At 46.3% G+C, this 72,089-nt stretch overlaps 1 long non-coding RNA gene across 2 annotated transcripts; it reads right to left on the bottom strand.

The window, feature by feature from the left end:
• Positions 1 to 38,998: 38,998 nt before the first annotated feature.
• Positions 38,999 to 41,958, bottom strand: LOC127314115 (uncharacterized). Of its 2 annotated transcripts, XR_007859398.2 has the most exons (4): positions 41,397 to 41,958; positions 41,005 to 41,322; positions 40,520 to 40,593; positions 38,999 to 39,210 (listed from the first exon to the last, which is right to left on the bottom strand). It is a non-coding gene; the product is annotated as an uncharacterized lncRNA (long non-coding RNA). The 2 variants fall into 2 exon arrangements; XR_011748968.1 differs by having other exon boundaries at positions 41,005 to 41,958.
• Between the last annotated feature and the right edge of the window lie 30,131 nt (positions 41,959 to 72,089).

Genomic DNA, 72,089 nt, shown 5'->3' with positions numbered 1-72,089 from the left:
CGCGCGCTGCTGGCGGAGAGTCCTGCGGTCCTTGGCGAGCATCTTGATGCAGTCGCCTTGCTCGATGATGCGGGCGTGAGTCTGGTTGGCGTACTCACGGGAGTGGTCGAGATCCTGCTGTGTGTGGTACAACATGAAGTCGAGATGCTCCACGTGGTGCTTCAGCTGCGGGTGCGATGACATGTCCATGGGTTCTCCAGCAGAGTTACGCCTCGCGAGGTGGGAAAAGCGAGGGTGCTGGAGTGCCTCCCCGCTCATCCCGCACAAGCGTGCGAGTCCCTCCTGAAGGCCGCGGGCCAGTCCGTCCAGCCAGTTGCTCTCTATGAAGGAGAAAAGGATCCTCTCAGAAGTGGGAGGCTCCATCTTGCCCCTCAAGTCAGCGGTGATGATCCACTGCAGCTCGCCTCCTGGCTGGTTCGCGATCTGCGAACCGTGGAACTCGGGGTGCGGGCGACCAAGGTGGTCGGACAGGGCGTTGAGGTCGTGCTCGAAGATCAAGCTTCCCCCATTCCCAAGCTGGTAAAACTTCGTGTTCACGGGCTCCATCTGAAAGTGAAGTAAAGGATTAAGTTAGAGAAGTGAACAAGTGTGGCAAAATTTTAGTTATCTTTCTAAGGAAGAGCATGAATTTTTTTTTGTTTTTCCAAGGAGCTCAAGGAGAAGACAAAGACTTACATTTTTCAGAAATACTTCATTCCTTTTTGAAACTTAATTTTTCAGAACGTCCATTTCTAACTAGGGTCTCCTAAGGTCAAACAATGGCTCTGATACCAACTTGTCAACACCCGGATTTTTGAAGTCCGGATGCCTATTATGTCATACATCGCAATCCCAGGAAATTGTTGTTGCGAGGCATAATAGTTAAGTATCACAGTCATCATTCATTACAACCCATAATGTCTTACAACTTGGAATCACATGACCCATATTACACAAATAGTTGATCTACTGATCAACGAACAAACACAAGTTCATAGCGGAAGCGTAAGATACAAGGACTCTCTAGTCCACAGGCCAACGCTTGACGTTAGAAGCTCCTAGTTGTGGTAGACGTCCTGCTGATCGTCATCCTCGTACTGCTGCTCGGCTTCATAGTCTGGCCATTTGAATAGCCAGGGACAAAGCCGTGAGTACTTTATGTACTCGCAATCTAATACTAATGTAAGTACTAACATTACTATTGAGGGTGTTCTAAGCTCTAAGTTTATTTGCACAAAGCCAATTTTATTTCATAAACACTTTTGTAAACAACTCCCCGAATGCTAACTAACTCAAGTGGGAACATTAGTGTCATTCCCACAACTCAGTTGTGATTCAAATCCAAAGTCACCATTCAAGTTCAAAAAGATATAAATTCTGATGACGAAAACAGAATGGCCTTTCCAATTGTCCATATCCGCGGACGCGGCTATTCGAATAGTTCTACACTCTGCAGAGATCGCACACTTGTGCCACAACATTTGATTTCATCCGTCAGGGATAAAACCCTGAATAATCGTAACTCAGTACGCGGATCATCAACCGTTAACCTTTCACTTACACACCCTAGTATAGGCACCTCTCCCCATGAGCTTGGCCTCCCGGTGAAAACCAACTGTTAACCCGGGAACTGCACAGGGCTTGGCCGTACAATTCACCTTCAATTCACATCATTTCTCAACAACGGAGGCAGCCTCAAGCATAACCCCTATGACGTGTGTTCAGAGGGAACCCATACTAAGACACATAAATTTCCAGCTAAGCCCTACCCATAATCAGGTATTGTGGGGGTACTCAAAAATTGGAAAGGTATCGCATCCACTCAATCATCAGTTTTTAGCCAAAATCACCAAGTCAACTTCAGTGTCATATTCACCTTCAAAAAAATCTTTCAATGGAAATGACTAGTCATTCCAGGGTTTTCACCATCAGCATCTCATCAACACATGTTCCCATCTAGAGTAGTCATTTTAAAATTTGCACTAGCCACTATGTGTGAGGGGTGCTAGGTATTTGCTTCTAGGCTAAGTTTGATACTCTTGTAATAACTCCATACTAATCTAGTAAATCATAAATCAAAAAGTACTTTGATAAAACAAAAGTAAGTAAAGCTTGTAAAGTAAAAACTGGGAAATAGGTTCATAAACATAAAGTAAAGGGGGTAATGCCTTGCTCATGGTGAGCTTTGCACTTTGCAAGAGTATTATCTTGCCTTGGTTGGGAAACTGGTCAAAGTGGTCTTCTTCTTCCTGGAAGTAGACCTCCTCCTCCTCCTGATACTCCTCGGTACTAGCGTCTAAAATACGAATACGGAGTACACAATCATCACACCAAACTAATCTACTAAGCTATGCACAATCATGGTTCACACACTTAAACTAGCATCACATATTACTATTAAATTGGTGGATGGTTTCTTCTTATCAATTAAGAAAAATAATTTCCTCTCATTATCTTATTAAGATTTAATTTCTCTTATGCATAATATGTGACCTAGGTTGACCCAAGTCAACCTCTTCACACTTATCATTTGGAGAAAAGATTTAAATGAGGTGAGCACCTCATACCATTTAATTCTAGCATAACAAGGATTTAATATCACCAACAATTCCTATGGGACCTAAATAACCAGAGTCTCCACTTCACTTGGAATTGGTGGTGACAAGATTTAAATGAGGGAAACTCCCACATAAGATTTATTAATAGTTTTGGACAATATCTTTGACTAGAAAATAGCCATAAGGGCATTTAAATCAACTCAACCCTGATCATTCAAAGTAAGCATGGCATATTTTTGTAGAAACAATTAGTATAAGTGAAAAGTGAATTATTGGAGGTGGAATTAACTGAAAAGCATTTATGGTTGATTTTTAAGAATTAATATAAGGCAGAAAAGTCCCTGCCTTGTTTATTTTGTCATTTTAATTCTACAAAAGATCTCGGGTTCTATCCAGTGGCATTGTGTAGATAATTTCATAAGGTTTCCAGAAATATAAAGTTTGTAAAATTTGGCCGAGTAGATTTGTCACAATTGAATTTCAAAGTTTGCATCAGATTGGATATTTCATATACTCTGGAAAATTTGAATTCAAACTGGTGGGCTTGCGCGGAAAAGGAGTTGGGCCGGCCCACTTCGCGTCCAGCGCGAGCAGGCCGTCTGACGGCGGGTCCCACGCGTCAGTGGGTTTTACCCCAGCGAAACGGTATGTGGAATGTGAGCCGCACGATTAGAAGAGGATCGCACGGCCCAGAGACGTCATCGTCTCCGGCGAGAGAGGAGCTTACGGGCGGCGACGGTGGACGGTGGGCGAGGTCGTCGGAGCTCCGGGGGTCGTCGGAGGGGTGCGCCGCGTCGTTGTCGAGGATGGGGAGGCGCCTGGAAGCAGCGGCGTCTCCAATGGTGGCCTCCTGCTCCGGCGGCGTCCGTGTACTGGCGGCGGCGTCGATCTTGCGATTGGCGGTCTCCGGCGGCTTTTCTATGAAATTGAGGTGGCAGGGGGAGTTCTGAGGAAGAGTGGAGGCGATTGGCGTGCTCAGTTTGGACGGAGGGGTCCTCCTTTTATAGCGGCGAGAGGTGGCTGTGGCGCCCGGCTAGGTTTGCCATGGTCGCCGTCGGTCCAGGGCCGCGAAGAGCCAAGTGATGGGCGCGGAGTGTTGGCGACGTCCATGCGGTGCTGACGCGCTTGACGGTGATGAAAACGAGGCACTACAGCGGCGGTGAGCTTGACGGGAGCTCGCGGGCAGTGGCGGATGGGCGTCGACGCGTTCGTCACCTGCGGCGTTCCCGCGGGCCAGCGAGCGTGTCCAGGCGTGTCACGGTGAGGTGAGGCGTCGACTGGCGGTGAGCGTGAGGGCTGAGGTGATGCGTGGACGCGGGGCGTCGTCACGCTCTGGGCGTCCAGGGTGCTCGCCATGCGCGCTCTGGCGCGGCATGGGCGTTGCCTGGGCGTCACTGGGCGCGCTGTTTCCGGCGTGTGCGTGCGTCGTGTTGACCAGGGGATGGTACGGGCGTGTCCAGGAGAGTGAGGGGAGGCTAGTGGACACGGTGGTGCAGGCCAGAATCGACCAGGTGAGGAGATGGCAAGGTGAGGCCATGCCATGCCACGGCATGGCATGTTTGAGGTGATTTAATCTAACCATGGCCAGTGCAAGTGGTGAAGTGATGTGGTGAGGTGAGAGGGAGACTCCAGGGTGCAGGGAGGTCCAAGTTGGACCAAGTCCAAGTAGAAAAATGAGGCATGGGCTCAAGATTTTACCACCTGCAATGTGTTCGACAAAATGCCCGCAAGAAAATTATTTTCGAATTTTGAAATTCTTTTTGGTGGGTTGAAATCATATATTAAGTGGAGCATTTTGGTGGTGGTGGTGGTCAAAATGAATTTGATATGCAAAATCACATTTTGCATATGATCTTAAATCTGTTTCAAAGTCCTGACTTTGCTTGCTTGTCATTTCAAATTGGTGATGAATTTGGGGTGGTGACTTTGGGCAAAGTTGAAGTGCTTGATGTTGTCTTGGATGAGGTGTGAAGAGTTGACAAAGTTTAGAAGTGGAAAGAAGAAAACCAGGGGCTCAAAGTGGGCATCAGACTAAAAATGGCACAAGTGACCATATTGCATGTGACTTGGAATTTGAATTTGATTTTGGTTTGAGTTGAGTTTCTTCACTTCCAAAAGTGTTTAAAAGTGTTTAGTAACCATTTACACACAAAGGTGCAAGCCAAAATGGGCTAGGTTAAGTATTAGCAAAAATGGCATAGGCCTTATGTGAGAGGTAAATGGATTTTTGGAATTTCTTTATATTTCCATTTTATTTGGCTAGGGGTGATCAAGTGATCATTGCTAGGTTTTTAGAGTGAGAGTAACACACAACAAGCATCATGGCAATTGCACACTCCAAATAATTAATAAGGTGATCTATATGCATAAACCTATATGATAAGAAAAAGTTTTTGTTAACCCTGATTTTTGGATTCTTGAAAATCTCCCTTGTTCATTTTATTGAAAAGTGGGATGTTACAATGAGTGATGATGGCGCGGAGGTCAATGGGGCGACGGCGGCAGTTGGTAAAAATGGCCGGCAAGAAGGAGGGCATCATGATACTGATGACGATGAAGAGTTTGTCGCACATGACGATAACCTTGACGACGACAATAACCTTGACGACGACAATAACCTTGACGACGACGAAGAGGTGCCGCTAGCTTCAGTCGTGCGGGACCCTCATCTTCAAGATCTGCTTCTCGAAAAGACGAAAGGCGCCAAGCGGAAATCAAAGCTTGAGCAACTCGAGATAGACTCGAATACTCCGTTGTACGACTCAGGTCGCGGGTTGGGGGAGTCTCGCTTGAGAGTAGCTCTCGATGTGCTGCAGATGAAGGTGAAACACGGATGGACGGACACAAGCGTCGACGACATCCTGGAATACGTGAAAGATCTCCTTCCTGCCGGGAACACGTGTCCTGGTAGTCTAGCCGAGGCCAAGAGAATCACGTGCCCTCTCGACTTACCCCACGAAAAGTATCACGCCTGCATCAACGACTGTATCATGTATCGCAAGGAGCACATGGAAAAGACCAAATGTCCTGTGTGTGAAGCTGAACGGTACAAGAAAGGGAAGAAGAAAGCTCCTCGGAAAGTTGTGTGGTACTTCCCGCTCGCCCCCCGGCTTCAACGGTTCTACGCGGACCGCAAGGAAGCAAAGCTCATGCGCTGGCACGCAGAAAGAAAGGAGGCAGTGTTGAATGATAAAGAGCGGATTGAGCACCCAGTCTTGACGCACCTTCGGATGCAAGCCGGTGGAAAGCATTAGACAATGAATTCGGAAGTTTTGGGGCAGATCCCAGAAACATCGGGTTGGGTGCGAGCACGGACGGATTCAATCCGTTCGGAAACCAGAGCAGACACACATAGCACATGGCCCGTGTTTGTCTGGAGCTACAACCTCCCGCCCTGGCTGTGCATGAAGAGGAAGGACATACAGATGAGTATGCTAATTCAAGGGCCGACACAGCCAGGAAACGATATCAACATGTATCTCGAACTATTAAAGGAGGAGCTTGAAACGTTGTGGGCGGAGGAAGGGGTAGATACATGGGACGCCGTCGCGGAAGAATATTTCCCTTTGAGAGCCGCGTTGATCACGACGGTGCAGGACTACCTCGGATATGGTTACATTTCGTGCCAGGTGTGCCATGGACACAAAGCATGTGTCAGGTGCATGGAAGAGACGATGTTTTTGCAGCTTGGTAAGGATGGCTCTTCGAAAACAGTTTACATGGGGCATCGAAGGTGGCTACAGAAAACTGACCCGTGGAGAAAGCGTGGAGATCTGTTCGATGGTACAAATGAACCCCGAGGACCTCCACGTAAGAAGAGCGGCGAAGAGATCGATACATTACTGAAAGGTTGGAAGGAGTGCCCTGCGCCGGGAAAGATTCGTCAAAAGCCTGGAGAGAAGAAGAAGAAAAAGGAAACGACGCCGCTCATTGGTGTATGGAAAAGGAGGTCCGTGTTTTGGGACTTGCCGTACTGGAAAATTCTCGATACACCTCACTGCCTTGATGTCATGCATATTACAAAGAACGTGTGCGAGAGCTTGCTTGGCACTCTTCCCAACATGCCAGACCGGACCAAAGATGGGCCGAAAGCAAGACAGGACCTGAAAGTTTTGGGCATCAGGGAAGAGCTTCAGATCCCGCCGGCCCAAGAGGGACAGTCGGAGGAGGAGGCGGACGACGGTCAGAAGCGCAAAAGGATTAAGCAGCCAGACTAATACTGTCCCCCCTCCTGCTTCACTTTTAGTCTGGCCGAGGTCGATCAATTTTTCAATTGCCTTGTAGGAGTCAGAGTGCCCTTCGGTTACTCCGGGCTAATAAGCAGATACCTGGACCCCAAGAAACGAAACTTCAGCGATCCGAGGTATAATGGATGACCATGTCCGTGCAACGCTGACTGGGCTCTGTAACTTCTTCGACATCATAACTCGGAAGTCGATAAGCGTGAAGAAACTCGCAAGGCTCCAGGAAGAGATCGTGGTGATCCTATGTGAGATGGAGATGTACTTCCCGCCTGCATTCTTTGACGTGATGGTCCATCTGTTGGTCCATATCATGGATGATATCGTCAGTCTAGGGCCGGCATTCTTACACAACATGATGCCGTTTGAAAGAATGAATGGGGTCATTAAAGGATACGTTCGTAACAGGTCACATCCAGATGGAAGCATCGTACAGGGCTGGCTCACCGAAGAGTGCATCTCTTTCTGCACGAATTATCTAGACATCGAGGACCCTGTTGGTTTGCCTCAAAACAAGTACCTCTGTAGGTTCGAGGGAGTAGGCCACAAAAATGGAAGGAAGGAACTGCACGTGCACATGTCTGGTCGGAGTTCCGACTTTGACAGGGCCAACTTAGTAGCGCTACAACACATTGACTTGATCGATCCTTGGTTGAAAGAGCACAAAACCATGATAGAGAACAGTGGCAAGCCGATGATGACGGAAGCAGAAATATACAGAGAGCACAACTCCTCTTTCGCGCGCTGGTTCAAAGACCACATTGATGCTAATCCCCCACCAATGGATTCTGACAAGGATAAACTAGTATTGGCCTTGTCACATGGCCCCGCGCCCAACATCATGACTTACCAAGCGTACGATATCAACGGGTACACATTCTACACGGAAGAAAAAGACAAGAACAGTGTTTACCAGAACTCAGGGGTAACGATGGATTCCTGGACGGGTGACGTAAAGACTAGATACTACGGAAGAATCGAGGAAATCTGGGAGCTTAGCTACGCTGGGGAGAAAGTGCCGATGTTCCGTATCAGATGGGCTAAGAGCGTCAGAAAAGAAGACCGGTATTTCACCACCATGTTTCTACCCGAAGCCAACAAATCAAAGTCCACGAACGCCACCGCGCAGAATGAGCCATGGGTACTGGCAGAACACGTGCACCAATGCTTCTTCATAACCGACCCATCCAGGCCTAGCCGTGTTATCGTGAGGAGAGGCAAGAGGACCATCGTCGGAATGGATGGAGTCGCCAACGAGGAAGACTTCGAAGGACAAGTCGGAGACCCAATGATGGAAGAATCCGAGGATGAAGACACAACATACACCACAAGAAGAAGCAGGACCACGCTACCGAGGTCAGGTCGACCCTTCAAAAGAAGAAGTCACGACACGGGGCTAAATTATTCAACGACAAGCAAGAAAAGCAAGAAGAAAGCGAAACACTCTTCTCAATCGATGATGTAAAAATTTATTTGCAAACTATAACTCATATTTTGTGTAATTCATAACTACTCATATGGTCATGGCCAATATTTTATGTATGACTAATTAATATTGTGTTGGTCAATATTTTGTGTATGTATATATAACTCATATTTTTTTGTAATGCCTAATTAAGATTTTGAAATTGTTTTTGCATATATAACTCATGCATATTTCTTGGCTATTATCTTTAAAAGATAAGAACATAAATATAATAGAAAAGGCCAGAAAAGAAATAAAGAAAAACAAAAGAAAATATGAGTTGGGGAGGTCATTGCATGTGATCTGGGCCAAGTCCCAGGTATACACGGGGTACACTTATTGCCGGCGCACCAGGGCTTTGGTGCGCCGGGGGTCCACCTGTCCCCGGCGCACCAAAGCCCTGGTGCGCCGGCAATAAGTGTACCCCGTGTATACTTGGGACTTAACCGCACGCGAGACACCTTTCTCCCTCCCCATTCCCAATTCATTGACGACGAACCCTAACCGCCACCGTGAGCGCCGCCATGAGCTTCACTGCCCCGCCACGCCGTCCTCGACCATTCGCCACCATCCCCCTCCACCAGCCCCCACCACCTGCCCCATACACGCCGCCGCTGCCGTTGGAGTAGGGGACGTCGGAGGAGGACCACGCCGCCGCCGCCGTCGGAGGAGGACCACGCTGCCGCCGCCGTTGGAGGAGGAACACTCTGTCGCCGCCGTTGGAGGAGGACCACGCTGCCGCCACCGTGAGCTTCCCTCTCCCCTTCCCTCTCCCCTCCCCCTTCCCGTTCAAATTTCTTCCAATTGCTATGAAATTGGTTCAAATTGATGCTCGATCCCCTCCTGTACCCTGCATTGCTATGAAATTGATGATTTAGGGTTCATTTAAATGCTTGCAGTATGCTCGATCCCCTCCTGTTCTGTCCATCAATTCTCTGGTTCATTGAAATATATCATCTTATAAGGAGGTTAATTGCTAGCAGTAGCAAAAAAGGAAGTTGCAGGTTGCAGGTTGATTTAGTTGCAGGTTGCAGTAGGAAAAAAGAAAATGAACAGAGGTTTGGTTAAAACATGAAAAAAGAAAAATGAACAGAGGTTTGGTTCAAACAAGAAAATGATTTTAGTTGCAGGTATGTTAGTTCTTCATTAAATGAAAATGAAAATGAAAATGAAAATGGTTTTGCTAAATGGTTAAATGAAAATAAAATGCTCATGCTTATGCTACTGCAATCAAGTTGAAAATGAACTTTATATATGTTGGTTTAGTTAATAAAATTTGCTAGCAGTACATGGTTCATTTAAATGAAATGAACACTAGTTGGCAGTAGCAAATGCTACTACTGGTTTAGCCATTCTTGATTCATGTTTATTAAATTTTTAGGGTTCATATATAGCAAGAATGCATTCTCTGGTTCATTTAAATGCCTAATGAAATGCATTCTCTGGTTCATGCTAATAACAAGAATGAAATGCTGATATACAAAATGAATTGCTGCCAGTGTAGGTGTTGCATGCTCATGCTAATAATATGAATGAAATTCATAGGTTAATTTGTTCTCTGGTTTGAAAAAGGAAAATGAATGCTAGCAGTATGTTAGTTCTTGATTAAATGCATTCTCTGGTTTGCTAGGTAAAGAAGCAGCAGGTTTAGCTCACCAAACCATTTATAAAATGCCCAGAAAATGCTAGCATCTTGACTGGTGTTCTCTGGTTTAAAAATGCTAGCATTTTGGTTATGGTACTGCCAATTCATATAAAGTTCATAGGAGAAAAGAATGCTACTGCATTTATTCTCTGGTTTAATAATGGTTCATGCTATATATATGAAATGCTCTCTGTAATTTTTCAACTAGAAATAAAATGATGCAGTAGCTTTAAATGATATAGCAATAAAGTTGAAAATGAACTTTATATATGTTGGTTTAGTTGGTTTAGATGAATTTTGATGTTCACTAGAAGTAGGTTTACTTAATTTAAAAAGAACAAGTGCTAGCAGTAGGTTTAGTTCATAAAAAGAACAAGTGCTGTTGAAAAAAGAAAATAAAATGCATGCTACTGAATTAAGAATGCTACCAGTAGCAAGAAAATTCATTGGTATTTGCTTCTTATTTTTTGAATAAATAAAAACTAATTAAGCATCAAATGCTACCAGTAGCAAGTTTGAGAATTTATGCTTGTTTGAGAATGTATTCTGGTTCAATTCATTCTTTTAAATTCATTCTCTGGTTCAATTCATTTATGCTTGTTTGAGAATTTGAGATATGGTGGTATGGTGGTTCAATTCATTCTCTGGACAAAAGAAAATGCCATTGCAGAGAAAATGGTCCCCTTAACCAGAGAAAATGGTCCATGCTACTGTAAAATACATGTTATTCTCAACATTTATATGTTCCCTTAACCAGAGAAAATGCTCTCTGCCATTTATATGTTGTATGAAATTTTGTATGTCAGCATTTCCATTTTTATTTTAGTGTTTGGGAAATCTGTCTTATGATAGTAGCTGATGCTGCTGTTTAAATGGAGGTTGTCAAGTGTTATTTTTATGCTGATGTAAAATGCCACTGTAATGTATATGCTAAAAAGCTAGCTACTGTAATTTATGTGGTGATGGTTATGGTGATGGCATGGTTATGGAGATGGTTATGGTTATGGTTATGGCATTTATATGTTTGCATTTACATTACGGGGATTGAGTTGCTATTGAGTGCCGGAATGTCGATTCATTTCCGTTCCGGCAATTCTAGCACTCGGCATGACCAATTTTTAGCAAAGGTCATGCCGAATTTTTCCGTGAATTCTAACTCTTTTTCATCTTCTATTAGTGCAAGCCACCATGTCGTCTCAAGAAGAGTTAGAGGAGCACTACAATAGGCACTTCTTTAGGACGGAGGAGGATGCCGAGGCCGCTGGTGTTGGCGGCGACGAGGACCATGAGATGGAGGATGCCGCTGGGGGTAGTGCCGACGAGCCGAGCGGCAACGAGGCAAGCGCCGCCGCCGGGGGTAGTACCTACGAGCCTAGCGGCGATGAGGCAACCGGCGCCGCCGGGGGTGGCGGCGAGACAAGCGGCGATGATCCTAGCGGCGCCGCCGGGAGTAGTGGCATCGGGACAAGTGGAGCCAAGAGGCCGCGGAAGGCAAGGCGCCAAAACACGGTCGGCACCGGCAGAGACACAGTCACAGAGGTGGACCCCGCCAGTGGTTTGCCGGTGCAGCCTAAGGTTGTTGCCAAGGGGTACGGCAACCAACTGGCATGTATCCTCCGAGAGGTCGTCAATCTCAACGAGACGGACCTCCGAGCTGAGAGCAAAGCGCCTTTGCGAGCCCAGCTCATTGCGAGGTTGCACGCACGATACAAGTTCCTAGGCGACTACGCCTCCAGTCATCAAACCAACAACATTGTGAACTCACAAGCCCTCCTGAAGTTCACCAAACACCTCAGCAGCTATAAGTACATGGTGCGGAAGCTGATTACTGAGGGCAAAGGTTTCGAAGAGGTCCACTCCGCCTTTCCGCATGTCACCCAGGCGGACTTTGATGCTTTTGTGGCCAATGAAGAGCTACAAGCAACCAAGAATCGCAAGTTGCGGGGGAAGGAAATGCGGGAGCTTAACATCGGCAACCACAACCTTGGGAGCCGTGGGTACGAGGGAAAGGAGCCCTATTGGGCGAAGGAGGACGAGGCGTATGTAAATGCCGGCATTGAGAACCCCTGGCTCAAGTACAAGGACCCGCTTGAAAGAAGATTCATCAGGTCCCGGTACCATAAGAAGAAACTAACCGGGGAACTTGTCACGGACCCGAAGGTCGTAACCGACATAAGTTGGTTCACGAACGACCAGAAGGTCCCGGGCGTTGGAGAAAAAACTGGTAAGCAATTTACCGGTTTTATTAGATCAAGTATCGTTCATATAATAGTAGCAACATTTCTAAATGGTTCGCGTTTCTTCCGCAGGAAGAAGAAAGACAAAGACTTTCTCAAGCCTCCCAAGGTGACGAAGGCTCCTCGTCCCAGGCGTCGACGGGCAGGGTAGCCTGGGACAAGCCTCTCGTACGGGCGCTAAACATCGTTAATGAGAATTCACCGATGAGAAGGCCGCATAGAGGCCGTGTGGCTGGCGCCGGTACATGCTACAAGCATGGTCCCTATGGCTTGTCGTCTGCGGCCGATAAAAATGCGCGTAATGAGAGGAAGCAGCGGGAGGTGGAGGAAATGAGGGAGTCAATCCTAGCCCAAGTCCAAGCTGGTTTGGTACCGCAACTGGTACCGCAACTCAAAGCTACACTCGTACCTGAAGTCAAAGCTGAAGTCGCCGCTGGAGTCCAAGCAGATTTCAACGCTCTACAAGCGTGGTATGAGGGTGGCACACAAGGCCCCCGAAAATGCAAGTGGTTAGCTTCAACGGCAGCAACTCGATGGTGCCGCCGTCCGCCGGCAATGACAATGTTATAATGGAGACTCCTCCGGCCGCCGGCAATGTCGCTGGTGCTAGGGATTCACCGTCCATGCCGGGTAGCAGCCCCTCCGTCACTTGCACGCCCGCCGCCGCATGTGCTGGCCCGTCGACATTAGCCGAGCTCAACGCCCTCACGGTAATTAACTAATGTGTACATCAAGTTAATATATTAGTTTCGTCATCCTTGCCCTCTCTCTAACGCCATACACATGTTCTCGCAGGCGCTCTCGACGCCATGCACCTTTTTGATGAGAGTAAACGACGAACTCAAAGACGTCGCGAGGGGGTCCATCATTCGGCCCCTGGATAAGAAGTGGCACACACGAGATATGGCGGATGACGTTTACCGGGTTGAAGTGGATCGGGCGTTACCGGGCTATGAGGATTTGTTTCCTCCTAATCAACCGCATGGTGCTGATGACGATAGCCCGTTGAATCTGGCCTCACTGAAGGGTTGGGTACTGCTATGGCCGAAGACCCTAATTCGGATCAACACCTACTCGGGGTCGACGGCAAGCAAAGACAAGCACCTTGCGGCGCCACATGTCAGCGTCCCTCCACGACAGCCAGCGGCGCTCGTGGTCATCGCCCCACCAGAACGGCCAGCTGCGCGAGGTCAGCGCCCCACCACAACAGCCAGTGCGCCGGAGGCCGAGGAATATGAACGTGACAACTTCCAATGGGATATTCCTACGTCTTCACAAGTTGTCCATGAGGATGCGCCGGGCTTGAAATATGTGTGCTCCAAGAAGCTGTTCGATTCTCAAGAAACGGCTGATGAGGAGGAAAATCCTGAGGAGGTCGCCACCGCCGCCGTAAAAAATATGTTGAGCCCAAACACACTCCGTGCTACGGCCACTACGGCGATGGATGGTCCAGCACTACAACCCAAGAAGAGGAAGAGGGCAAATAAGAAGGACGCCCAAGACAAGGCGGCGGCGGCCAAATCCAAGGACAAGGTCCCACTCCTTGACAAGTTGCCAAACAATTGGCGACCTCTGCATCACTTGGGTCAACCGATGCTGCCGGAGCATGTCGTGAAGAAACTCACCCCGGATATGAGGAGCTTGCATGAGACTGTCTTGCATGTGGAGAACCTTCTTCTCAAATCAAAAGATCCTGGTTACCCTCTCTTCGTGGCGAAGGTGCCAACTGGCATGAACTTCGTCGAGAAGTACCCCGCGGACTTGTGCTTCATCCGGTTCAACGACATCTTCAGCATCTATCGCATGCAAGCGCTCCACTTTAGTGTGGTTCGCCTAGTTGCTCTTAGCATGTCTTCCCAGATTGTTAAGGAGGGGACGCCGACCATCGCGATCATGGACCCCTTCTATATGCGGGAGAGCATCATCTGCAACCCTGGGGATCGCGCGATTGCCACCCAGCAGGTCGAGGATTTCATGCTGGCGAACATTAAGAAGGGCGCCATTCTCATCCCTTACTTCCCCGAGTAAGTAATCACTCGCTAGTCCCCCATCACCATTCTATCCTATATCTCCATTTGCATTTCCAAAGGTTAATCCGTGTTTTCCGCAGAGACAAGTTCTGCACCCTCATCGTCGTGCACCCGCAACACTCGCATGCAGTCTATCTCGACTCGGGTAGGGACCGCAAGAAAGACTACTCCCACATCAGGGCCCTTCTCAATGATGCTCTCACCGGCTTCGCCAACAAGGCAGGCCCCCTCAAAGTAGAGAGGAAATCCCGAGGAGGCTTCGTCTTAACCCACACAACCAACTTCCCCTGCCTCAGGCAGTCGACGCTCGACAATGGGATGGACGCGTGGTACGCCATCCTTCAGATGCAGGAGTACATAAAGTACGCAGATGACATGTTGCTGCCAGATAATCTCAGAAACAGGTTTGCAAACATGGCGGATGTCCCTGATAGAGAGATTAGAAAGAACTGGGGTCGCATCCAGCAGTTCATTTGCACGATAATCCTGCAGGATGTCAACAATAGGTCTGGCGAGTTCTTCTACGGCTACGGTCTACCACCTAATGACGAGATAGAACTCCGCTTGGAGATGTCGCGTGATGAGAGGCCGTTCAACTCGCTTGAGGGCTGCCGTCCATTCCCCCCTAGGCGTACAACCTGATCCTACGATGGGAACACTTGCTAAAGCTTGAACGATATGTCCTTGAACTTCCGTACTGTAATAATTGCTATATATTCCCATAGAATCGACTAGTTGCTTTTATTTAGTTGTATGAATGTGCATGTGAACATGTGTCTGTAGTTTCATTTACTTTGCTATATATTTCAAGATTATGGCGTACATAGCTTAATAATTATTTGCATTTACTCGACCACTACTTGCCTCGTATTTGGAGTTCGCCGATGATTAGAATGTTCGGTCAATCGTACACTCGGGGGTGGAGCCAGTGAGCCTTGGTGCGACGGCCACAAGTATCAATCTATTGTGCATCCTACCTAGCCTCACTAACTCCATCCCTGGATGTTAATATTTGTTTCGACCGACAAAGTATGAGGCACGCTATTTAATTCGTACTACTTGTCTTCTATTTGAGTTCGCACTTCTTAATTGCATTGGCCGATGATTAAAATGTTCGGTCACTTGTACACTCCGGGGTGGGGCCAGTGAGGCTTGGTGTGATGGCCACAAATATCAATCTATTGTGCATCCTACCTAGCCTCACTGACCCCATCCATGTATGTTATTATTTATTTCGACCAACAAAGTATGAGGCACATGCTATTTAGTTCATACTACTTGTCTCTTATTTGAGTTGGCACTTGTTCATTGCATTGGTACTAACGTTTTACTTGTCTTGTGAATGGAGATGCCGACGACATATGTCGTGTACAAGGGGAGGGTTCCTGGAGTCTACGACATTTGGGAGGACTGTCGGAGAACAGGTGCACCGTTTCAGCGGCAACAGCTACAAGGGATACCCCACTAGGGTGGAGGCGGAAGGAAGATACGCCCGTTATCTAGCGGGAGAGATGAGGGACATGAGGAGGAACCGGATGAAGACCATGGCCTTCGTGATGATGGTCATGACCATGTTGGTCATGTTCTATGTGATTCTAGTTTAGGTTAGGACCTACATTGTGAGGTGTATGACGATACTTGTGACGACTATGTACCAAGACTTCTAACTTTGTGAAACTTCGTCGTTCGGTGTTGCATATGCACATGTGTTGTATGAATCAACACATTCCGAAACGAGACTTGCGTATTTGTGTACTGATACCGAAATGAAACTTGGCTCTCTATGTGCTTCTCATATTGCATGTAATACTGTATAAATATGAACTGCGTTGTAAATATATACTGCTGTCAAATATGTATTGTAATATGCTGGAAAAAAGCTGGAAAAAAGAATTTTCGAATTAATTGCCAGCGCACCTAAATGATATACTGCCGGCGCACGTGGCATGCGCCAGTGCTGGAAGCACTACTGCCGGCGCACCTGATTGTGCGCCGGTGGAATGTATCTTTGCCGGCGAAGCTAGCGTGGTGCGCCGGCAGTAGCTTAGATATCGCCGGCGCACTACATGGTGCGCCGACAGTGTCCATTTATCACCGGCGCGTTCGCACCGGCAGGCTCGTGGTGCGCCGGCAATGGGAGTTTTAGGTGCGCCGGCAATGGGCCTTTCCCTAGTAGTGTAATAACTATAGGCCATATCCTTATAATAATGGTAACGGTTATGCTAATTCTTATGGGAATTCTTACAACAATAATAGGAATACACCCCCTGGACTTGAAGCTATGCTTAAAGAATTTATTAGTACACAAACTGCCTTTAACAAATCTGTTGAGGAAAAGCTCAATAAAATTGATATTCTTGTTTCTAGAGTTGATAGTCTTGCCTCTGATGTTGATCTTTTGAAATCGAAAGTTATGCCTAATAGGGATATTGAAAATAAAATTGTTACTACAGCAAATGCCATCCAAGTTAGAATTAATGAGAATATAAGATTAATGGCTGAACTGCGTGCTAGGTGGGGTAGAGAAGAAAATGAAAAACTAGCTAAAGAGAAAAATGTAGCTAAAGTTTGGACTATTACCACCACTAGCAATGCTAATTCTTCACATGTTGCTGCACCTCCTACTATCAATGGTAAAATAATTGGTGTTGGCGATGTTTCTACTCCTAGTGCAAAGCGCGCAAAATTGCCTGAAACTGCTAAAACTGCTGAAACTGCTTGTGATAAAACTGCTGAAATTTTTTCCAACCTTGGGGATGATAATCCCATTGCTTTAGATTGTAATGATTTAGATTTTGATGATTGCCACATCTCTGAAGTTATAAAGTTCTTGCAAAAACTTGCTAAGAGTCCCAATGCTAGCGCTATAAATTTGGCTTTCACAAAACATATTACAAATGCTCTCATAAAAGCTAGAGAAGAGAAACTAAAACTTGAAACTTCTATTCCTAGAAAGCTAGAGGATGGTTGGGAGCCCATCATTAAAATGAGAGTCAAAGATTTTGATTGTAATGCTTTATTTGATCTTGGTGCAAGTATTTCTGTTATGCCTAAAAAAGTCTATGATATGCTTGACTTGCCACCATTGAAAAACTGTTATTTGGATGTTAATCTCGCTGATAATGCTAAAAAGAAACCTTTGGAGAAAGTTGATAATGTTCATATTATGGTTAACAATAACCTTGTCCCCGTAGATTTTGTTGTCTTGGATATTGAATGCAATGCATCTTGCCCCATTATATTGGGAAGACCTTTTCTTCGAACCGTTGGTGCTACTATTGATATGAAGGAAGGTAATATTAAATATCAATTTCCTCTCAAGAAAGGTATGGAACACTTCCCTAGAAAGAGAATGAAGTTACCTTATGATTCTATTATTAGAACAAATTATGATGTTGATGCTTCATCTTTCGATGTTACTTGAGATACACTTTCTGCGCCTAGCTGAAAGGCGTTAAAGAAAAGTGCTTATGGGAGACAACCCATGTTTTTACTCCAGTATTTTTGTTTTATATTTGTGTCTTGGAAGTTGTTTACTACTGTAGCAACCTCTCCTTATCTTAGTTTTATGTTTTGTTGTGCCAAGTAAAGTCTTTGATAGAAAAGTAAGTACTAGATTTGGATTACTGCGCAGTTTCAGAATTCTTTGCTGTCACGAATCTGGGTCTATCTCCCTGTAGGTAGCTCAGAAAATTAAGCCAATTTACGAGCATGATCCTCAGATATGTACGCAACTTTCATTCAATTTGAGCATTTTCGTTTGAGCAAGTCTGGTGGCCTAATAAAATCCATCTTTACGGACTGTTCTGTTTTGACAGATTCTGTCTTTTATTTCGCATTGCCTCTTTTGCTATGTTGGATGAATTTCTTTGATCCACTAATGTCCAGTAGCTTTATGCAATGTCCAGAAGTGTTAAGAATGATTGTGTCACCTCTGAACATGTGAATTTTTATTATGCACTAACCCTCTAATGAGTTGTTTCGAGTTTGGTGTGGAGGAAGTTTTCAAGGATCAAGAGAGGAGTATGATGCAATATGATCAAGGAGAGTGAAAGCTCTAAGCTTGGGGATGCCCCGGTGGTTCACCCCTGCATATTCTAAGAAGACTCAAGCGTCTAAGCTTGGGGATGCCCAAGGCATCCCCTTCTTCATCGACAACATTATCAGGTTCCTCCCCTGAAACTATATTTTTATTCCGTCACATCTTATGCACTTTGCTTGGAGCGTCGGTTTGTTTTTGTTTTTTGTTTTTTTTGAATAAAATGGATCCTAGCATTCACTTTATGGGAGAGAGACACGCTCCGCTGTAGCATATGGACAAATATGTCCTTAGGCTCTACTCATAGTATTCATGGCGAAGTTTCTTCTTCGTTAAATTGTTATATGGTTGGAATTGGAAAATGATACATGTAGTAAATTGCTATAATGTCTTGGATAATTTGATACTTGGCAATTGTTGTGCTCATGTTTAAGCTCTTGCATCATATACTTTGCACCCATTAATGAAGAAATACTTAGAGCTTGCTAATTTGGTTTGCATATTTGGTTTCTCTAGAGTCTAGATAACATCTAGTATTGAGTTTTGAACAACAAGGAAGACGGTATGGAGTCTTATAATGTTTACCATATGTCTTTTATGTGAGTTTTGCTATACCGTTCATCCTTGTGTTTGTTTCAAATAACCTTGCTAGCCTAAACCTTGTATCGAGAGGGAATACTTCTCATGCATCCAAAATACTTGAGCCAACCACTACGCCATTTGTGTCCACCATACCTACCTACTACATGGTATTTATCCGCCATTCCAAAGTAAATTGCTTGAGTGCTACCTTTAAAATTCCATCATTCACCTTTGCAATATATAGCTCATGGGACAAATAGCTTAAAAACTATTGTGGTATTGAATATGTACTTATGCACTTTATCTCTTATTAAGTTGCTTGTTGTGCGATAACCATGTTTCTGGGGACGCCATCAACTATTCTTTGTTGGATATCATGTGAGTTGCTATGCATGTCCGTCTTGTCTGAAGCAAGAGAGATCTACCACCTTCATGGTTGGAGCATGCATGTTGTTAGAGAAGAACTTTGGGCCGCTAACTAAAGCCATGATTCATGGTGGAAGTTTCAGTTTGGACATATATCCTCAATCTCATATGAGAATAATAATTGTTGCCACATGCTTATGCATTAAAGAGGAGTCCATTATCTGTTGTCCATGTTGTCCCGGTATGGATGTCTAAGTTGAGAATAATCAAAAGCGAGAAATCCAAAATGCGAGCTTTCTCCTTAGACCTTTTGTAATTGCAGGCGGCATGGAGGTACCCCATTGTGACACTTGGTCAAAACATGTGCATTGCAAAGATCCGGTAGTCCAAGTTAATTAGGACAAGGTGCGGGCACTATTAGTATACTATGCATGAGACTTGCAACTTGTAAGATATAATGTACATAACTCATATGCTTTATTACTACCGTTGACAAAATTGTTTCATGTTTTCAAAATAAAAGCTCTAGCACAAATATAGCAATCGATGCTTTCCTCTTTGAAGGACCATTCTTTTTACTTTTATGTTGAGTCAGTTCACCTATCTCTCTCCACCTCAAGAAGCAAACACTTGTGTGAACTGTGCATTGATTCCTACATACTTGCATATTGTACTTGTTATATTACTCTATGTTGACAATTATCCATGAGATATACATGTTACAAGTTGAAAGCAACCGCTGAAACTTAATCTTCCTTTGTGTTGCTTCAATACCTTTACTTTGATTTATTGCTTTATGAGTTAACTCTTATGCAAGACTTATTAATACTTGTCTTGAAGTACTATTCATGAAAAGTCTTTGCTTTATGATTCACTTGTTTACTCATGTCATTACCATTGTTTTGATCGCTGCATTCACTACATATGTTTACAAATAGTATGATCAAGGTTATGATGGCATATCACTTGAAATTATCTTTGTTATCGTTTTACTGCTCGGGACGACGAGAACTAAGCTTAGGGATGCTTGATACGTCTCGACGTATCGATAATTTCTTATGTTCCATGCCATATTATTGATGATACCTACATGTTTTATGCACACTTTATGTCATATTCGTGCATTTTCTGGAACTAACCTATTAACAAGATGCCGAAGTGCCAGTTGCTGTTTTCTGCTGTTTTTGGTTTCAGAAATCCTAGTAACGAAATATTCTCGGAATTGGACGAAACGAAGACCCAGGGGCCTATTTTTCCACGGAGCTTCCAGAAGACCGAAGAACATACGAAGTGGGGCCACGAGGTGGCGACCCCAAAAGGCGGCGCGGCCTAGGGGGGGCCCGCGCCGCCCTATGGTGTGGCCCCCTCGTCAGGCCCCGACTCTCGCCTTCCTTCCGCCTACTTAAAGCCTCCGTCGCGAAACCCCCTGAGGCGAAAAACCACGATACGGAAAACCTTGCGAGACGCCGCCGCCGCCGAGGCCCATCTCGGGGGATCACGGAGATCTCCTCCGGCACCTGCCGGAGGGGATTCATCTCCCGGAGGACTCTACACCGCCATGGTCGCCTCCGGAGTGATGAGTGAGTAGTTCACCGCTTGAGTATGGGTCCATAGCAGTAGCTAGATGGTTGTCTTCTCCTCATTGTGCTTCATTGTTGGATCTTGTGAGCTGCCTAACATGATCAAGATCATCTATCTGTAATACTCTATGTTGTGTTTGTCGGGATCCGATGGATAGAGAATACCATGTCATGTTAATTATCAAGTTATTACATATGTGTTGTTTATGATCTTGCATGCTCTCCGTTACTAGTAGAGGCTCTGGCCAAGTTTTTACTTTTAACTCCAAGAGGGAGTATTTATGCTCGATAGTGGGTTCATGCCTGCATTGACACAGGACGATGTGAGAAAGTTCTAAGGTTGTGTTGTGCTGTTGCCACTAGGGATAAAACATTGGCGCTATGTCCGAGGATGTAGTTGTTGATTACATTACGCACCATACTTAATGCAATTGTCTGTTGTTAGCAACTTAATACTGGAGGGGGTTCGGACGATAACCTGAAGGTGGACTTTTTAGGCATAGATGCAGTTGGATGGCGGTCTATGTACTTTGTCGTAATGCCCAATTAAATCTCACTATACTTATCATGTCATGTATGTGCATTGTTATGCCCTCTCTATTTGTCAATTGCCCGACTGTAATTTGTTCACCCAACATGCTTTTATCTTATGGGAGAGACACCTCTAGTGAACTGTGGACCCCGGTCCATTCTTTAATACTGAAATGCAAATCTGCTGCAATACTTGTTTTTACTATTTTCTCTGCAAACAATCATCTTCCACACAATACGGTTAATCCTTTGTTACAGCAAGCCGGTGAGATTGACAACCTCACTGTTTCGTTGGGGCAAAGTACTTTGGTTGTGTTGTGCAGGTTCCACGTTGGCGCCGGAATCTCTGGTGTTGCGCCGCACTACATCCCGCCGCCATCAACCTTCAACGTGCTTCTTGGCTCCTCCTGGTTCGATAAACCTTGGTTTCTTTCTGAGGGAAAACTTGCTGCTGTGCGCATCATACCTTCCTCTTGGGGTTGCCCAACGAACGTGTGAAATACACGCCATCACTGCGCCTAGCTCAAAGGCGTTAAAGAAAAGCGCTTATGGGAGACAACCCATATTTTATTTCTGTTACTTTTGCTTTGTTGAGTCTTCGAAGTTATTGCTACTGTAATAACCTCTCCTTATCGTTTTTATTTCGTTTTTGTGCCAAGGGTAGCCTCTAATAGAAAGAAAATAGTGTTTGGGGTATTTGCAATTCTGAAACAGATTCTGTGCTGGTCACGAAAAAATTCTTAAAAATCGCCAGAACGATATTTTGAGCTGCAAATTTTTGTGCTTATGCCCCAGTATGTTAGCTAACTTTTGTTAGTTTAGCATTTTTCGATTTGAGCAACAGAACTACTTCTTTAATTTCGATCTCTGCCTGCTGGTCTGTTTTGACAGATTTTTGCCATGTTTTGCATTTGCGTCTTATGCTTCGTCTTTTTGAGTTCTTTTGTGAAAAAAGAGTTTTCGGAAGAAGTAGCTACAGCAGCATATGTTAAAATGAGTGTTTTATATGTGCCATTACCGAATCCTTGCTGGTTTGATATATTTTTATTGGCACTAATATTGCTAATCAATTGTGCTGAGTTTTGTGTGAAGGAAATTTTCAAGTGTAGGGAGAGAAGAATGATGCAATAAGATGAAGCATGGACAAGGGCTAAATCTTGAGGATGTCCCCTGGACTCCCCAAAAAATATCCAAGAAGTACAAGCGTCAAAGCTTGGGATGCCCAAGGCATCCCCTCTTCGTCAACAAAAAGCACCAGGTCATTTTTCAACAAGCTATATTTTTATTCCTTCATATGATATGTGTTATCCTTGGAGTGTCTTTACTTTTTGCTGTGTGTTTAATTTCAATAAAGTTGGATCCCATCATTCATGTTTACTTTGGAGTGAGACACGCTCCACTGCTTTGCATATTTACTTTGGAGTGAGACACGCTCCGCTGTTTGGCATGTTTATTTTTGAGTGAGACACGCTCCACTGTTATGTATTTTGCGTTGGAGAGAGACAGGCTCCACTTTTATATTTATTTGTGTATCAATAGCTCTCTGGACATTTACTTGTTTTTCATATATGAGAGTTGTTTGGTTTCATTTGGTTGGCGTTGGAAGCATGAACAAAGTTTTATGTGTATGTGATGCAAATGGAAGCATTTTTAGACTGTGGCATAGTTATTTTTGCATATCTTGGTACATGTTATTCTCATGATGAGCTTGTTAATTATGTTTTCATTATGATTAGTCTCAAATACTGAGAGTGTTTAGTGTGCCATTGAATATTTCATGCATTGTTTTTAGCATACAATAGAAAAGCATAATATTGTGGTATATATTCTCGTGCGAATATTTTTATTTGGGTCGACTTGGCACATGTTTTGCAACATGTTATGACTAGATTCCAGTCAATTCTTGCCTCTATGATCATTTAGTTTGCAACTTTTGTATCACTTTATGCATTGATTAATATATTTTGTCGCTGTGCATGATTATGGCCATTATGCTCTCTTAGTTGGTTGCACTGATACGTCCCAAACGTATCTATAATTTTTGATGATCCATGCTTGTTTTGTTACAATTCTTATATGTTTTATGTGCACTTTTCCACACTTTTTATCATTTTCTGGGACTAAACTATTAACGCAGTGTCGCAGTGCCAGTTCATGTTTTCTACTGTTTTTGTGTTTCAGAAAAGTTGTACATGAAAGTTTCTCGGAATTGGACGAAACAAAAGCCCAGAGTCTTATTTTTTCGGGACGAAGACGGAGCCAGAAGGACACGCGCAGGAGAGCTGCCACGTGGCAGTACATAGGGCAGGCGCGGCCCCACCCTTGGCCGCGCCTGGCCCTTGTACTGGTGCCCCGTCGCCTTGTTTGCTCCGCCCTTCCGTCTATTTATTCCTCGAATCGGGAAAACCCCAGAGACCAGAGCCTCCATCCACGAAAAGTTCCGATGCCGCCGTCAACCGAAACCCTAGTTCGGGAGGGTTCTGCAGTCCATCCCGGCACCCTGCCGGAGAGGGAAATCACCGCCGGAGGCCTCTACATCGTGATGTCTACGGGAGCTTCTATTCTTGTAGACAGTGTTGTGCCTCCAAGAGCAGAGGTTTGTAGAACAGCAGCAAGTTTCCCTTAAGTGGATCACCCAAGGTTTATCGAACTCAGGGAGGAAGAGGTCAAAGATATCCCTCTCATGCAACCCTGCAACCACAAAGCAAGAAGTCTCTTGTGTCCCCAACACACCTAATAGGTGCACTAGTTCGGCGAAGAGATAGTGAAATACAGGTGGTATGAATGAATATGAGCAATAGTAATGGCGCCAGAAAATAGCTTGCTGGCGTGTGGTTGATGGTGGTAATATGGTAGCAGTAGTAACGGAGTAAAACAGTAAACAAGCAGCGATAGCAGTATTTAGGAACAAGGCCTAGGGATTAGACTTTCACTAGTGGACACTCTCAACTTTGATCACATAACAGAATAGATAAATGCATACTCTACACTCTTGTTGGATGATGAACACATTGCGTAGGATTACACGAACCCTCAATGCCGGAGTTAACAAGCTCCACAATTCAATGTTCATATTTAAATAACCTTAGAGTGCAAGAAAGATCAACACGACTAAACCAAGTACTAACACAGCATGCACACTGTCACCTTCACACTATGTAGGAGGAATAGATCACATCAATACTATCATAGCAATAGTTAACTTCACAATCTACAAGAGATCATGATCATAGCATACGCCAAGTACTAACACGGATGCACACACTGTCACCATTACACCGTGCGGGAGGAATAAAACTACTTTAATAACATCACTAGAGTAGCACATAGATAAATTGTGATACAAAACACATTGCAATCATAAATAGATATAAATAAGCACTTCACTATGCCATTCATAACAGTGAGTAAGTATTCTGTGAAATATAGCCTAAGAGACCCACACGGTGCACACACTGTCACCTTTACACACGTGGGACAAGGAGTCTCCGGAGATCACATAAGTAAAACTCACTTGACTAGCATAATGACATCTAGATTACAAGCATCATCATATGAATCTCAATCATGTAAGGCAGCTCATGAGATTATTGTATTGAAGTACATAGGAGAGAGATGAACCACATAGCTACCGGTACAGCCCCGATCCTCGATGGAGAACTACTCCCTCCTCATGGGAGCAGCAGCGGTGATGAAGATGGCGGTGGAGATGGCAGCGGTGTCGATGGAGAAGCCTTCCGGGGGCACTTCCCCACTCCGGCAGGGTGCCGGAACAGAGACTCCTGTCCCCCAGATCTTGGCTTCGCGATGGCGGCGGCTCTGGAAGGTTTCTCTGGGTTTCGTGGTTCGTAATAGGGTTTTCGCGACGGAGGCTTTAAATAGGCGGAAGGGCAGCCTCGGAGGGGGCCTGGGGCCACCACACCATAGGGCGGCGCGGCCCCCCCTCTGGCCGCGCCAGGGTGTGGTGTGGGGCCCCCAGGGCTTCCCTCGCGGCTCTCGGGTGTTACGGATGGTTCCGGGAAAATTAGGACCCTGGGCGTTGATTTCGTCCGATTCCGAGAATATTTCGTTACTAGGATTTCGAAACCAAAAGCAGCGAGAAAACAGGAGCGGCACTTCGGCATCTTGTTAATAGGTTAGTTCCAGAAAATGCACGAATATGACATAAAGTGTGCATAAAACATGTAGATAACATCAATAATGTGGCATGGAACATAAGAAATTATCGATACGTCGGAGACGTATCAGCATCCCCAAGCTTAGTTACGCTCGTCCGAGGAGCTAAAACGATAACAAAGATAATTTCTGAAGTGACATGCCATCATAACCTTGATCATACTATTTGTAAACATATGTAATGAATGCAGCGATCATAACAATGGTAATGACATGAGTAAACAAGTGAATCATAAAGCAAAGACTTTCATGAATAGTACTTCAAGACAAGCATTAATAAGTCTTGCATAAGAGTTAACTCATAAAGCAATAAATCAAAGTAAAGGTGTTGAAGCAACACAAAGGAAGATTAAGTTTCAGCGGTTGCTTTCAACTTGTAACATGTATATCTCATAGATAATTGTCAACATAGAGTAATATAACAAGTGCAATATGCAAGTATGTAGGAATCAATGCATAGTTCACACAAGTGTTTGCTTCTTGAGGTGGAGAGAGATAGGTGAACTGACTCAACATAAAAATAAAAAAGAATGGTCCTTCAAAGAGGAAAGCATTGATTGCTATATTTGTGCTAGAGCTTTTATTTTGAAAACATGAAACAATTTTGTCAACGGTAGTAATAAAGCATATGAGTTATGTAAATTATATCTTACAAGTTGCAAGCCTCATGCATAGTATACTAATAGTGCCCGCACCTTGTCCTAATTAGCTTGGACTACCGGATCTTTGCAATGCACATGTTTTAACCAAGTGTCACAATGGGGTACCTCCATGCCACTTTGTACAAAGGTCTAAGGAGAAAGCTCGCATTTTGGATTTCTCGCTTTTGATTATTCTCAACTTAGACATCCATACCGGGACAACATGGACAACAGATAATGGACTCCTCTTTAATGCATAAGCATGTGGCAACAATTATTATTCTCGTATGAGATTGAGGATATATGTCCAAAACTGAAACTTCCACCATGAATCATGGCTTTAGTTAGCGGCCCAATGTTCTTCTCTAACAATATGCATGCTCCAACCATTAAGGTGGTAGATCTCTCTTACTTCAGACAAGACGGACATGCATAGCAACTCACATGATATTCAACAAAGAATAGTTGATGGCGTCCCCAGAAGCATGGTTATCGCACAACAAGCAACTTAATAAGAGATAAAGTGCATAAGTACATATTCAATACCACAATAGTTTTTAAGCTATTTGTCCCATGAGCTATATATTGCAAAGGTGAATGATGGAATTTTAAAGGTAGCACTCAAGCAATTTACTTTGGAATGGCGGATAAATAACATGTAGTAGGTAGGTATGGTGGACACAAATGGCATAGTGGTTGGCTCAAGGTTTTTGGATGCATGAGAAGTATTCCCTCTCGATACAAGGCTTAGGCTAGCAAGGCTATTTGAAACAAACACAAGGATGAACGGTGCAGCAAAACTCACATAAAAGACATATTGTAAACATTATAAGACTCTACACCGTCTTCCTTGTTGTTCAAAACTCAATACTAGATATTATCTAGACTCTAGAGAAACCAAATATGCAAACCAAATTAGCAAGCTCTAAGTGTTTCTTCATTAATGGGTGCAAAGTATATGATGCAAGAGCTTAAACATGAGCACAACAATTGCCAAGTATCAAATTATCCAAGACATTTTAGAATTACTACATGTATCATTTTCCAATTCGAACCATATAACAATTTAACGAAGCAGTTTCAACCTTCGCCATGAAAATTAAAGGCTAAGAACACATGTGTTCATACGAACCAGCGGAGCGTGTCTCTCTCCCACACAAGCATTTATTCAAATAAAAACAAAACAAAAGCACACAGACGCTCCAAGCAAAGTGCATAAGATGTGACGGAATAAAAATATAGTTTCAGGGGAGGAACCTGATAATTTGTCGATGAAGAAGGGGATGCCTTGGGCATCCCAAGCTTAGACGCTTGAGTCTTCTTAGAATATGCAGGGATGAACCACGGGGGCATCCCCAAGCTTAGACTTTTCACTCTTCTTGATCATAGTATATCATCCTCCTCTCTTGACCCTTGAAAACTTCCTCCACACCAAACTCGAAACAACTCATTAGAGGGTTAGTGCACAATAAAAATTAACATGTTCAGAGGTGACACAATCATTCTTAACAATTCTGTACATTGCATAAAGCTACTGGACATTAATGGATCAAAGAAATTCATCCACCATAGCAAAAGAGGCAATGCGAAATAAAAGGCAGAATCTGTCAAAACAGAACAGTCCGTAAAGATGGATTTTATTAGGGCACCAGACTTGCTCAAATGAAAATGCCCAAATTGAATGAAAGTTGCGTACATATCTGAGGATCATGCACGTAAATTGTCTTAATTTTCTGAGCTACCTACAGGGAGGTATACCCAGATTCGTGACAGCAAGGAAATCTGGAACTGCGGAGTAATCCAAATCTAGTATCAACCTTTCTATCAACGACTTTACTTGGCACAACAAAACACAAAACTAAGATAAGGAGAGGTTGCTACAGTAGTAAACAACTTCCAAGACACAAATATAAAACAAAGTACTGTAGCAAAATAACACATGGGTTATCTCCCAAGAAATTCTTTCTTTATAGCCGTTAAGATGGGCTCAGCAGTTTTAATGATGCACTCGCAAGAAATAGTAGTTGAAGCAAAAGAGAGCATCAAAAGGCAAATTCAAAACACATTTAAGTCTAACATGCTTCCTATGCATAGGAATCTTGTAAATAAACAAGTTCAAGAAGCATAATGCAACAAGAATAGAAAAACTAGACAAGCTCAACTTCAAGATTTTAAGCATATAGAGAGGTGTTTTAGTAACATGAAAATTTCTACCACCATATTTTCCTCTCTCATAATAACTTTCAGTAGCATCATGAGCAAACTCAACAATATAACTATCACATAAAGCATTCTTATCATGAGCCTCATGCATAAAATTATTACTCTCCACATAAGCATAATCAATTTCATTAGTAATAGTGGGAGCAAATTCAACAAAGTAGCTATCATCATTATTCTCATCATCAAATATAGGAGGCATATTGTAATCATAATCAAATTTACTCTCCATAGTAGGTTGTACCAAAAGACCACTATTATAATCATCATAAATAGGAGGCAAAGTATCATCAAAGAAAATTTTCTCCTCAATGCTTGGGGGACTAAAAAGATCATGAAAACCAGCTTCCCCAAGCTTAGAACTTTCTACATTATTATCAACAATGGTGTTCAAAGCGTTCATACTAATATTACTACCAGCATGCAAATAAGATTCCATAGGTTTTTTAATTTTCGCATCAAACAATCCATGTTTTAAATCAGGAAATAGAATAAGAAGCTCATTGTTGTCCATTATGCCAAACTAGTGTAAACAAGAAACAAAAAGATGCAATTGCAGGATCTAAAGGAAATAGCTTCGAGCACAAACACAATGGCGCCGAGAAAAAATCTGTTACCTGGCAGGAGTATCAGTGCCTTTTTACCTTTCCTCCCCGGCAACGGCGCCAGAAAAGTGCTTGATGTCTACGGGAGCTTCTATTCTTATAGACAGTGTTGGGCCTCCAAGAGCAGAGGTTTGTAGAACAGCAGCAAGTTTCCCTTAAGTGGATCACCCAAGGTTTATCGAACTCAGGGAGGAAGAGGTCAAAGATATCCCTCTCATGCAACCCTGCAACCACAAAGCAAGAAGTCTCTTGTGTCCCCAACACACCTAATAGGTGCACTAGTTCGGCGAAGAGATAGTGAAATACAGGTGGTATGAATGAATATGAGCAATAGTAATGGCGCCAGAAAATAGCTTGCTGGCGTGTGGTTGATGGTGGTAATATGGTAGCAGTAGTAACGGAGTAAAACAGTAAACAAGCAGCGATAGCAGTATTTAGGAACAAGGCCTAGGGATTAGACTTTCACTAGTGGACACTCTCAACTTTGATCACATAACAGAATAGATAAATGCATACTCTACACTCTTGTTGGATGATGAACACATTGCGTAGGATTACACGAACCCTCAATGCCGGAGTTAACAAGCTCCACAATTCAATGTTCATATTTAAATAACCTTAGAGTGCAAGAAAGATCAACACGACTAAACCAAGTACTAACACAGCATGCACACTGTCACCTTCACACTATGTAGGAGGAATAGACCACATCAATACTATCATAGCAATACTTAACTTCACAATCTACAAGAGATCATGATCATAGCATACGCCAAGTACTAACACGGATGCACACACTGTCACCATTACACCGTGCAGGAGGAATAAAACTACTTTAATAACATCACTAGAGTAGCACATAGATAAATTGTGATACAAAACACATTGCAATCATAAATAGATATAAATAAGCACTTCACTACGCCATTCATAACAGTGAGTAAGTATTCTGTGAAATATAGCCTAAGAGACCCACACGGTGCACACACTGTCACCTTTACACACGTGGGACAAGGAGTCTCCGGAGATCACATAAGTAAAACTCACTTGACTAGCATAATGACATCTAGATTACAAGAATCATCATATGAATCTCAATCATGTAAGGCAGCTCATGAGATTATTGTATTGAAGTACATAGGAGAGAGATGAACCACATAGCTACCGGTACAGCCCCGAGCCTCGATGGAGAACTACTCCCTCCTCATGGGAGCAGCAGCGGTGATGAAGATGGCGGTGGAGATGGCAGCGGTGTCGATGGAGAAGCCTTCCGGGGGCACTTCCCCGCTCCGGCAGGGTGCCGGAACAGAGACTCCTGTCCCCCAGATCTTGGCTTCGCGATGGCGGCGGCTCTGGAAGGTTTCTCTGGGTTTCGTGGTTCGTAATAGGGTTTTCGCGATGGAGGCTTTAAATAGGCGGAAGGGCAGCCTCGGAGGGGGCCTGGGGCCCACCACACCATAGGGTGGCGCGGCCCCCCCTCTGGCCGCGCCAGGGTGTGGTGTGGGGCCCCCAGGGCTTCCCTCTGGCGGCTCTCGGGTGTTCTGGATGGTTCCGGGAAAAATAGGAACCTGGGCGTTGATTTCGTCCGATTCCGAGAATATTTCGTTACTAGGATTTACGAAACCAAAACAAGCAGAAACAGGAACTGGCACTTCGGCATCTTGTTAATAGGTTAGTTCCAGAAAATGCACGAATATGACATAAAGTGTGCATAAAACATGTAGATAACATCAATAATGTGGCATGAAACATAAGAAATTATCGATACGTCGGAGACGTATCACATCGACATGTCTTCATCCGAGGTGATGTGTGAGTAGTCCTCCACGGGACCATTGGTCCATAGCAGTAGCTAGATGGCTGTCCTCTCCTTGTTGTGCTTCATTTATAGATCTTGTGAGCTGCCTAACATGATCAAGATCATCTTTTTTTTAATTGCTACATGTTGGTTTGATGTGGATCCGATTTATAGAGAGGTTACTTTGGTTGAGATTATGTATTATGTCATTATGATCTTGTATGCTGTCCGTTTCTAGTAGATGCTCTGGCCAAGGAGATGCTAGCGACTCTAAGAGGGAGTATTTATGCTCGATAGTGGGTTCATGCCTCTATATAACCATGGGAAGTGACCTTGTTCTCTACGGTTGTAGATGTGCTGTTGCTACTAGGGAGAAAACAACGGTGTTCTATTCAAGGGTAGTTTCATCGCTTACTTTACACACATTGCTTAAAGCGATAGTCCGTTGCTTACAACTTAATACTGGAGGATGTCGCGGATGCAATACTGAAGGTGGATTATTAGTCATAGATGCAGTTGGATTACGGTCTATGTATATTGTTGTAATGCCCGCATAATTTCATAACATGTATTCTGCACCAACCATTATCGTAGAATCTCTGTTTGTCAATTGTCCATCTGTAATTTGTTTACCCAGCATATTTATTTATTGGGGAGGCGCCTCTAGTGAACCGTGGACCCCGGTCCTTCTTCTTTTAATTGCAATCTTCTACAACATTTTTCTGTTCTGTTCTCTGCAAACAATTCTTTTTCCACACGGTTCGTTTAATCCTTTGTTTTCAGCAAAACCAGTGAGCTTGACAACCTCGCTGAAAGTTGGGTACAAAGTAGTAAATAAATATTCACTATATAATATTAATATGTCCGGTTTACAATAATTTTCCAAAAATTAATTAATTTGTCTAGATACATTCATTTTTGGAAAATTATTTTAAATTGAAGGAAGTAGTATTTTTATTAGAGTTTACTAGGAAAGTTGACCGTGCGTTGCAGCGGGATAATTTTTTTTTTGCATTGAAACCCACCAGATTCAACACATCCCGCGTTTAGGTGACCATTGCCTCCTCGACCAACCCTCTTTTTTTGCGAATAACCTTGACCAACCTGAAATACTAAGAAAACCTTGCCATATTCGTTCAACCTATCTGGCCTACGGAAGAAAATTCTTATATCTATACTGTTAACACTATCTGTGCGAGGCCATCTAACATACACACTCTCGCTCGATGTAACCTTAGCCTTAGCTCTAAGGGGGAATGATCTTCGCTGAGTGCTGAAAACACTCGGTGAGGAGCCAAAACACTCGGCGAAGAATACGTCAAGTATACACTCAGCGAAGCCAAACACGACACACTGAGCTCACACTATCGTTGAGTATTTTTTTGCTTGTATATTTGTCGTAGTTTGCCGTGTCATATTTTTATGCCTGAGTGTATGTACTTGGCAAAGTATGTTGTGGCATGTACCTAAATTTCAAACACGGCAAAAGTCTTTTTCGCCGAGTATCCGATTTTGGCACTCGGCACAGACCAAAACACTTGATACAATTTGAGACAACCTTTTCGAAAGAGAAAAAAATACTTTGAGATCAAAGATATCTCTAGGATTTCATTAAAACTCGAAATATCTTTTTGCTTTTTGCACAGGTATCAGTGTCAGTGTCTCCGAGTCCGACCATGGATACCGGCGGCTGCAGCTAGCGCCGACGGGCCGTGGCTTCGTTGCCGGCGGCCGTCATTGGAAGCCCATAGTGCCGGCGTGGTCAATAACACGTCAGTTCATGGTGGTGGTCGACGGCGGGGCCGCATGACCTCGTTGTGGTTGCGTGCGGGTCTCTGGCAGCGTTAGTGACGTGGGCATTACCCTTTGGGTAACTGACATTGCCCTATCCTGTGCGGCCCAACTGGAGACCCATGAAGATAACCGATGCCAAGGTGGGCCACTAGGACGGTGCTAGAGAAGGTTCCTTGAAGAGCAAGACAAAGAGGAGCCGAACAAGGAAATTTTAGCGTTAGGTCTTTTGTAAACCTAGTCGTGATCAGGCAGATCTCTTGAGACCTGGCCTCCTATATAAAGGCCAGGAGAGGGGCTGCCAAGGGACAGAATCAATCATAGCAATTTTAGCAATCAGAAGTCTAGAGCTAGGTCGCCGTAACACTTAGCCTCTCGACGAGATCACAACCGAAACCTTCGGCACCCCATTGTAATCCAATATTCTCATAATCAAGATCAGACAGGCAGGACGTAAGGGTTTTACATCATTGAGGGCCCCGAACCTGGGTAAATTGCTCTCCCCGCTCACTAGTAGGAAAACCATTATAGGTAGAAACAACAACTGTGGCGCACGAAACTGCCCATGCGCCACAAAATTATTTCTGTGGCGCACCAACATCATGCGCCACAAAAAATTGAAAGTTTCTGTGGCGCATGTGCCAGGTCATGCGCCACAGAAATTGGACATTCTGTGGCGCACGATGGACGGTGCGCCACAGAAAGTTTGTGGGGCCCACGCGGGGTCCACCACTGCACATGGGCGAAGGATATTCTGTGGCGCATGGACCAATGTGCGCCACAGAAATTTAAATTTCTGTGGCGCACAAGGCTCCATGCGCCACAGAATATCCCGCGGGGACCACCCCCCGGCTCACGCCACCAAGATTCTGTGGCGCATATTCTGATATGCGCCACAGAAACTTCTGTGGCGCATATCAGAATATGCGCCACAGAATGTGCACAGTAGATCTAGCTTTTTGGGCAGCTTTCCCCCTCTTCTCTTCCACCCACCACCCTTTCCATTCTTGTCTCCTCCAACCAGCTCGTGTTGCTCCTCTCTCCCACTCCATTTTGGTCATACTTTCCTCCATTGTTGATAGCTCTAAGCCTATTTTGTGGGCATATTTGTGAGGGGAAGCCACTCCAACTTGTAGAGGGGGTACTAAACCACAATTCTCTTTCCCTCCTCCTCCACTTTCCCTTTTGCATGGTCCATTGTTTTCTCTCCACCATGATTGGTAGATTTGTGAGAGGTTGAGTACTATTGGATGCATGTTTTGTGTGTATGGATGTTTTGTAGGTGAAGATTATCGCGCTACCGGACGGTTTGCGGTGGCGAGACAATGATGTTTATATGTGTTGAGCTTTGTGTTGTGGTTGAATGTTTGCTTGCGAAGAAGCTTATTTGTGTTGTTGGTTTGTGCCGGCGTGTGGTGCATGGATGTTTGCAGAAATGTTGATTCATTTCTATTTCGGCAAATTCTTGCACTAGCCATATGTCCTACTTTTAGGATAGGTCATGCCGAAATTTTCCAGCGAATGCATGCATGTGTACTGTTTGTGCATGGTGTGTGTGGTTCTAATTAACTCTCTTTTGCTCTATATATGTATGACGCGCAGTCAACCATGGTCGTCCATATGAGGGAAGGACAAGTGGTTAGATACAAGGTGAACGCGAAGGCCGACATGGTTAGGAACAACATGACCCTGATAAGATGTCCGTGTCGAAAATGCGGACTCCGGCAGTGGATCGACCCTGATTCTGGACAACTGGAGGAACACCTGCTCAGGCGCGGTTTCATGCTCGGCTTCAACAAGGAGCCGACGGCAAATGTTGGTCATGAAGTAGAGGCCGACATCGGGCGAGAAGACGAAGAGTCTCCCGAACATGGTGTTCATCATGAGGAAGGAGAGGCCGATGAAGGAGATGATGATGCCGGAGAAGATGGTGGTGGAGAAGCCGAGAGCACGCAGACGCCGCTAACGTCGGCCTTGCGGGACCCTCATGTTCAAGAGCTTCTCCTGAAGGACACGGGCAACGCCAAACCTGAAGCCAAGCTGGCGCAAATGGAGGTAGACGGGATGACTCCATTGTATCTAGGGTGCCGGCCCGAGGATACACGCTTGAGTGTAACGCTCGAGTGTCTGGAGATGAAGGCGGAACACAAATGGACCGACAGCAGCTTCAGCGATAACATGAAATCCTGGCATGCTCGTCTTCCCAAGGACAACATATTGCCAACAAGTATCGACGAGGCCAAGAAAATAGTTTGCCTACTCGACCTACCGCACGTTAAGTACCACGCATGCATAAATGATTGTGCGCTTTTTCGGGATGAGTACAAGGATAGAACCACATGTCCGGTGTGCGGCCAAGGACGGTACAAGAGAGGGAACAAGAAAGTTCCTCTGAAAGTTGTCTGGTACTTTCCTATCACTCCCCGTCTGCAGCGGTATTTCGTAGATCCTAAGAAAGCAAAGCTCATGCAATGGCACGCGGAAAGGGAGAAACCCGCAGATAATCCGGAGAAGGGCAAGATCCTGACACACCCTCCAGACGCTAGCCAGTGGAATGCGTTGGACATTGAGTTCGCAGATGAGTTCGGGATCGAACCGAGGAACGTTCGTCTGGGCATGAGCACCGACGGACTCAATCCCTTTGGAAACCAGAGTAGCACGCATAGCACATGGCCCGTGTTTGTATGGCCATACAACCTCCCCCCTGGCTGTGCACAAAGCAGCGGTACGTACACATGAGTATTCTTATTCAGGGGCCGAAACAACTGGGTGTGGACATGCATCTGTATCTCGGTCTGTTGAAAGAGGAGTTAGCCACGCTGTGGGAGACGTCGGCTCGTACTTGGGACGCGTACAAAAGAGATTATTTCCCTCTCAGAGCCGCATTGCTAACTGATACGTCTCCGACGTATCGATAATTTCTTATGTTCCATGCCACATTATTGATGATACCTACATGTTTTATGCACACTTTATGTCATATTCGTGCATTTTCTGGAACTAACCTATTAACAAGATGCCGAAGAGCCGATTCTTTGTTTCTGTAACATTTTTGGTTTCAGAAATCCTAATAACGAAATATTCTCGGAATTGGACGAAATCAACGCCCAGGGTCCTATTTTGCCACGAAGCTTCCAGAAGACCGAAGAGGAGTCGAAGTGGGGCCACGAGGCGCCGCCACCATAGGGCGGCGCGGCCCAGGCCCTGGCCGCGCCGACCTATGGTGTGGGGCCCTCGTGTGGCCCCCCACGTTGCCCTTCCGCCTACTTAAAGCCTCCGTCGCGAAAACCCCAGTACCGAGAGCCACGATACGGAAAATCTTCCAGAGACGCCGCCGCCGCCAATCCCATCTCGGGGGATTCTGGAGATCTCCTCCGGCACCCTGCCGGAGAGGGGATTCATCTTCCGGAGGACTCTTCACCGCCATGGTCACCTCCGGAGTGATGAGTGAGTAGTTCACCCCTGGACTATGGGTCCATAGCAGTAGCTAGATGGTTGTCTTCTCCTCATTGTGCTTCATTGTTGGATCTTGTGAGCTGCCTAACATGATCAAGATCATCTATCTGTAATACTATATGTTGTGTTTGTCGGGATCCGATGGATAGAGAATACCATGTTATATTAATTATCAAGTTATTACCTATGTGTTGTTTATGATCTTGCATGCTCTCCGTTATTAGTAGAGGCTCTGGCCATGTTTTTGCTCTTAACTCCAAGAGGGAGTATTTATGCTCGATAGTGGGTTCATGCCTCCATTGATACAGGACGATGTGAGAAAGTTCTAAGGTTGTGTTGTGTTGTTGCCACTAGGGATAAAACATTGATGCTATGTCTAAGGATGTAGTTGTTGATTACATTACGCACCATACTTAATGCAATTGTCTGTTGTTTTACAACTTAATACTGGAAGGGGTTCGGATGATAACCTGAAGGTGGACTTTTTAGGCATAGATGCAGTTGGATGGCGGTCTATGTACTTTGTCGTAATGGCCAATTAAATCTCACTGTACTTATCATGACATGTATGTGCATTGTTATGCTCTCTCTATTTGTCAATTGCCCGACTGTAATTTGTTCACCCAACATGCTTTTATCTTATGGGAGAGACACCTCTAGTGAACTGTGGACCCCGGTCCATTCTTTTATACTGAAATACAAATCTGCTGCAATACTTGTTCTTTACTGTTTTCTGCAAACAATCATCTTCCACACAATACGGTTAACCCTTTGTTACAGCAAGCCGGTGAGATTGACAACCTCACTGTTTCGTTGGGGAAAAGTACTTTGGTTGTGTTGTGCAGGTTCCACGTTGGCGCCGGAATCCCTGGTGTTGCGCCGCACTACATCCCGCCGCCATCAACCTTCAACGTGCTTCTTGGCTCCTCCTGGTTCGATAAACCTTGGTTTCTTTCTGAGGGAAAACTTGCTGCTGTGCGCATCATACCTTCCTCTTGGGGTTCCCAACGAACGTGTGAGTTACACGCCATCACTAACAACAGTGCATGACTATCCTGGTTACGCATATGTATCGTGCCAGGTGAACCACGGATTCAAGGCATGTGTCAAGTGCATGGATAAGACCCCGCATCTGCAGCTGCCGAAGGTTGGGTCTTCTAAAACTGTGTTCCAAGGGACTCGAATGTGGCTTCGCTTCGATCACCCGTGGAGAAAACGCAAGGATCTGTTCAATGGCGAAGAGGAGCTCGGAAGAGCCCCACGACCGAGGAGCGGCGAAGAAATATCCGAGCTTTTGGAAAATTGGGAAGAGTGCCCCGCGTCGGGAAAGAAGCGACCGCGGGAATCGCCGCTGCTGGGCGTATGGAAAGCGAGGTCCGTTTTCTGGGACCTGCCGTACTGGAAGGTCCTCCACACGCCCCATAGCCTCGATGTCATGCACATCACGAAAAACGTTACCGAGAGCCTACTAGGCACTCTGATGAACATGCCAGAGAGGACCAAGGATGGCCCGAAAGCAAGAACCGACCTGAAATTGCTTGGCCTCAAGAAAGAACTTCAGTACCCCACCGATAGTGATGGTGATGATGATGATGAACAGACGGAAACGACTCAGGGTCGCGACAAAAGGGCTAAGAAGAATGAGGTGGTGGTGCTTAAACCTGCCTGCTTCACTCTGAGCGAGGAGGAGCTCGAGAGGTTTTTCGAGTGCCTCCTAGGAGTAAAAGTTCCTCACGGTTACTCTGGGAAGATAAGCAGATATCTGGACGTAGCGAAGAAGAGGTTTAGCGGGATGAAGTCTCACGACTGTCACGTGCTGATGACGCAGATACTTCCCGTTGCGATGCGAGGGAAGAAGAGGTTTAAAACTGTTTTTTTTCTTTATTCTTTTGCTGTTTGTTTTTAAACCATTTTCTAAATAAATTTTAAAATGAAAATAAACAGAGAAACAAGATGTATACTTTGAAATAAGAGAAGCGATTATAATAGAAATAAAATAGGGTTTAATAAAATATTTATGAGGTTGAGAATATATGCATGATGCTAGGATGATGCACAAAAGAAAAAAGAACAAGCAAAATCTAATATGGTATTTTCCTGGGCCGTTACAATCGACACCACTAACAAGGAATCTCGCCCCGAGATTCCACGTCAAGGTACGGGGGAGAGAGGTGAACTATCGGATCTTCAGGCGACGTGTCGATCTCCTCGACACCACTAACAAGAAGTCTTGCTCCAGCTTGATCGGCGACACCACCAATAAGAAGTCATTGTTCCGTCGGCGATGATGCGCTTCTGTCGGAAGCCTCGGTCGCAGATGGTCAGGCGTTGTACACAAAGATGGAAGGAGGAAGAAACACATTGATCCACCCATTCAAGTAACAAGAGCGAATAATAAGAGTAGTCGGTATGGTCGCGACTCCATCCCGCACTCAAAGTATTACTCTGTACATGAATAAGAGAATCGTGCAACCAACTCCAAGAATACAGATTGGCGATCTTGATAAACATCGACAACGAAGGTTCATGAGGTCAAAAACACAAGGGATAGAGGAAGGATCACATAAACCGAGATGGCGTCAACGGAGAGGACAAAGGTTAGCCGCCGGTGATGTTCTTCTATCAGAAATCTTCAAAGATCGGTCCTATTAGGTTAAGGCAGAGATCGTCCAACCCACATCGGAACCTAAGACTCAGAGAAGCAGATAAGAGAAGATTCAAAAATCGCAAAGGTAAGAGGAGAAAGAATATAGGTAAGAAGAAAAATAGAGCTAGTCAGATCTATCCAACGAATTTCAGAAAATAGTTTTGACACTACACATAACAACGTCCGTTGGCAAGGTTATCCTACAGACTGGACTAGTGGGGTACCGTCAACCTGAGCTCTGATACCAACTTGTGACGCCCCGGAACCGGTACCCTGAGGATTCCAGCGATCCCGCCGAAATCCGCACGATATCGATTCAGGGACGCCCTCCGACACGACGTGCGCGACGAATCACACACGTGATGCCAGAGGAATTAACACGAGCGGTAACATTACAACAGGATTACAATAGAGCCCACAAGATACATATATTACAACAACGACTCCAACGAGTCAAGATACAAATATACAATACAAAGATCCAAATCATACAGAAGATCGAATACGTCCGAGTACGGACAAGATACAAATTGGACTAAGAGTCCTGAAGATAACCAGTGGCGTCCATAACCCTGCCCAGGCCAAGCCGGAAGGGTAACCTTGCTAACGTCGTCATCTCGTACCTGTCAAAGTCGGGCCATCGGTTGCCGACAAGAGGGAGGAAGCAAAAGAGAAAGGGGAAAAGGCGAGAGTAAGTACCAAGGAACGAACTCCGGCACGTACTTAGCGAGACTAGAAATGGTTATGCTCGCCGAGCGAGTATAAATATATATCGCCTGGGGCTATATGGTAGGTTTAGCGGCAGCAAAACTATAACCAATAGAGACATGCTACAACATCCGTCTAATCAGAGAAGATAAGAGAGCGCACAAGGTAACAGATAAATACTACACAAACATAACCCAGCCAAATACACATATCCCCTTCAACAGTTGCGAAGAGGCAATGTAAAAGGCACTCAACGGTGGACAAGTTTTATTAGGTATCGGTTGTAGTAATGCTATATTACTACGCAAGTTATTATCAGATTATTAACAACAAGTATAAGGTGTAAGTTGTTCTATGATCAAGCTATACAATTCCAAGTCGTCCATAACCGGGACACGGCTTATCGATAAGATGTACACCCTGCAGGGGTTGCCCAAATGTAACCATACGCATGCTCGACCCACTTACGACAGGTGGATGTCTCACAACAAGACCGTTCCCAGTTCAACAAGAAAGTCTAGGGAGGCCACCCAACTAAGCTACCCGTGACGAAGTCCGGCCGTACTCCGGCGGACTCGAGAGGTTTGCGCCGGCGGCTAGGGCGTGCAAACCACACGCTTTCGCTAAACGTCCCGCAAGGTACAAGATGAGAATATAAACACCCGAAGGCAACAGGAAGTAAACACCCGAAGGCAACAGTAAGTAAAGCATGGCATACATGGCATAGGCAAATAAAACCAAGGTTGTGGCCCCCTTTTCAACTGACTTGAGAAAAGGTAATGGGTGAGGGGGGGTCCCAATAATCGTCCCCACGCATGGGTAGAGCGCTCAATCTCGGAACAGATAACAAGAACTCGGGTCCTAGGGGACATTAGCGAGTCAAAGTTCCGATGCTTTCGCAAAGGGGCTCACAGATGCCTCTGCTTACAATTTTAGTTGTTAACAAATAAGTAAAGCATGTGTATCTCCAACAACTGATATAGCATGTGATAACCTCCCAACAACCCAACATATCCCGATAACAGATCGAGATAAGCAACAGAACCTAAACACGCCTACGACTCGCAAGGCTCAAACATCAAGCAACGGCTATGGATAAGGAATGATACATATAGGATTATTATGGTAAACAAGTGGAATAGGACACGTGACTCGATAAAGAAGCGCAAAATAAGGATAGCAATGCGAGGGAGAGAGTAAAATAGGTGAAGAGAGAGGGCTCGCCTGTGAAAAACTGCAGAAGAACTTGTCGTATCTCACAACACCACTTCGTGATCCTATCCGGGAAGAAGCAAATGCTGGAACATACATCGGATGCAAATCTTACTACTACAACAGAAGAATCGGCATGCTCATGATATGGTATGCATGCATGACATGGCAAACATGATGCGGCGAGGCAACTTATCCAAATTAAGCGGAATCGGAATCCCGGACAAACAATTATTAGGTTCGAGTTGTTTATCTACCCCGCATATTAAATGTTGATTAGCATGGTATAAGCATGGTATGGGTGCACTACGCAAATTTAAATGGAACCGGGACAAGAGATAAGTAGTCCCGCACAGTTCCATATTTAATTAGGTGATTCGCTATTTACCCGGAACAACCACATAATATGACATGCGATGCGGCACATGATGATATGGCAAATGCAACAAGTTATATGACATTTATAAAATAGGTTTGGCTTAGGGCCGGGGTCTCACGGCAACGGATCGGAGAGCGGACGTCGGATTCGGGTTCGGAGAGGAAGTAGATGACACCGGGGTTCGGTCTTCCGATCCGTGAAGGAGAACATGAGGTTCCGGCTTCAATTGTCGGTGGAGAACTTGTATTGGCGCCTTCGGTTTCAATTGTCGATGGCGACCATGAATTCATCGGGTTAATATTCACACGTCGGACTCGGTCCTTGGGGCGGCGTCTCACATACAGCAATCAGCATCACAACACCGGAGTGAATAATCCGCGTAGGTTGATGAGCAGCAACCGAACCAAGAGCAGAGCTTTTGCAAAGATTTTATTTCCTGCGAATGTGACTCTTTTAGACAAAGGGACAAACAGCTGATGGACAAGATGTAAAATAGAGACGGACGAAGACCGTGCGCGCGGTTGGAAGTGCTGCCGGGGCGACGGAGAACGAACAGAGGAGACAGGGACGTGGAGCTGCGCCACCGGGCCTGCTCGAGGAGGGAAGGCGACGGCGGCGACGAGCGCAGGCCTTGGCGAGGCGGCAGCACGGCAGCAAGGGAGAGGGCGGCGCTGCGCGAGGTGAGGAGCGGCAGGGTGCGTCGGGCGGTAGCCTCGTCGCGCGCTGGGCGAGCTCGATGCAGAGAAGGCCGACGACCATGGCGAGGGATGGCCGTAGGCGCGGGGGCGGTTGCAGGAGGTGGCCGAGCGGGTGAAGTCAATGGGGTCGTGGGCGGGGAACTCGGGCCACGGCAGGAGGGGAGGCCGGAGGTGAGGCAGGCCGCGCGCAGGGCGGCGCCGACGGCGTCTGGTGGCGAGGGAGGTGACGGCGCGCTAGCCTGCGAAGGGAGGAGGCGCCGCGCTAGCCTGCGAAGGGAGGAGGCGCCGCGCGGTGGTTGGGGTCGAGGAAGGGGGCGCGGAGCGGCGCTGCGGCTCGGGACGGAAAGAGCTGTGAGAGAGGAGAGATGGTGGGAGGGTTTTCCTGCGAAAAAGAAAACAGCAGGGGGTTTCTTGAAAGAAGGGGGGCCGGCGGCGGAGGGGGTAGGAAAAGAAAAAGACCAGGAGGCTGGTGGGATCTAGGGTTTGGCCGGCCGGGATGGGCTTGGGCCGGATTGAGGTGGGGCTGAGGCTGCCGGCTGAGCCTACTGGCCTGGTTCGGCTGGGAGGTCTTCTCCCTTTTTTTTATTTTCTTTTAAAACTGTTTTTTTTTCTTTATTCTTTTGCTGTTTGTTTTTAAACCATTTTCTAAATAAATTTTAAAATGAAAATAAACAGAGAAACAAGATGTATACTTTGAAATAAGAGAAGCGATTATAATAGAAATAAAATAGGGTTTAATAAAATATTTATGAGGTTGAGAATATATGCATGATGCTAGGATGATGCACAAAAGAAAAAAGAACAAGCAAAATCTAATAGCCGTTACAGCGCGCCCAGAGGGAGTAGAGGAGGAGCAGGAGGAGCGCCGCCCGCCGCCCGCGCCCTTGCCTCGTCGACGACCACCACGCCCTCGGTGCGCCTTGCCCGACGCCCGCCCCTGGTGAGCTTCTCCCTCTTCCCTCTCTCCCCTCCCCTCTCCCCTCTCTCCCCCTCCTCTCTCCCCCTCCAGAATCTGTTTAGTGTTCTTGAAGCAGGCAGTAGTTGATCCAGGCAGGTTTAGTGTTCTTGAAGCAGGCAGTAGTTGATCCAATTTCCATCAAGGACAATTGATCTAGGGGACCCTGGCCCTGTCTTGCTAGTTGTTGTTCTTGTAGATAAATTCAAGTCAGAGAATTTATCTTACTAAATTGATGTAGATAAATTATATACTCAACTAATGGAGCTACACCAAGTAAAGCATCAAGAATAATGGAGCTACTTATTTGATACTAGCAGCTAGCAGTACAGAATTGATCATTTGATGTAATATGCACTAGTTAAATTCTCTGGAAGAAAATGAACTAAAATGGACAGATGGATACTGGCTGTTGATGGCTGTTGATGGCTGTTGCCGGCTGTTGCAGAGTAGTGGCCTGTTAAATCAATTTTATTCATTTATCTGTTTGTATACTTGAGCAAATGTACTGGAGCATGAATTATATTCATTTATCAATACTGGAGCATGAATTATAGTTTGCTTGTTGATACTGGAGCAAATGTACAGGTATACTTGTTGGTATAATACTGGAGCAGTACCACTTGCTGGTATACTAGAGCAGTACCACTTGTTGGTGGTACTGGTGATGTTTTTTGCAAGTGTATGGTGCTGCTGTGTGTTTACTGGAGCATATGATGTGTGTATGATGTTGTTGTGCTAGCTGCTGGCATTTTATTATGTGAATTGTTGCAGGGATTTCAAATGAGCTGCCCATTTCTCCCGAAACGTTGATTCACTTTCGTTTCGGTTGAGAAATGGGGCTCCTATGTCCAAAAATTAGCAAAGATCATGCCGAATTTTCCGGCCGACAAATGTACTAACATATTTCATCCTCTTCTTTATAGAAAGTGCAAAAATGTCGGCCAACGACAATGTGGCCGACACTTCTAAGGCCGCCATGAGCCTCGAAGAGGAAGCCAGAGCGGCGAACGTCACGTTCTGGGAATTCGGCCCCTCCCATCGACAAGAGGAGGAGGAGGTGGACTTGGCGGCGGAGGAAGTCCGAGCTGACCGGCAGATGACTGAAGCCGGGGAGGAGGAGGAGTATGAACCCACCACCACCGACGGCGGCGACCACACGGGGGGTGACTCCACCGAGTGTGCCGACCGTACGGAGGATGACGGCAGCGGCAACCCGGCTGCTAAGAAGAAGAAGAAGCCGCGGAAGGATCGGAAGCCGACGGTGCTCGCCAACACCACCAGCGAGATCACATTGGTCTCCGAAAGTGGGCAGCCACAGGAGCCTGAGGATGTTGCCGCTGGGTACGGCATGCAACTCGGGTGCATTGTCCGGGAAAGCATGTCGATCAACACGGTGAACCTCCGAGGTGAAGGCAATGAGAATTTGGTCGAGCTCTGCCTTCGGAAGCTTCACCGACGGTACACGTTCCCGGCGCCATACAATAACTTGTCAACATCCAACCCGGTGAATAGATTGGCCATCACGAAGATGAGCAACGCCCTGAGCAGCTGGAAAAGCCGGGTGAAGGCCAAGATCGACAAAGGTGAAAGCTGGGAGACTATTAAGAAGGGTGAGCCGATGCTCGATGAAGCGGAGTTCACGATATTCAAGGCGCAGGTGGAAAGCGACGATGCCAAAGCATGGACGGAGTGGGGTAGGCAAATGCATGAGCACAACTTAGGAGCACATCACCTTGGAAGCGGCGGTTATAGAGGAAAGATTCCCATTTGGGAAAAGGAGGACGAAGAGCTTGCACGTGCTGGGAAACCGAACCCATGGTTGAAAATGACCAACTTGCAGGTGAGGTACTTTGTCCGGGCCCGCTACACTCTGGACAGGAATACAATGGAATTCGTTACCGAGGATGACGAAGTGAAGAAGTTTGAGGAAAAGCTGGTAAGGGAATTTACCCCCGCGGTCCATTGCTGCACATATTACATATAAGGAAATGTGTTCACCATATCATTGTCTGCAGAACGAGCAGTTGGCGGCGGCCGATTGCCCCGAGGACGAATCGTCGTCCCAGGGCTCGACGGAGCAGTGGGACACGCCTTTCAACAGGGCGTTGAATGCCTACAAGAAGAGGCCATTGTCCGAGCCGCCGACGTCGGCTGGTCGTGTCTGCAGCTTTGGTACAAGCATGAAGTTTCGCGAGTACTACAAAGAGGACAGCAAGAAGAGCAGGGAGAGGAGGAGCGATAAAGCCGAGGTGGAAGAGCTGAGGCAGAAGGTCTCCATGCTGGAGGCAAAACAGGCAACCTCGATGGATAAAGAAGAGGTGGACAAGCTGTTCGAGAAGAAGCTCCGCGATTTCCTACCCCCTCAGCTCATCGAGGGGATAGCTGCGTGGAATGCGGCCGGTCAGGTTGGGCCGATACAAGTGCCTAGCGCCGGGGGCAGCAACTCGACCTTCAACGTGTCGCCATCTCCGGATGTGGTTACCCCGCCGCCCACCATCGTCGCGGGGCAGCCGATGGAGTTGGATGAACTGGTGCCCCCTCCTGCCGAGCCTACCAAGGGGCAACCGGCGGCGGTGGTGCTTCATAATGCACCCGAGCCGCAGAAGATTGATCGGCCGGCCGCCCCTGTCTCGACATTAGCACAGCTCAACGCCATCACCAAGGTAGTTAACTAATTAGTTATTCCATGCCATCTCCTTCATGTGTTTTGATACCCGGCGATCTAATTAATGATGCCCAACATTCTCAGGACACTCCTTGCGTGCTCCTTCATTGCGCGCCCGGCGGCGAGTTGAAGGATGTTGCCACGGGCATGATCATACAACCGAAGAGCACCACGTTGCACACCGTGGCTATGGACGCTAACGTCCTGAAGGTCACTTTGGGTCGGGTGTTGCCGGGGTGCGAAGACATGGACCCCCCAATACAACCCGAGGGAGCCGACGAGCGCCTGACACTTGAGAACTGCCATGGCTATACCATGGTATGGCAAAAGACCCAGATCCGTCTTGGGGGTCGCTCCACCGGCGCCTCCTCGATCGTCCGGCAGCCGATCGTCCGGCCACCTCCTCGGAGGGCAGCTCCTCCCATCGTCGCCGCCACAACAAGCCGCCACAAGAAACTGCTGGGAGCGTCTACACCTCAATCGCCACCGGCGGAGCCTAAAGGCAAGGCCGCTGCACCGCTACCGCCCATCCCACCACCCCATGAAGATGACATCGATGATGATGGGCCGGTCGACGTCGATGCCTACCTCAACACCGGCGCCGACATAGACGATTTGTACATGGCAGGCGCGGATGAAGAACCATTCCGCGCTCGCGACGAACAAGCTGGCCCGCCCAAGGCAACCAAACAGCGCCTGGTGTTCCGTGGCTTCTCTGAAGAGACGCCTCCGGCCGCCGATACACAAGAGCCATCCGCCGCAAACATCTTCAGCCCTAATATGCTAATCAAGAAGGTCAACGAGCAGTTTGAAGCGTCAGGGGCCGTTGCTCCGAAGAAGCCCCGTAAAAGACCTAGTAAGAACAACAAGGACAAGTCTGCGAGCCAGCCACCTCCGACGATCCGTCATCGGGACTCCATTGTACCTCCCAGCAAGGATGGCTTGACCAGAATGCATGAAGCTGGCAAACCAATAATGGGTCCGGAGCTGCGCCACCTCGCTTCCGGACCTATGTTGCATCTGCAGGACAGTGTCCTTCACCTAGAGAGTGTCCTTCTTAAGGACAAAGATCCAAATTACCCGGTCTTCATGGTCAGGGTGCCAAGAGATGTGGGCTTCGTCACTGATGCCCATGCGGATATATTCTTTATAGCGTACGAGGACGTCTTCAAGCTATTCCACTCGAGAAGGCTGGACTATAACTTGGTCCGCCTATTCGCGCTCAATCTGGCGATGAAGATCAAGAGAGAGTACCCCGGACGTCGCGATAGCGGATCCCTACTACATGTGTGAAAGCCAGTTGGCCTTATCAGCGGTGCGTGTCCGGGCTTCATTGTACCTACAGAAGTGCTTCTTGGACAACAAGAGGAAGGACAACATCCTTTTGGCTTACTTTCCCGAGTAAGTACACATCCGCTAGCCCTGTAATAAATTTCTTTTCCATTGCTCATTTCCAACATCGATCTTGTTCCAAATTTGTGTTGCGCAGAGACACGTGCTGCGTACTCATCTCCATCGCCCGAAGTATTCTCTTGCCACCTATTTCGACTCGGGAAGTGCGAAAAGGAAGAACTACGCCAGAATAAGGGGTGTGCTAGATGATGCTCTCGAGGGCTACTTCAAAAAGGGAGGCGCCTTCAAAGAAAAGGCGGAATGTTTCAGGGATGTTGGTAAACACAAGTTCAAGCACGTGTTCGAGTTCCCCTGTGTCAAGCAGCCGGAAAACAACACTCTGGAGGCCTTCTATGTAATGCATCACCTAAAAGGGTTTGTCCGGGATAGCCAGAACTTGTTGCTGCCATCTGCTCTCCGAGGATGGGCCGAAAAGTTGGCGCGGATCAACGATGATGACCTCAGAGAAGACTTCCATGCTACCCAGGTCAAGTTATCACATATCATCCTTGAAGACGTCATCACAGGGGGAGGGCTCTTACACCAGTGTAGAGCGTTATGCAAGAGGGACATCGAACAGCGCCTCAAAGCGCAGGGTGACAGGAGGACGTGGAATACGAAAGATTTGTACAAGCTGTTCCCGGAGCCCTGCGAGCCTTGACTTAGTGTGTGTGGATCATAAACTCTAAGTACTAGCTATCTTCATCGGTTAGTTTGTATATATTGATATACGTCGTCTTTTGTGTTCAACTTTACTATATGTTTTGCTCTAATATTTATCAACATATATATATGCATAATGTACTAATATGATATACTAATATGCCTTGTCAATAGAGATGCCGACATACGTTGTGTACAAGGGTCGGGTTCCAGGTGTCTACGAGGAGTGGCAGGACTGTCTCGAACAGGTGCACAAGTTCAGCGGGAACAGCTACAAGGGATACGCGACTAGAGAGGAGGCGGTAGCACAGTGGAGGGCACACGTGGGGAAGAAAAGAACCGGCTGAAGTTCTTGGTCCCCCTCTTACTCGCCGCCACCGCGGTTGTACTCTACTTTACTTTAGTCTAGGTGGCCGGTGACGATGCATGTGTATGCGACGATGAACACATTTGTACTTGTGTAATAATTTGGATCTAAATGATGTAATGATGAAGATTTATGTGTATCATGTCATTTGTGTGTCATTTGTGAGTATTTCTGTTATTTCTGGAATGTGCTATGTATTTCCTGTATATATACCTGTATATTTCCTGTCAAATACCAGTATATACTGCAGCAATGGAAAAAATTCGAAAATACAAAAATTAACATTATGTGGCGCATGCAATGGTAGTGCGCCATAAAAACTTATAAATATTATGTGGCGCATGAAAAGGTAGTGCGCCACAAATTCTGGCGCCAAATTCTGTGGTGCATGTTCTCTGGTGCGCCACAGAATTGTCTAAGATTCTATGGCGCACTGGTCCACGTGCGCCACAGAATTCCAAACTTCTGTGGCGCACCCAGTACTGCGCCACAGAATTCTAATACTAGTCGCGTGGAAACTGTGGCGACGGCCTCGTGCGCCACAGAAGGTGAAAATGGTGCGCCACAGTTACCCCTTTTTCCACTAGTGGCTTGTCTGTTTACCGATGTCTCGTGTCAGCCTACAGGATTCCATCAACCCTAAGCCCCGATCGGAGGGCATTGCCGAGGAGTACCCTCGACAATTGGCGCCGTCTGTGGGAAGCCTGTCGGCACAAGGCGCGTCATCGGCAGTTCCAGTTACATCTGCAGCGTTTGTGCTCGAGTCACTAACACCGTCAGATCCGAAAGATTCAGTCCGTTGCGGGTCCTTCGAGTTCGTGCCACACATCGAGGCGTCACGCTTGATCTCTGCAGAATCGCGCGGCAACATGGATACTACTTTCGGTGGTGTTCACTTCATCGTTGACTCCGGAGGGTTTCTTCGCCTCCCTAGATCAAATACATCGAGCCCATGGATTTCAGCTCCAGAAGGTATTACTCCAGCAGCAACCACGGCGATCCCATCCAGGAGCATGCAAGTAGGCAGCTTCAACGCCATGGCGGAGCAAATGAAGAGACGAAGGGACTCACGCCATGAAGAGGAAGAGCGAATCACAACTCACCCTCATTAGTACGAACAAAGATGCCACAACACACAATCAAGCAAGGGCTGCTCTCGCGCACCTTATCTATCGGCCACAGAGCAGCTCGAGGCACCATGTTATTTGCACTCTTACATCGATCCAAAGGATGGTCATAAAAAATCTAGCCACTTGTTAAGAAATTGTCGGCAGTTCCTAGAAATTCGACAGTTCTGCGACGACCTCAGAGCCGAGGCCATAGCAAGAGTTCATACAATGGAGAGAAGGGCAGGATCTTACAGTTACCCGCCAGAGCCATATGTGCCGGAGCCGTACATGCCGGCAGGAGGAGACAAGTACATACCAACCGAGGTGTTTCCAGAACCACGCGGGCAGGTCAGCATGATCCATAAAACTAGCTTTTCAAAGAGGGAAATCAAGAAGTTCTCACGAGAAGTAAAGTATGCGGAAGTTGCCATGGTCAATACACCCGAATTCGTCGACTGGTCAGATCAGAGCATCTCCTTCAGTAAGGCGGATCACCCGAAGGCCGTCCCAAGGCCTGGTCATGCAGCCCTTGTCCTTGAAGCACAGATCGGAGGATACAATATGAGCAAAGTCTTGATGGATGGAGGAAGCGGCCTGAATCTGTTATTTGCCAGCACGATGAGAGCAATGGGCCTAACAGTCGACATGCTAAAAGAGTCCGACATAGGATTCCATGGCATCATACCGACTCGACCCGCTTATTCCCTCGGAAAAGTATCGCTGGATGTAGTCTTCGGCACGCCTAGCAATTTCAGGAAGGAGAAAATCGAGTTCGAAGTAGTAGACTGGGAATCTCAGTACCACGCCATCCTCGGCAGGCCTGCGTTCGCTAAATTTATGGCTGTGCCCCATTACGCGTATTAGAAACTGAAGATGCCAGGCAATAATGGGACAGCAATAACCGTCCATGGAAGCTTCTCCCGATCAGACAACTGTGATAGAGATTTCCAAAAGATCGCCTCGAAATTCAGAACTAAGGAAGAACTTAACGCAATCGACGCCATCACGGACCACGCGAAGCCACCAGCCGACAATCGAAACGTAAGATCCGACGAGTTTGACGTCGCAAAAGAAGCAAAGAAGCAGCAGGTGAACCCTTCTGACCCAAAGAAAACGGTCAATACGTCGGCAGACCTTACCGTCGCATAGGAAGGCGCGCTCATCGAGTTCCTCCATGAGCGCTGGGAGATATTTGCATGGGAACCATCTGACATGCCAGGTATCCCCAGGGAACTCGCTGAGCACGCCCTCAATGTTGACCCAAAAGCCAAGCCAGTACAACAGTCGATGCGCCGATTTTCTGAGCCGAAGAGAAAAGCAATCGGCGAAGAGGTCAGTCGGCTCCGTAAGGCAGGATTCATTCAGGAGCTCAAAGAAGCCGAGTGGGTGGCCAATCCCGTCATTGTGCCAAAGAAAGATACAACCGCTCTTCGCATGTGTATCGATTACACTAGTCTCAACAAACATTGCCCAAAGGATCACTTCCCACTGCCTCGTATTGATCAGATAGTCGACTCCACGGCTGGATGTGACCGTCTCTCCTTTCTCGATGCATACTCCGGGTACAACCAGATCAAGCTCAAGAAGGAATATCAGGAGTTAACAGCGTTCATCACCCCACACGGCGTTTTCTGCTACAACGTCATGACCTTCGGGTTGAAAAATGTAAGGGCAACTTATCAACGGTGCATGCAAGCCTGTCTTGGAGAACAGATCGGGAGGAATATCGAATTTTACATTGATGATATTGTGGTAAAGCCAAAGTACACCGCCACTCTCATCGACGACTTATGGGAAACCTTTGACAACCTTGACAAGTATAAAATCAAGTTGAACCCAAAGAAATGTTTCTTCGGGGTGCCAGGAGGACAAGTACTCGGGTACTTCATCTCAGCCAGAGGAATAGAAGCCAATCCCTTGAAGATCAAAGCTATCCTTGATATGGAGCCGCCAAAGAATCTGCACCAAGTGCAGCAATTGGCAGGACGACTGGTAGCACTTAGCAGATTCATCGCCAAACTAGGAGAGAAAGCTCTGCCCTTCTATAGCTTAATGAAAAAGTCAGAAAAATTCGAGTGGACAAATGAGGCGCAAGAGTCCTTTGATAATCTGAAGAAAATCTTATCAATGTCCCCAGTACTTGTAACTCCACGCGAGAAAGAAACACTGCTTATGTACATAGCAGCAACGGTACAAGTTTTCAGCAGCGTACTGGTTGTCGAGCGAGAAGAGGCAGGGAGAGTTCACGGCGTGCAAAGACCCGTTTACTACCTCAGTGAAGTACTCACATGTAATGTCCCAGGTTTAGAGACGATCGAGGGGTAGATTTTAGAAAGGGATGTGCATTACATCGTAAATTCTGGGGAAATTTCGCGCTTTTAAAAGAAAACTGCATCGAAGGGGGAAAAGTTTCTCTCTCGACACCTTACAGGGTTAGGGTTTCGAGAGTGCGATGAACTTGCATCTCACTTAACTAAACTAGGGTTTTCGAGAAGAGAGGGGAACTTTGCATCTCAATTTAAGTTGCATGATTGAATTCAAATAAGATATGTTTGAATTTCAAAATTCAAACATTAAATGATTATAGAATAATTCAAATTCATTAACATAAATAGAAAAGCAAACATATAAAGGAATATCTCATATAATTAAAGCTCATTAGAGAAATTTGAGCTTTATTGGTAATCACACAAGAGACAATGTCAATTTACAATATCCCAAATTGAAATATAAATATTACAACACTTTACAGAAATTAAAAATAAATGAAAAGGAAAATCAAAAATTACAAAGATGATCACATGGCTAAACTATGAACTAGTTTTCCTCATGAATTTCTGATCATCTTCATCATCTTCTTTGATCCCTGCAATCAAAGACAACAAAAAGAAATGAAAGTTAGGCCAAGTGGCAAAGCCACTTGGCAAGTTAGCAAAATAAGTAAAAATTGAGATGATAATCTCAACACTGCCGGAGAGCCAAGCCAGGGACCAAGTCCCAACCTGTGAAGCACACATGCAGCACACAGGGAGAGCTGCATGCCCTCCACACACACACAGCCAGGGGAGAAGAACCCCAGGACATGCACTGCTGTCGACCAAAGGAGCACAAGGAGGGCCAGTATAAAAGCTTTTCACCAGCAAACCCTAGCAGCTCCATCGACAGAAGCTTCACCATGGTAAGAACAGCAAGAACACTTTGAACAGGAAGAACAGCAAACCACCAGAAACAATCCATGTCAACACCCGGATTTTTAAGTCCGAATGCCTATTATGTCATACATCGCAATCCCAGGAATATTGTTGTTGCGAGGCATAATAGTTAAGTATCACAGTCATCATTCATTACAACCCATAAGTCTTACAAATTGGAATCACATGATCCATATTACACGAATAGTTGATCTATTGATCAACGAACAAACACAAGTTCATAGTTCAACATAGCGGAAGCGTAAGATACAAGGACTCTCTAGTCCACAGGCCAACGCTTGACGTCGGAAGGCGCTTAGTTGTCGTAGGCATCCTGCTGGTCATCTCCTTGTTCATCTTCATACTCTGGCCATTTGAATAGCCAGGGACAAAGCCGTGAGTACGTTGAGTACTCGCAAACTAATACTAATGTAAGTGCTAGACATTCTAGTAGGGTTTGCTAAGCTCTAGTTTATTTGCATAAAGCTAGTTTTAGTTCACAAAGCTTTGAGAAAAGCCTACTCAAGTGCTAACTAACCCAAGTGGGAACATTAGTGTCATTCCCACCATTCAAGTGGTGATTTCAATTCAATTCACCACAAGTCATTTCACCACAAGTCAATTCACCATCACCTTTCAACATCATTTTCAAAGATATGACATCGGAAACTGTATGGCCTTTCCAACCGTCCGTAACCGTGGACGCGGCTATTCGAATAGGTTTACACTCTGCAGAGGTTGCACACTTGTGCCACAACATTTGATTTCATCCGTCGGGATTTCCCGAATAATCGTAACACAGTACGCGGATCATCAACCATAACCTTTCACTTACGAATCCTAGTATGAGCACCTCTCCCCATGAGCTTGGCCTCCCGGTGAAGACCAAGCTGTCAGCACTTTGGGAGCGCACAGGCTTGGGCCGGACATTCACCTCATTTCGCATCATATCGTATCGTTTCTTTTGTGGTAGAGGCAGCTTTCGGCATAACCCCGATGACGCTTGTTAGAGGGAACCCATACTAAGACGCATAAACTTCCAGTTAAGCCCTACCCATAATCAGGTATTGTGGGGGTACTTGAGAATTGGAAAGGTATCGCATTCAAACCAACATCATGTTTTATCAAAAATCACCATCTTCTCTTGGTCATATTCACCTTCAAAAATCATTCAATGGAATGCATCTTCATTCCAAGGTTTCAAATTCCTTTCAAAATCACAAAGTTCCCATCTAGAGTAGTCAAGTTTAGTTGATTAGCACTAGCTCTAAGTCATGAGGGGTGCTACCTTGCTTTGCTTGGAAGAGACTAACTCACTACTCTAGTATCCAACTTGTGTTTTGACCAAAGTTAACTATAAAAGGAAATCATTTGGAAAACAAGTAAAAACTTGGGATGGGTTCACATCGAGAAAAGGTAAGACATGGTGCCTTGCCCCAAGGGGCTTGGCACTTGGCAAGAATAAAAGCTTGCATAGTAATTTAGCTTGCCTTGGTAGTTCTCAAACTGTTCCTCTTCCTCCTCCCCGGTAGCAACCTTCTTCTTCGGCGTACTCTCCGGTGCTACCGTCTAAATTTGAATACGAGTATAATTACTCACTAATTCCAGGGCTATTCCACACATCACAACTAAACACACAAACTACTCTATGCACACACATAAATAAACTAGGGTGCATGGGTTGTGGGATTAAAATAGGATTTGTATTCTATATGTAAAAGATAGTTTCCATAGGGTTCTTGAGAAATAATTTCCTCTCATTGAAATCTTCTTAAGATTTAATTTCTCCAACAATCATGGATGAACTCATCTTGACCTAGATCAAATGTTCATCATCATCATCATTTGGGAGAATGATTTAAATGAGATGGAACACCTCATGCTATTTAAATAACACTATATTTGATTTAAATCTCAAGAAATTCATATAAGAGAGTTTGGAACCAGGGGTCCAAGCATCCCATGAATTCATGTGAGACAAGTTTAAATGAAGTGTAAGACTTCACACAATTTAACTTTAATAGTTTTGGATAATATCAACTAGTTAAACTAGTCAAAATATCCATTCATTAAACCATGGCATGATCATGCAAAGTGACCACACCATTTTATTGCATAAACAATTAGTGTAAGTCAAAAGTGAGCTATTAGAGTTGGAATTAACTTAATATCTATTTTGGTTGATTTTTAAGAATTATTTGAATAGGGAAAAGTCCCTGGCTTGTTATTTTTGTCACATTAATTCTACAAAGAATTTGACCAAGAGGCCAGTGGCATTGGATAGAGAATTTCAGTGGCTTTCCAACAATATCAAATTCACTAAATTTGGTTTAGCCAATTTGAAACTATTAAATTTCAAAGTTTGGGCAGTATTGAAAATGTTTGGAAAATGTTTAAAACGAATTTGAATTAAACAGGCCGGCGGGAAAAGCTAACGGGCTGAAATAGTTTAAACAGGCCCAAGGCCAGCCCACCACGCGTCTGTGCCCGCGTGGGCTGCCTGACAGGGGGTCCCGCATGTCAGCGGCGTTTAAACGCCGAAGCGGTACGGGGCGACGTGGAGCGTAGGATTAGAGAGGGATCTAACGGCTGAGGTGCATCGTCTCGCCGGCGAGAGAGAGGTTCGCCGGCGGCTCGGGTCGGGGTGGGAGAGCTAACCAGGGCTCCCGCGGTGGCTGGCAGTGTGCGTGATGTCGATGTGGACGACGGCGAAGCTCCTGGCACCGGCGGCGTTTCCTGGATCGGCTCCAATCGACGGCGGCGAGGTGCGGTACTGGCGGGCTCCGGGCTTCAAATTGGAGCAACTCCGGCAAGAATCGAGCGAGTGGTTGGGTGGAGGAGAAGCAGTGGAGGGTGGTGAACGTGGTGGTGTGCTCAGCTTCGTCCAGGGAACGCGGTATTTATAGATGGCCAAGGGTGCGGCTTGGCCGTGAAGAAGTCGACCGAGGTGCGGCGGTTCCGGCGAGGTGTTGGGCTAGGCGAGGGTGCTACGGTGTTCTCCTCGTCCAGGCGAATCTGTAGGTGGCGATGGCGCGGTCGGGCGGTGTCTGTGGGCGAGGCATTGTTTCCGTGTCTGCCGTGCTGGTCGCGGGATCGCGTTGTCGTCTCCGGCGACGGCGGGCACGGGTCGGGGTCGAGAGCATGTCTGGTGGTTGCGTGGCGACGCGGCGATGCTCAACGGCTGGTCAGCGAGTCCAGGGCGTGCTTGTGGTGACGGCGCGGCGCGTGGCCAGTGTGTGCCCGCGGCGTGCACACGCGCGACGTGCGCGGCGTCCAGGGCGCCATGGACGCGAGCTGGTCTCGGCGTTGTCGAGCTCCTCCTCGACCAGGGCTGTGCTAGGCGAGGCTAGGCAGTGTGGTGGCGTGCTGTGGCGAGGGGGCCAAGGTTGGCAAGCAATGGAGAGAGGGGAGGCTCGGCATGGTGATGCCATGGCCGGCATGGCCATGCCATGCAATCTAGCTCCTCCTCCTTAGCTCCACTATGCTTCCCTTAGGGTTAGAGGGGGCAGGGGAACCATGTAGTGTAGCTTTGGTTTGAAAAATGTGAGGTAGATCACTATTTGCAATAGTGTGTGAATAGGGTTCAAAATTGGAAAATTCAAAAATATCAAAAATGGAAATAATGCAAAAGGTGAATGTTTGTGAAATGTGAGTGTTGAGATAAGTTGTATTTGACCAGAGATGAGTTGAGGTGGTGGTGGAAAAATTGGATTTCAAAAATGGCCCAAAATGGCTAAGTGAAGATTGTTGAACTTATTATAAAGTTGCCACTTTGGGTGAGCATAGCTAGTGATCAAAGATGAATTTGGCAGGGTGGTCTTCATCAAAGTTGTTCACCTTGATGTTGACTTTGAAATGGTGCAAGGAGTTAGCAAAGAATGGTTTGGGAAAATTGAATTGCAGGGGGCTCAAAGTGGTGATCGACTGAAATTGGCAGATTTGGTCATCATCACATGTGAGTGGGAAAAGTGTTGGAAATTCATTTGAATGGTGAACCCTTGATTCCAAAAGTTGTAATAAGTGTTTCACAACATTATTCAACTAATGGTGAAGACCAAATAGGTCTAGGGTTAAAATTTCGAAAAATGCCATAGGGCATATGTGAGGGTTTTTAGGGTTTTTCAATTATGGGAATTTCTTCCCTTTTTGATTTATTTGGTTGGTGATCTCCACATGATCACCCTAGGGTTTTAGAGCATAACAAATACAAGTAATAACAATCATCATGGCATATCACTCAAATGCACAAGTCCTATGCATGGTACTATATGCAAAAGAAAAGTTTTTGTTGGTTTGAAATTTTGTATTTCTGGAATTCTCTAACTTTCTTTTTCATTGAAATTTGGGGTGTTACAAACCCTTCCCCCTTACAAAAGATCTCGTCCCGAGATCAAAAAGAAAGTTAGGTACTAAAGAGATCTGGGTACTCCTTCTTCATGAAGTCTTCGCGTTCCCAGGTGGCTTCATCCTCGGTATGATTGCTCCATTGGATCTTTAGAAACTTGATGCTTCGGGTGCGGGTGGTTCTGTATGCTTCTTCTAGGATGCGAATCGGCACTTCGCGGTAAGTCAGATCCTTGTTGATATCCACCGATCGGTGATCGATGTTCTTGAACACTTCGGTCTTCTCAGGGACTTCAAGACATTTCCGGAGAAGTGAGATGTGAAAAACGTCGTGCACAGCCGACATTTCTTCAGGCAACTCCAGTTGATAAGATACTTCACCTCGGCGGCTGAGGACTTGGAAAGGTCCCACGTAGCGAGGTGCAAGCTTTCCTTTCAGCTGAAACCTTTGCATCCCTTTCAAGGGGGATACTTTGAGATAGACAAAATCTCCGATCTCAAAGGTCATCTCCCGACGTCTCTTGTCGGCGTAGCTCTTCTGTCTGGATTGCGCAGTCTTGAGGTACTCACGGATCTTGTGAACCTTCTCTTCGGCTTCACGAAGAACGTGCGGGCCGAAAACTTGACTCTCTCCGACTTCGACCAGTTCGGGGGGGTACGGCACTTCCTTCCGTACAAGGCTTCAAAGGGGGCCATCTGTAGGCTGGCTTGATAACTATTGTTGTATGAGAATTCTGCGTAAGGTAGGCGGTCTTCCCACTTGGATCCGTATTCCAAAGACGCATGCTCTAAGCATGTCTTCCGATCTCGGTTTACTCTCTCGGTCTGTCCGTCGGTCCGAGGGTGATAGGCGGTGCTGAAATTTAGGCGAGTGCCTAGTCCTTCATGCACTTTCTGCCGAACCTTGAGGTGAACCGTGATCCTCTATCTGACACTATCGATTTGGGGGTTCCATGCAAAGCGACTATTCTGGAGATGTAGAGTTCAGCTAACTTGGGGCCTTGATAGGTGGTTTTGACGGCGATGAAATGGGCGACTTTGGTCAATCTATCGACCACTACCCATATGGAATCATTGCCTTTGCTTTGGATTTGGGCAGTCCGGTGCAAAAGTACAATCCTACGGAGTCACAATTCCATTCTGGAATATGAAGGGGTTGCAACAGTCCGGCGGGTCTCTCGGTGTTCTGCCTTAACTCGTTGGCAGATGTCACACTTAGCGATATAGCTACCGATCTCTCTCTTCATTCCGTGCCACCAAAATTGTTCTTTCAGGTCCTGGTACATCTTGGTACCTCCGGGGTGGATTGAGTAAAGGGTGTCATGGGCTTCTTGCGGGATGACTTGTTTCGGTCGAGTCCGATGGTACGCAGAGGCGTTCTTTGTACCAAAGCACTCCGGCTTCGTCAATGGTGAATCCGGGGGCTTTTCCTGCGGCTATCTGTTTCTTGATTCCATCAATGCTAGCGTTGTCCTTCTGGGCTTCCTTGATCTGACCAATCAAGGTAGGTTGCGATTCGATGCTGGCTAGGAATCCTTCACTTACAAGTTCAAGTCTGAACTGTTCAAACTCTTGGTGCAAACTAGGCTGTTCGGTTGCGAGCATGGAGTTCAACTGGCACGGCGATCGACTCAAAGCATCCGCTACCACATTGGCCTTGCCGGGGTGGTAGTGAATCTCCATGTCGTAATCCTTGATCAATTCGATCCATCGGCGTTGTCTCATGTTTAACTCCTTCTGGGTGAAAATGTATTTGAGGCTTTTGTGGTCGGAGTAAATCTCGCATCGATTACCCATGAGGTAATGACGCCAAACTTTCAAGGCTAAGACCACGGCTGCAAGCTCGAGGTCGTGGGTTGGGTAGTTCTGCTCATGTTGCTTGAGTTGCCTAGAAAGGTAGGATACAACCTTTCCTTCTTGCATAAGCACGCATCCAAGTCCGATCTTGGAGGCGTCGCAATATACGTCAAAGGGCTTTGCGATATACGGCATGATCAGGATTGGGGCTGTTGTCGGTCTACTCTTGAGCTGTTGAAAGCTCTCTTCACACTTGTCGGTCCACTCAAACTTTCTGTCCTTTTTCAGCGGTTGGGTCATTGGTCGAGCGATGCTCAAAAAACCTTCTACAAATCTGCGGTAATATCCGGCTAATCCAAGAAAAGCACGGACCTCAGTTTGTGTGGTCGGAGCTTTCCATTCCATAACAGTTTTGATCTTGGCGGGATCTACGGCAATTCCTCCTGCAGACAAGATGTGTCCGAGGAATCCAACTTCTTCCAGCCAAAACTCACACTTGCTAAACTTGGCGTACAGCTGGTGCTGTCTCAGGGTTTCTAGAACAATCTCCAGATGCTGTTCATGTTCTTCTTCGGACTTGGAGTAGACCAAAATGTCGTCGATGAAAACAACGACAAATTTGTCCAAGAAGTTCATGAAGATCTTATTCATGAGATTCATGAAATAAGCGGGAGCATTGGTCAGTCCAAATGACATGACGTTGTACTCATACAACCCATATCTGGTGGTAAAGGCAGTTTTTGGAATATCGGTGGCTCGGATCTTCAGTTGGTGGTATCCAGTTCTAAGATCAATTTTCGAGAAAACTCGGGATCCGGTGAGTTGGTCGAACAAGTCTTCGATCTTGGGTAAGGGGTATTTGTTTTTGATGGTGACATCGTTAAGCTTACGATAGTCGGTGCATAAACGATTTGCACCATCCTTCTTGTCGACAAACAAGACGGGGGATCTCCAGGGGGATGCACTTGGTCTGATCAAACCTTTGGCTAACATGTCATCTATTTGCTTCTTCAGCTCCACAAGCTCGGCTGCGTTCATGCTGTAGGCTCTCTGGGCGATGGGTCCAGTTCCGGGGATTAACTCGATGATAAACTCGATATCCCGGTCCGGGGGCATACCGGGTAGATCATCCGGAAACACATCAGGGTAGCGACAAACGACCCTGATTTGATCCAGAGTAGGCTTGGATACACTTTGGTTGCAGGTAAATTTTCTGGGTAGTTTTTCAGAGACGTGCTCAACTACGATTCCGGTGTTGCTAGTCATGGTTATGGCTTTCTTGGCGCAGTCTATCAATCCATTGTGTTTGGACATCCAGTCCATTCCTAGGACAACTTCCAAACCTTTGGTTCCAAGTATGATGAGATTTGCAAAGAAATCAACATCATGGATTTTGATTGGCACATTTTTACAAAATTTTCTGGCTTTGGTGGTTGATCCGGGGATTTGAACTATCATAACATGCTTCAAACTGAGGGGTTGAATTTTACTTGTTGATGCAAAATCTTCGGTGACAAAGGAATGCGATGCTCCGGAATCAAACAACACTCTAGCGGGGGTGTGGTTGACAGAAAACATACCCAGTACCACATACGGGGCTTCACGGGCTTCTTCGGCGTTCATGTGGTAGAGGCGGCCGTTGCGGTTGTTGGGGTTGTTGGGGCGAACTTCTTGCCGGTGGAGACACGGCGTTGCTGCTGAGCAGGAGCAGCGGTGTTGCCGGCGAGCTTGGCAAGACGCTTGGGACACTCGTTGGAGTAGTGCCCCACTACACCACACTCATAACAAGTGATAGTGCTCTTGTCCTGCTTGTTCGCAACGGGAATGGCATTGCTCCCGGTTCTGGGGTTGGTGTTGGTGTTGGTGTTGTTGGTGTTCGGGGCTCGAGGTGGAGCGCGGTTGTAGTTGTTGTTGTTGTAGTTGGGGTTGTAGCCTCCTGGCTTGGAGTTTCCTCCACTTCGGTTCTGATAACCGGGGCGAGAGTTTGGTATCGGGGGTTTGTTATGTCTCGGATTGAAACCTCCGCTTGAGCTAGGGCGAAACTTTTGGGGGTGGCTTGATCCACTCTGATTTGCCATGCGGCGCTTGCGGTTCTCATTGGCTTGGTTCAACTTGCCCTCCATCTGGATGGCGGAGTCAACAAGGGCTTCGAGGTCGGCGAAGGGGATGTTGACGAGGACAGTCTGCATCTCATCATGCAGCCCGTTCAGGAATCTCTCCTTCCTCTTTTCAACGGTGTCCGTCTCATCAGGGGCATACCTTGACAAGGTGAGAAACTTGTCGCGGTACTCAACCACCGTCATGCGACCTTGTTTCAGTTCACGGAACTCATCCCTCATCTTCTTGATAAGACCCGGGGTACATGGTACTTGCTGAACTTGAGTTTGAAATCCTCCCAAGTCATGAATTGACCTCCGTTCATGGCACGGGTACTTGTCCACCAAGCGCGAGCTGGTCCAGCGAGGTAGTGAGTGGCGAACAACACCTTCTCGTTGGCTTCCACTCCAGCTACTTCCAGATTGTTCTCCATAGTCTGGAGCCAATCGTCGGCGTCGAGGGGCTCCTCGGTCTTGCTAAACACCGGAGGGTTGGTGTTCTGGAAGTTCTTGAGCTTGGATCCGGGGTGGTCATGATTTCCATGGCCTTGGGCGATGTTCTGCAAGGCGATGATGTTGGCTTGGCGCTCGGCTCTCTCGGTTTCCCGGTCGCAAGCAGGGTTTGCAGAAGCTGCATCATCGCGTCGTTGGTGCGATTCGGAGGGGCCATCCGAAGGTATAGAAGATCATGAGATAAGAGGGAACATTCTATGGTTCATTTAAGTTTGAAAAACATTTGAAAACTTGTAATCTTTTCATGACAAACATAACATTCATTCATTCATGCAACACATAGTACAAACTACACACATACTCCAATGGTTTTAAGAACCATTCCCATGCTACGATACAAAGGACGGGATACAACTCACACCTACTATAAGTGAAACTAGTGCAACTACTCCTCATCGTCGATATCAATCGGGACGTAGTCATCCTGTCCGGCCTCCAGGAACTCGTAGTCCTCCTCCTCGGTGTTCTCGTCCTCCTCAAAGTCATCGTCATCGCTCAGAAAGGCGTCTCCTCCCTGAATATCGATGCCTTCATCGTCCTCCTCCATGTGACGAATCTGATCCTCCTGGGCCGTGACAGTGGCCTCAAGTGACGCGATCCGGTCGCGAAGGCGGCGAATCGTAGCGTCCTTCTTGGCACGCTGCTGGCGAAGGTTCCTGCGGTCGTTGTTGAGTAGCTTGATCGCCTCACCCTGCTCGATGATGTGAGCATGGGTCTGGTTCGCGTAAGCGCGAGAGGCGTCGAGGTCCCTCTGAGTCTGGGTAGAGCATGAAGTCCAAGTGATCCACATGGTGCCTCAACTGGGGGTGGAGTGGCACATCCATGGGTCTTCCGTCAGAGTTACGCCGTGCGAGATGCGCAAAGCGTTCCTCACGAAGGGCTTCGGTATTCTGTCCGCACAGACGAGCAAGTGCTTCCTGAAGAGCACGTGCAAGCCCGTCGAGCCAGTTGCTTTCCCTGAAAGAGAAAAGGATCCTCTCCGAGGTGGGAGGCTCCAGCTTGCCCCTCAAGTCGGCAGTGATAATCCACTGCAGTTCCCCTCCCGGCTGGTCGTCCACCTGAATCCCGTGAAACTCGGGGTGTGGGCGGCCAAGGTGATCCGACAGGGAGTCGAGGTCATGCTCGAAGATCAAGCTTCCTCCGTTTCCAAGCTGATAGAACTTGGTGTTGAGGGGTTCATTCGGCTCCATCTGGAAGAGAATTGGATGAGTAAGTTAGAGAGTGCAAAGTGTGGCAAGGTTTTAAGTTGATTTAAAAAAAGATAGACATGATCAAATTTTGGCAAAGTCTCGAAGGCAAGAGTGTAGTAAATTTTCTCAAATAAGTCCTTTCATTTGATTTCAAAGTTAAATTTTTCAGAACGCCCATTCTAACTAAGGTCTTCTAAGGTCAAACAATGGCTCTGATACCAACTTGTCAACACCCGGATTTTTAAGTCCGAATGCCTATTATGTCATACATCGCAATCCCAGGAATATTGTTGTTGCGAGGCATAATAGTTAAGTATCACGATCATCATTCATTACAACCCATAAGTCTTACAAATTGGAATCACATGATCCATATTACACGAATAGTTGATCTATTGATCAACGAACAAACACAAGTTCATAGTTCAACATAGCGGAAGCGTAAGATACAAGGACTCTCTAGTCCACAGGCCAACGCTTGACGTCGGAAGGCGCTTAGTTGTCGTAGGCATCCTGCTGGTCATCTCCTTGTTCATCTTCATACTCTGGCCATTTGAATAGCCAGGGACAAAGCCGTGAGTACGTTGAGTACTCGCAAACTAATACTAATGTAAGTGCTAGACATTCTAGTAGGGTTTGCTAAGCTCTAGTTTATTTGCATAAAGCTAGTTTTAGTTCACAAAGCTTTGAGAAAAGCCTACTCAAGTGCTAACTAACCCAAGTGGGAACATTAGTGTCATTCCCACCATTCAAGTGGTGATTTCAATTCAATTCACCACAAGTCATTTCACCACAAGTCAATTCACCATCACCTTTCAACATCATTTTCAAAGATATGACATCGGAAACTGTATGGCCTTTCCAACCGTCCGTAACCGTGGACGCGGCTATTCGAATAGGTTTACACTCTGCAGAGGTTGCACACTTGTGCCACAACATTTGATTTCATCCGTCGGGATTTCCCCGAATAATCGTAACACAGTACGCGGATCATCAACCATAACCTTTCACTTACGAATCCTAGTATGAGCACCTCTCCCCATGAGCTTGGCCTCCCAGTGAAGACCAACTGTCAACCTGGGAACTGCACAGGGCTTGGGCCGGACATTCACCTCATTTCGCATCATATCGTATCGTTTCTTTTGTGGTAGAGGCAGCTTTCGGCATAACCCCGATGACGCTTGTTAGAGGGAACCCATACTAAGACGCATAAACTTCCAGTTAAGCCCTACCCATAATCAGGTATTGTGGGGGTACTTGAGAATTGGAAAGGTATCGCATTCAAACCAACATCATGTTTTATCAAAAATCACCATCTTCTCTTGGTCATATTCACCTTCAAAAATCATTCAATGGAATGCATCTTCATTCCAAGGTTTCAAATTCCTTTCAAAATCACAAAGTTCCCATCTAGAGTAGTCAAGTTTAGTTGATTAGCACTAGCTCTAAGTCATGAGGGGTGCTACCTTGCTTTGCTTGGAAGAGACTAACTCACTACTCTAGTATCCAACTTGTGTTTTGACCAAAGTTAACTATAAAAGGAAATCATTTGGAAAACAAGTAAAAACTTGGGATGGGTTCACATCAGAAAAGGTAAGACATGGTGCCTTGCCCCAAGGGGCTTGGCACTTGGCAAGAATAAAAGCTTGCATAGTAATTTAGCTTGCCTTGGTAGTTCTCAAACTGTTCCTCTTCCTCCTCCTGGTAGCAACCTTCTTCTTCGGCGTACTCTCCGGTGCTACCGTCTAAATTTGAATACGAGTATAATTACTCACTAATTCCAGGGCTATTCCACACATCACAACTAAACACACAAACTACTCTATGCACACACATAAATAAACTAGGGTGCATGGGTTGTGGGATTAAAATAGGATTTGTATTCTATATGTAAAAGATAGTTTCCATAGGGTTCTTGAGAAATAATTTCCTCTCATTGAAATCTTCTTAAGATTTAATTTCTCCAACAATCATGGATGAACTCATCTTGACCTAGATCAAATGTTCATCATCATCATCATTTGGGAGAATGATTTAAATGAGATGGAACACCTCATGCTATTTAAATAACACTATATTTGATTTAAATCTCAAGAAATTCATATAAGAGAGTTTGGAACCAGGGGTCCAAGCATCCCATGAATTCATGTGAGACAAGTTTAAATGAAGTGTAAGACTTCACACAATTTAACTTTAATAGTTTTGGATAATATCAACTAGTTAAACTAGTCAAAATATCCATTCATTAAACCATGGCATGATCATGCAAAGTGACCACACCATTTTATTGCATAAACAATTAGTGTAAGTCAAAAGTGAGCTATTAGAGTTGGAATTAACTTAATATCTATTTTGGTTGATTTTTAAGAATTATTTGAATAGGGAAATGTCCCTGGCTTGTTATTTTTGTCACATTAATTCTACAAAGAATTTGACCAAGAGGCCAGTGGCATTGGATAGAGAATTTCAGTGGCTTTCCAACAATATCAAATTCACTAAATTTGGTTTAGCCAATTTGAAACTATTAAATTTCAAAGTTTGGGCAGTATTGAAAATGTTTGGAAAATGTTTAAAACGAATTTGAATTAAACAGGCCGGCGGGAAAAGCTAACGGGCTGAAATAGTTTAAACAGGCCCAAGGCCAGCCCACCACGCGTCTGGGCCGGCGTGGGCTGCCGGACAGGGGTCCCGCATGTCAGCGGCGTTTAAACGCCGAAGCGGTACGGGGCGACGTGGAGCGTAGGATTAGAGAGGGATCTAACGGCTGAGGTGCATCGTCTCGCCGGCGAGAGAGAGGTTCGCCGGCGGCTCGGGTAGGGGGTGGGAGAGCTAACCAGGGCTCCCGCGGTGGCTGGCAGTGTGCGTGATGTCGATGTGGACGACGGCGAAGCTCCTGGCACCGGCGGCGTTTCCTGGATCGGCTCCAATCGACGGCGGCGAGGTGCGGTACTGGCGGGCTCCGGGCTTCAAATTGGAGCAACTCCGGCAAGAATCGAGCGAGTGGTTGGGTGGAGGAGAAGCAGTGGAGGGTGGTGAACGTGGTGGTGTGCTCAGCTTCGTCCAGGGAACGCGGTATTTATAGATGGCCAAGGGTGCGGCTTGGCCGTGAAGAAGTCGACCGAGGTGCGGCGGTTCCGGCGAGGTGTTGGGCTAGGCGAGGGTGCTACGGTGTTCTCCTCGTCCAGGCGAATCTGTAGGTGGCGATGGCGCGGTCGGGCGGTGTCTGTGGGCGAGGCATTGTTTCCGTGTCTGCCGTGCTGGTCGCGGGATCGCGTTGTCGTCTCCGGCGACGGCGGGCACGGGTCGGGGTCGAGAGCATGTCTGGTGGTTGCGTGGCGACGCGGCGATGCTCAACGGCTGGTCAGCGAGTCCAGGGCGTGCTTGTGGTGACGGCGCGGCGCGTGGCCAGTGTGTGCCCGCGGCGTGCACACGCGCGACGTGCGCGGCGTCCAGGGCGCCATGGACGCGAGCTGGTCTCGGCGTTGTCGAGCTCCTCCTCGACCAGGGCTGTGCTAGGCGAGGCTAGGCAGTGTGGTGGCGTGCTTTGTGGCGAGGGGGCCAAGGTTGGCAAGCAAGGGAGAGAGGGGGAGGCTCGGCATGGTGATGCCATGGCCGGCATGGCCATGCCATGCAATCTAGCTCCTCCTCCTTAGCTCCACTATGCTTCCCTTAGGGTTAGAGGGGGCAGGGGAACCATGTAGTGTAGCTTTGGTTTGAAAAATGTGAGGTAGATCACTATTTGCAATAGTGTGTGAATAGGGTTCAAAATTGGAAAATTCAAAAATATCAAAAATGGAAATAATGCAAAAGGTGAATGTTTGTGAAATGTGAGTGTTGAGATAAGTTGTATTTGACCAGAGATGAGTTGAGGTGGTGGTGGAAAAATTGGATTTCAAAAATGGCCCAAAATGGCTAAGTGAAGATTGTTGAACTTATTATAAAGTTGCCACTTTGGGTGAGCATAGCTAGTGATCAAAGATGAATTTGGCAGGGTGGTCTTCATCAAAGTTGTTCACCTTGATGTTGACTTTGAAATGGTGCAAGGAGTTAGCAAAGAATGGTTTGGGAAAATTGAATTGCAGGGGCTCAAAGTGGTGATCAGACTGAAATTGGCAGATTTGGTCATCATCACATGTGAGTGGGAAAAGTGTTGGAAATTCATTTGAATGGTGAACCCTTGATTCCAAAAGTTGTAATAAGTGTTTCACAACATTATTCAACTAATGGTGAAGACCAAATAGGTCTAGGGTTAAAATTTCGAAAAATGCCATAGGGCATATGTGAGGGTTTTTAGGGTTTTTCAATTATGGGAATTTCTTCCCTTTTTGATTTATTTGGTTGGTGATCTCCACATGATCACCCTAGGGTTTTAGAGCATAACAAATACAAGTAATAACAATCATCATGGCATATCACTCAAATGCACAAGTCCTATGCATGGTACTATATGCAAAAGAAAAGTTTTTGTTGGTTTGAAATTTTGTATTTCTGGAATTCTCTAACTTTCTTTTTCATTGAAATTTGGGGTGTTACAATCCAGGGACAGTTTCACCAAGAACTGTCAACTGTGAGCAAGCACCAGATGGAGTAGAGCAAGCTCAAGCTAGCCAGGAGGAGCAGGGCAAGCTTAAGTCATCAACCAGAAGAAAAACCACTACATCAAAACATAATCTAGGAGCTGGAGTGAGGTATACAAAGATCATCTTCAGCAAAATCATGTTTTGCTCATAAATAAGCATGCTATGCATTACAGGAGCACAGAAGGGTAGAACCCTGTTTGTGTCATCATCTGGTTACCAAACCATTTGGTGCAAGCAAATATGGAAGAAGCCAATAGGTAAATCAACCAAGGGAACATTGGTTGGATCAAAACACTGACACCACCAAGGAAATCCAGCAAGGGTTGATCCTATCTAATCAACCATGAACACTTAGCACCTATAGCTAGCTATACCATCAGACAAATAGACAAATCTTTGTCTATATAATTTCTCAACATCAAAAGCCACTGGAAGTCCAGTCTTGGATCAACTAGTGAGCAATTATCCACTTACAGCAAGCATTCACCAACCACAGCAAGCCACAGAGAGGGGGAGCTACCCTTGGACAGCACCAAAGGGCTGTCAGGGCCACCTCAACCCACAGCCAACACCTTAAGCCACCACATCATCACCCAATAGGGTTCAGTAGTGGGCTAGGGTACCCAACCAGTGGTTGGCATCCATCTAGCCTTACCAAATTCATTGAAAGGATCATTACTGCAAGTAGTTCACATCATTCATCCATTTAATGAAGCAAGCCAATACAGATAAATGAACTACACAAGTAATCAAAGCACCAGCACCTTGCAGATGATCCAATGGATCATTGCAAGCATCAACTGATGCTTGAGCAAGCACCAGCACACCCCAGGACAAGCCTGTGTGACACACACACATCACAGGTTGAGTAGCAGTGAGGCACATGAACAACACAACAGCTATTACAAGCAACTGATGATCACAAGATCATCGGAAGCTTGCTAAAGCATGCTAAAGCATGCTAGAACCAATTCTAGTATCAATACATGGACCAGATAATTAAACCAATCATATAACTGAACAACTGCAACACACATAAGTGAATAAAGCATTACAATTGTATCCAGAAGCACATCAAAGGCATGAGGTACCACTGGATCAAGTACACAAGGATAGCACACAGCACACATCACAAGATGATGTTGTTTAGCCAACAACAATGCTCAATTGAGCATGACCATGAATTATAGCACAGGGATAGCACATCAGGAGCACTGGCACTAGCCAAAGGCAATGATCAGGCATCATGATCAAGCCAGGGGCAAGCAATTGCACACACAGGAGAGGCAGGAGTAATATAGCAACAGCAGGAACAACTAAATAGAGCATAGCATCACAGTATGCTCATGAGCAAGAGCTCATGAGTTACAACAGTAAGATGTAAAGAAGAACAGCACAACACAACAACTTTGATTCATGGCAGCAACACAGCACAGCAGCATACGCGCATCCATAGCAAGCACAGCAGCAGTAGCGCAACAGCATGCCAAGCCCTAGCACGGCGCAGCAACAGCATCACGGCATGGCCAGCATCTCCACGAGGGGAAGCAAGGCCAGTGGCCAGAGCTAGACAAGAAGAGGAGGAGAAGAAGTAGAACAGGTAGCAAAGGAGAAGGAGAAGCACATACCGGGGAGGAGATGGTCGACACGGCCACGGCGGCGCACGCCAGGGCATACGGCGGCACCAGGCCTGGCCAAACCAAGCCTCGGCGACCACCACAGCACCCCAGCGCAGCACCACGCGCCCTGGGGAGCACCAGGTGGAAGGGCCACGGCCTCTCCAACGCGCGGTGGCGGCGGACGCCGAAAGCCTGGCGCACGGGAGAGTCGATGGCGAGCGAACGGGGACGCAAGCGTCAGATCGACGCGGACCATCAGGTCCGCCGTCAAGAGGCGGTCCAGATCCACATGTTCTCGCCGGCGGGAGTGGCCGGAGGCGGCCGGAGTAATTCGGCGACGGCGCGGGCGACGCGGGATTCGCCAGAGCTCGAAGGGCTAGGGTTCGCGAGGGAGAAGGGGAAGGGGACGGGTGCGTCCGACCGAGCCAGATAGGCGGCTCGGGTTAGGGTTAACCCGCTGGGCCACCCTGACAGGTGGGCCCAGGGGCATTTTGGACTTTTCACAAATCCATTTAATCATGAAACTTTGAAAATACATAGAAAATGATAAATAGTTCTAAAAAATAATTAAAAATATAAAAACAACTCAGGATAAAATTCTCTATCATAATAAAATATGGAAAGGAATTTTTGAAGATAAACAAGATTAAGTCCAAATTTGATGATTAAAATAATCATTTAAATCACACCTTATATTTTCAATAATGAAAATTAGTCCATAAATGCTTTTGGACTTTAAAAGAACCTTGACAACATTTCAAGGTTGTATTTTACCCTAAATAGAGTATCCCTAAATCATTCTTAGTATTAACCTATCACATCAAATGATAAAAACACCGGAAGGGGGGAACAAACCTAAAAGCTGAATCATACATAATTGCTTCTTTAACCATTGCCCTTATCGGACAATGATGCTATTTTTCAGCAACAGAGGACAAGGGTCAGTCCACACCATCCAACTGCAACACTTTGCAGTGTTCAGGCAAGTTCATCACTTGCTCATGTCATTTGAGTATTTTTACCAAATTACTTGCAAAGTATTATGTTTATCACTATTGCATAAAAAGCAAAACCACTATTTTCATAACTATGAATATGACTATGTGGTGGGCAATGGAACCATGGATTGTGTTGATATGGTGGAGGTTCCAATGCAAGGGTTTATATCCATCTAGGATTAAACAACAAATGTCGTCCAGTGATTCTTGTGCCGTAATACCCGTGTTAACCATAAGATCCGGAGTGGGACGGAGTAGTCAAAAGTGTTTCCACCTCTGGTTCATCAACGGACGCGCTCTACCGTAGTACACTTGTAATCCAAGTGGGCAAGCGGTGAGGCTGGGGAGTCCTAAGTCCCCACGGCATTGTCCGTAGTACACTTGTCGCCCGAAGGAGCAAGCGGTGAGGCTGGGGAGTCCTAAGTCCCCACGGTATTTCGGTCTATGAGGGGTTGCAACGATCGCCGAAGGTATCAGGCCGTCGTGCCTGGTATTAGTCGAGGTCGGATGGTATCCTTTGGATACGCTGACCGGCGAGGACCCAAGGTCGAAATTTCAACAAAGGGTGGGTGTTCGAGGTAGCGGAGGAACATGATTGGCTAGTCCTTATACCGGGCCTCACACCGAAGGAAGTGTGGACGGGAAAGCTGCCCGGTTGGCACCAAGGTTAAGATCTCTTATGGGTAAAGCAACACACCTCTACAGAGTGTAATGAATCGTGACCTGTCACTCCCTGTTCTGGGATTTGGAACTGCGAACGCTGCCGGAAAGGAACTCCATGAAGTTCTAGTAAACCGGTGAAGGCTGACGGACATAGTTCTTTGGAATAAAAGCAACCTCTTGAAGAAATGTTACCAAAACCTGCATTGGTATTAGACTTTCTGGTCTGATATCGTAGCTAGTGCATTAAACACCTCTTGTCTATAATGAACTTGTTGAGTACGCTCGTACTCATACCACTCTTAAATCCCCTGCTTAGATTGTCTGAATCGACTAGAGAAGGACAACGACGACCCTGAAGGAGCCGAAGTCATCGGCTATGAAGAACCAGACCTCTCTGGAGGTGTTGAAGGTGTAGACTACCTCATAGTCTACGGAACCGGAGAGGGTTCCGAAGGAGAGCAAGCTTAGACCTACCAAGTAGTAGTAGTAACCGAGCAGTACGAACTCTTAATACTTAACTGCTCAAGGAGAATAAAATGTATAACTTAGTAAGACTCTTGTATTGTAAGTTAAGTTGGGTTCGCCTCGAACCCAGGAGTATTCCTCTTAGGACCCAAGAGGAGCTCCGAGATGATATGTACATGTTGCTTGTAATAATAAATGAATGAGTTATGGACCTGCTACTCTGAGGGATGTAATATTTGCGGATTGGTACTTCGTGAATGTTATATCAACGACTGGCATACTACAACATGCAGTGGTATGCAGGGTCACCACATCACACCTGCGAAACAGAGATACCCTCATCACCAGAAGTTGGCGTATGCAGTGTGGAGAACAGCTCGCAAGCTACGACATTACTTCACGGAGCACCCGATCATCGTCGTAAGCGAGGCACCGCTGAAGAATATACTCACTAACCCAGAGGCCACAGGTCGAGTGTCCCAATGGGCTATCGAGATAGCGCCACACGACATAACTTACATCAACAGAACGGCGATAAAATCCCAAGTCCTCCCAGATTTCGTGGCAGACTGGATCCAGTCGCAAACACCGGCAGCACCCGACATGTCGGGTTCATGGACAATGTACTTCGACAGGTCCAAGCAGAGCACAGGTGCAGGAGCAGGGGTGATACTAATATCGCCACAAGGAGACAAGATGAAGTACATACTACGTATGAATTTCTCCCTGCCCACAAATAATGAAGCAGAATACGAAGCACTGTTGCATGGAATGAAGATGGCAAAGGCATGTGGAGCAACTCGCCTGGAAATTTATGGAGACTCGAACCTGGTGGTACAGCAGTTGATGAATCTATGCGACGCGGTCAGTGACAATATGATCGCCTACCGACAGTTATACCAAAATATGGAAGCCAAATTTGAAGGGTGCGAACTTAAGCATATCGGCAGAGCCAGCAACGAGGAAGCTGACACTCTGGCAAATATCAGATCCATGTGCTCCCCCATTCCAGACGGAGTGTTTTATGAAGTTATCACTCAACGATCGATAAAAGAGAAAGCATCGGCACCTCCGAAGCCGTCGGCTGACGAATCAGAGGCAAACCCGCAGAAAGCTGTCGAAGAATCTCCACCTCGATCTATGGAACAGGTCCTCCTCCTTGAACCACTATGGACCAAGCCATTCCTAACATACCTGACGAAGCAGGAATTACCAGAGGATCCCGTAGAAGCAAGGCGAATCGTCAGACGGTCAAAGGCCTTTACTGTGGTAAATGGAGAACTCTACAAGCGCAGCATCTCCGGTATCTTTCAAAGGTGTATTGCCATTGACGATGGAAAGGCGCTGTTGCGTGAGATACACGAGGGAACTTGCGGACACCACGCATGAAGTAGGTCCCTTGTGGCAAAAGCCTTCAGGGCAGGATTTTACTGGCCAACAGCGGCATCGGACGCTCGAGACCTGGTTATGAAATGCGACCCTTGTTAGCGTTTTTCACCAAAACCACACGCTCCTGCGACAGATCTGATGACAATACCTTTGGCATGGCCCTTCGCTCAATGGGGACTCGACCAAGTCGGACCACTGCCAAGGTCGTCGCCTGGAGGACACACGTATCTACTGGTCGCAGTCGACAAGTTCACCAAGTGGATCGAGGCAGTACCTGTTCGAAATCAGAAAGCCGAAACCGCCGTTCAGTTCTTCAGGGGAATAACTTGTCGATTTGGTATGCCTCACAGCATCGTCACAGACAACGGAACTAACTTTGACTCCAAAAAGTTTCGAAAGTTCTGTGACGACAGCGGAATCAAGCTAAAATTTGCATCAGTGGCCCACCCACAGACCAACGGCCAGGTGGAAAGGATCAATGGTCTAATAGGGGACGGTCTCAAGAA

The sequence above is a fragment of the Lolium perenne genome, chromosome 7, assembly GCF_019359855.2.
Source record: "Lolium perenne isolate Kyuss_39 chromosome 7, Kyuss_2.0, whole genome shotgun sequence".
NCBI lineage: Eukaryota > Viridiplantae > Streptophyta > Magnoliopsida > Poales > Poaceae > Lolium > Lolium perenne.
Note: the sequence above shows the minus strand (reverse complement) of the source record. Positions and strands in the feature narration are given on the sequence as shown.